The 72,089-nt window shown below is 40.9% G+C and overlaps 1 protein-coding gene across 6 annotated transcripts; it reads left to right on the top strand.

The window, feature by feature from the left end:
• Nucleotides 1–42,430: 42,430 nt before the first annotated feature.
• SLITRK3 (SLIT and NTRK like family member 3) lies at nt 42,431–71,318 on the top strand. 6 transcript variants are annotated; one of them, XR_011099328.1, is made up of 6 exons: nt 42,431–43,144; nt 43,252–43,835; nt 44,792–47,809; nt 55,046–57,190; nt 70,608–70,742; nt 71,240–71,318. XR_011099328.1 is itself a non-coding variant. In XM_068692004.1 (2 exons), exon 2 carries the CDS (start codon nt 44,810–44,812, stop codon nt 47,603–47,605), a length of 2,796 nt encoding a protein of 931 aa, XP_068548105.1. In that variant the 5' UTR covers nt 42,431–43,144; nt 43,252–44,809; the 3' UTR covers nt 47,606–47,882. The 6 variants fall into 6 exon arrangements, 1 of the variants encoding a protein (XP_068548105.1); XR_011099329.1 differs by having other exon boundaries at nt 43,252–47,809; nt 71,244–71,318; XR_011099330.1 differs by lacking the exons at nt 70,608–70,742; nt 71,240–71,318 and adding exons at nt 60,414–60,540; nt 61,046–61,688 and having other exon boundaries at nt 43,252–47,809.
• The last annotated feature ends 771 nt before the right edge of the window (nt 71,319–72,089 follow it).

Here is a 72,089-nt window from a genome sequence, read left to right as displayed (position 1 = left end):
TGGCCCCATCCAAAGCCCTCTGCAGAGATCCTGGGGGCCACTAGAGGCCTTTGGCTGAGGTTCTTCATGCCTCAGGCCCACAGGGGCCTGAGAGGTCTGCATGGCACAACTGCCAGCACAGCCTTGTGCTCCCCGCCTTCAGCTTAGCAACTGGGAGGAAAAGAAAACATTATTGTCCTCGGTTAATTGCTTCTTTGTGCCAGGATACTCTTCAAAGACACTTTAGTCTCAAGTGCATCTTAGCAAAGAAAAACCCATATTACTGATTTTAAAACCCCCTATTTCCAACAACCCAGATGAATGAGTTCAGTATAATAGAATATTCTCCACCAAGCGTCTCACAAGCAAAAGTGGGATGTAGAATTAGTTTGGGGTTTGGGTGGGATTTTTTTTTTGTGTGTGTTGTTTTTTAAAGTGCTGTTTTAATGAGGTGTTTAGTTTAGCACATTTGGCTCCTCCAAATTACCTCAAGGGGATTCATATGTTAACGAACTACACAGCTGTTGTTTGTGAAACCAGCCTAGCACAAGCAGAGCGTGTTGTGCAAAGATTTAAATGCTCTGTTGGAGAGGTCACTGCACTCCTTTGTCTGCTATCAGCTATTAATAATGATGCTACTACTTAATTTTAAACACTAAGTGTTTGTTTGTTTGTTTGTTTGTTTTGTTTTGTTTTGTTTTGTTTTGTTTTGTTTTTCATCACTAAATACATTCCAGATAGGTTGGGATGGTTTTGAATGCTTGGGTGGAGATAGGCAAGTTGAAATCAAAGGATGACCTGATTTTATGCAACTGCTGACATATTTTGGGGTGGGGAAGATTGGCAATGAGGTTACAGGCTTTAATGGTGGTGGCCTGAAGAGGCTGTGGTGAGCAGAGCTAACGTTTGCAAAGATAATTGTTGTATAAACATTCCCTGATATGCTTCAAAAGCTTTAATTCTGGATTTCTTAAATTAGGCAGGCTTTGCTCCTGGCAAGCAATAAACTGTTTTCATTTTAGAGATGTCACTTTACATTTAAGGAAATTAATAACTGGGAAAGAAAAAAAAATACCCTGTTTGGTAAATAAGTGCAAAGAATCTATTTCTCTTATTTTTAATTCAAGTATCCAATTAAAATCAACAGGACTCCTCATTGAACACCCCCCCGGATTTTTAAGGGCCAGCATGACAGAATTTATATGCTGGAGGAGGAATCCCAGTCTCCACCATCACATGGGAGCTGTGCTGGCCAAGGGATGTGCTGGCAACGCTTGGCTGCCCCTGGAGCCTGTTTGGCTGCTGCAGACGCGATTCGGCATCAGAAGCCCCCTGGGCAGCAGGTTGTCCTCAGGCCTTGGACTAGAGACTGCTGCTTTCCAGGCTACTCACACATAACACATCTCTCACAATTCTGGCTCACAGATCATTTAATCATTTAAATATTTGGGTTTGATTTCCTTCATGTGCTTTATCACTGAAAATAAGTTCCATGATTAAGCGTTAACATCAGAGCAACCTCTGCCGGCTGGTGGAGACAAAGCTCTTCTCTTAGCAGCATAACACATTAAAAGAAGATTTGATTTTGATATGTCTGCTGCTCAATCTAGGCTTTTATTCTCCCTCAAAACCATTAGTATTTAAGTGCAAGAAATGATATTTTGCCTAGAACTTAGGTAGAATATAAAATAAATGTACAACGGGAGCTTTGCCAAGTTTTAAGAACTCCATATTGGCGCTGCAGTGCTGACAGCAGCAGCTTCTGGCAAAGTGAATGCAAACACAGAGAGACTTCCTTGAAAACAAAGCAAGTATCTTCATCACGGCCTCCATGACACAGTCCTGACAATATAATTAAGTTCAAAGAACAAATCCTTTGCCTGGCTGAAGACAGAGGCTACCAACTATCATTTAGTTTTCTTTGGAAATTATTTCAGAAAGATCTGGTCTTCCTCAAAGAGCCCTTCTAAAAAGAAAACAATCCGTTTTAGGGCAAAAACTAATAAAGTTTTATAAATATCCTATTTTTACAGATGGGAAACTGAGGCACAGACTGTCCCTGAGACCCAGATCTCACAGATTATTTGGCTTGGAAATAACATTGAGGATCAGGGCAAGTTCACAGCCATTTGGAGACACCGTCCATTTTTAAGATTTTGGGTCACTTTCGATCCTGTGCCAGTGCAACTACCTTACAATGATGACAGGGATGACAGTTAATGTCACCTACAGTATTTGCATATCTAATGGTCATCTGTCCCCAAGGAAGAGGCTTAGAGTCTTCAGTTCATTTAGCACAAGCTATTGAAAATTATCCATGCACAAGCTTTTTACTTAAGCACATAAGCTGTATGTGAACTAGTAAACTCGATTGCTAAAGTTATATTCACGATTTCCAGTTTGCAAGCCCCTCTTCTGAGCACTTGTTGAAAGGGGATATACTGAAAGTGTGGGATTTTACTTTATTTTTTGAGGCTAGCTCTATATAATGGAAATGTGCTGACAGACTGTTATTAGGACTTTATGATTACTCAATGCAAAGACACTTGTGCTGTAGCGAATAAGAGGCTGTTTCCTTGCACAGCATGGAACTAGAATGACTGCCAAATGGGAATGAAGTCACCTTCCATTTCAGGCTCATTTATCTAAAAAAGATGAGTTTTCCTGTGGATTTGGATTTGCCACACGTGTTGGCTAGGAAGCGGTTGAGAAACCCAACATTTCTGGAAGGTGGGGAACTTGGAAATACATTTAGACCCTTTTGCCAATTGTTTAACCCAGCCAGTCATATTTAGCTGATGAGAAATCCTCTCCTCCAGAAGATAAGCCTTGTGCCCACTGTAGCTTTGCAGCTCAGGTAGTGTTACGGTATTTCCTAGGACATGACAGGACTTTCATTAGGAGCTAGGAAGAGCCAGGTTGGTAATGGGCCAGAAGAAACCACTGATGATTCCAGGACTTCCAGATACTTCATCTTGTACATTTATGGATTTCCCAAAATATATATTATCAGAGATTAAAGGTTCAGGAGGTCATGGATGGATGGAAGTGTGTGTGTTCAGTTAGATCACCAACTTTCCTCAAAGTAGAAACCCCTAGCCAAGATAAAAGGATACAAATATTTAAGCCAAAAAAATTAAACGGTTTATTTTTTCTTTAAGTAATTAGAAATTGTATTGATATTTCTATTGATAAAGCAAGCTAAAAGCTAATGACATAAGAAGACTTACAAACCCTATAGAACTTTGTAGATCTTTAATGTTCTTTGAAGTTCTTCAGATGAGAACCTTTATAGTGAAAAAGGTGCAAAGTCATCTCATGGTCATTTTACCTATACAAACATCTTTTCATTTACAAGAGCAAACATTGACATCTAAGACAGCTGTTAGACCCTTGTACTTAAATACTACTAGCTCACTGATGCATCACCACTGAGGTAGGGTGTCATTTTTGATGTAAATAAACAAACAAACAAAAAACTCTTTTCTGTATCAAAATGGAATTATTGTGCAGCAATTTAATGACATAGTTCTTCCTCTTTATGAGCTCTGAAAATATCTCATTAAGAGTTTCACGAATTACGACAATGACTTATGCTAACATACTTATTTGTTCTCATCTCTGAATAAATCTGCTTGACAGCATTAATAGAACAAAGAAGGGGTTTCCCAGACTGTGATTCAGCACAAGCTTCACTCCAACACCTCGACATTATATCCAGCCCCATTGTTTGATTAGGCCAAAGTATGAGATGTACTTCAGACAAGCTCAGCTGAGAGCTGTGCACGCCACGCGGTGCTAGCATGAGAAAGCTGTTGAAATGTTTTTCCTTCTCTCTCAGATCTACTATTTCAGCACTCTTCACCATCTGGTGAAACACTTCAAAGAAGAAAACTGTCTTGCAATGTCTAATTTTGTCATGTCTTTGGAACATTATTTTAATGAACTTTGTGTCATTTAAGTATGATTACTTGTCCTCCAAGGCTTTTCCTGTTTATACTTAAATAGTGTTGGAGCATATCCAGAAACACTTTAAATGAAATGGTAGAAAATACTACATTTTTGTTATAATAGCTTAAAAGCATCGTTTACAGTTTGGGAACGTAGCTGGCACTTTGCATTCTGGTAGGGTTTTTTTTATTTTGTTTTGTTTTGTTTTGATCTTATTGTAGTAGTAGATAAATAAAATGAATTAAACAAGCATAATTACCAGTTAAGTTTTACAAAATACCAAAGAAATAGAGGGCCTAATTCAAAAGGGTGGTAATGGTGTAAATAATTAAGTCAAATTGTTTTCATTTTCATGCCGCATATTGTTTCCTTCAGCCTGTAATGGTACAAGGCAAAGTATACGCAGTGCTAGAGCTAGACAAATAATAGATAAATTTATTCATAAACACTTTGTGGATTTGTAATTAGAAGTTCACTGCAGCAGCTTTCACTAGTCTTTATTTTTTTGATCCAATTTCTGTAAATATTTGCATGATTAAATTTCTGCTTAGAGAATGCCGACCGGCGCAGAACACACCACAGAAGAGCTATGAAACCATCTTCTCATCTTGGCTGAAACTGCAGCCACGTCCCCAGCAGTGCCATTGCCCAGGTCTTCATCCCCAGTACAGACTGGGCCAGCACGGTCATCAGCCACCCTGTGCCTGGTGGAGGATGTGAGGTAGTGGGCTGGTATGAAATGGGTTTCTCTCTTTTCATTGCTGAAAACCCCAACCAGAGCTTTTCCAAACAGCAGACGCTAATGACCTGGCAGATGTTACCATCAAACCCACTGAACCTTGGGGCTCCCACAGTGATTCCTGCCAGCCACTGGAGACTGGCAAATGAAGTGATTGTGCAGGGTGAGGGCAGCACCTCATACAAGATGTGAGTATGATCAGCGCCCACAGAGCAGGGGGCTGACATGTGGCATCACTTCAGCTCAGTTCTGGTCTATCCTCAATGATCACATTTCAGTGCAGAGCTGTGATAACCTGGGGAGGCCCAAGAGATCAGTTGGGGGTCATTGCATACCACAGCAAGCCTTCAGTCACTGAATAATGATACTGAGAAGAGCATTTAGAGCAAGCACCACGTCAGCAGGTCCTAGGCTTGAATCTGTTTTTGGAGCTAACTCTTCGTTTATTTTGAGTATAATATAAATACATTAAAATAAAAGTTTTGAAAGTGTGAAGAGACAAAAAGGTTAAACCTATTGGGTACATTTGCCATTCAGCATGCTCTAAATGCAATCGCTTTTAATGAAATTAGAGACAACACTAGAATTACCTGTATTTCCTCAGGTTAGGGGTCCTTATTCTTCCCCGACGCATCCTCGTAGATCCTATTATTGCTACTAAGCTATAATGTGAGCAGCACAAAAGATAACAGTACCATCTACATCTCTTGCTCACAGGTAGCCCATGTACATTGGTACCTTAATAATCGCATGAGCACGGCATGCAGCACCGAGCTGATGGTCTTGTGCCTGTGCCCAGGCCCAGGGAAGGATTTGTCATTGACTGATAGATTAAAACGAGTAGGACTGGGGTTCGAACAAGAGGGGCGTTTGAGGAGGTCTGCTAATTCACTGCTTGTTCCTTCGGCAGCCCAAGGGAGCTGCAAAATACGTGGTGCTTTCCTTCACCTCTCGCTGCAGTGGAGCACAGCTTCTGCATAGCACTACTGGCCTCTGCTGCCAGCACAGGAGAGGAGGCGAGGAGAGAAATTGTATGGGGACTTCCCACCTCTCTGCTTCCCCACAGGGCCTCCTGATCCCTGCATATGAGCTGGAGGAAAAGCAATCTTTCATCTTTACCTTATTTCCATGCTTACAAATAAAGGTCAAGGCTCCTGTGCTGTAGTCAGTGCTGTACCAGCTTTAAACAACCACCCTGAAATGTGATTGTAATTAGTTTCCTTTCAATCTTGATGTGAAGAGTGATCTTAAAATGCCAGGGCTGTAGCAGTGCATATGATTAACAAGCACAGAGAAAGGCAGTCTATGGAAAAATATGGATAGAAATGAACAAAATGCAAATGTTGCACTGCTTTAAATTTTATTATCCTCTCAGCTCTTCATAAAATACTGTAGACATCGTTTGATTATATTTTTAGTCTAGGGAATTAATTTTTAACTAGGGAACTCATTTCTGCCTTATGATTACTCTTCTCTGCAATGGCCTGTAGGTCTGAACTAAAAAATCACAGTTTTAATTGAGCTAATGATGCCCAGAACTCATATTAATCTCACTTATGTGTGTGTCATGCCATGCAATATGTGCTATAGCTGCCGGCAACATGTGCATCTTTTCGTACCGATGATTTCTCCAGGAGACCAAGGGTGTAAATCCCAGCTGGGTGTGGGACTGCATCCTGCTATTGTCACCACCCAGCACACTCCTTGGAGGTGGCTGATGCCTGGGCAGCAAGTGGAGGGGAAGGAAAAATGGCAGAATCAGTGACATTTCATAATCACCTTTCTGATTCCACCCCAGCTCTTTCAAGAGCTTTTAATATGTGCATTGTTTTGCTTGTGAAACAATCAGGCCGTATCTTTTATCTAAGAAAACAGAGCTCTTTTTTTTTTTTTTTTTTTTTTTTTTTTCCCCAATGGCTAAGAAAATGCACTTTATCAAGATATAGGTCAGTAAAGAATTTTAAAGGACAAAAAAGAACAGAAACTTGAAGGTCATGTTCCAGACCAGAGGATTTGTTTCTATCCTGAGCTAAAACTAAGAGTACTTGAAGGAGAAGCACTGCCCAACACTCTCTGGGTGCCTGTTGCTCTCATAGTCCATAGACCAGCTCTTTCTGCAGCGTCACAGTCCAGACCATTAGCATCTGAGTCAGAAATGCACACCTGCACCTACCCAAGCACCACCTGGATTGGCCTCTCCTCCAAATCCTCCAAATAATTTGACCACTTGGCGGGCTAGGTTGATAGTCAGACTTGACCTTAGAGATCTTTTCGAACCTAAATGATTCTGGGACTTGAAGAACCTGATGCTAGTGAGGCAGTCTCCATACATGCAGTATGGAGCAGTGAACATTAGGAGAGCACAGCTCTACATGTTCACCGAATCCCACACCACCCTTCCCACCGCCTGGGGCTATAACTCTCTGTGCTAGAATCCACATTAAACAGAATGGTGAAATTCCAATTGTTTGTTGTCAAAAAGTTTCTGTTTTGTGATGGAAGATGTGACCTTTCTTGCTGGCAAGAGGCTTTTCTGATTGATTAGTAAACATGAGGTAAAATGCGGGAGCACGCCAGCGTTAACTCGATACTGCCACAGGCTCTGTGCATCAAATATTTTTGCTTTATTTTGAACATCCTGTTAATGAGAAAAATATTTTAATCAAAGAAACGTGTTTCCTTCAATTCTCTCCAAAGTGTTATTTGCTGCTTCAGAATGACATGCTCAATTATGTGTTATTCCTAATTTAGAAAAAAAAAAAAAAAAAGCTTCAAAAATTATTAAGTAAGCCTCTTAACAACTGTTAAGCAATATCTAGTATTAATTATTTAATCTTTTCTTATTTTTTTTCATCAGGTAAGAAGAGAACAGCACACTTGCTCCATGTGTGTATGCCTTTTCACAAAACACCTTTGCACACAGGACGATGCTCTCAAAGCAAGCACAAGATATCGTGCTTCTACAGATGCAGATAGGCAGAAACCTTTTCTTAAAAGCCACTGGATAGGTGGTGTGGCTTCACCACGTTATGGCACATCAGTAAATGACTGGTGAAGGATCAAACCCAGGGTGAGCACACAAGGAATGTGCAAACACTGTAGAGCACAGCCCAAATGCACGCTCTGTAGGGTTGTGTTCTGGATGGAGGACACCCAGGCTCAGGTAACCTCCTGAGATCTCATGTCCCAGTACAAGCTTTTATTTTGTTTTACCCAGAACAGTTACCTACCCTTTGAATGAGGCTTCATTCATCTCAGTTCTCCTGTGCTGCTGGGAGAAGCCTCCTGTTCCTTGCATTTTGGGGAGCCCAGGGGTGTGACATTTTCCCCCCGGTGTCTCTGTGCTGCTCCTGGTGCAGGCACCAGCCCCTGCGCAGCATGGGTCTGAGGCAACACGAACTGCTGGTCACTGATGCACAGTCCAAGACCATCACACATCTTCAGGAGACTGCCCAAGGCAGAATGGCTCCCGAGGTTTCCTGAGGAGAGGGAACAACGTCAGCAAACAGTACAGCAGGACCGGCTGCTCACACAGCCAGCATTCGCAGGGCAGGTACCAAATGGTTTGGGGGCTTGTGCAAAACAGCCCTGCTTCCCAGATTTCCTGTGAGCTACACCAAATGAATCCCTCAAATACAACACATCCTAACAGTACTAGCTAAGATGTCACAGACCAGAATAAACATACTGTCAGTCACTGTTCCATTTTACTTTTTCTTTTGCATTTTTTTTCTCAGCTTCTATTGGGCTCTGCTGATAGCTGTGTGAACATGCAGGGGGTAAGCACTCTTCAGCTACGGATGGGCACACATATTTCTTTGGTGCACCATCTAATCACCAGCACTATTGCTAGAGGTATTAATTCTGTCTGCAAAGGGTGGGGAAAACACAAAGCCATGGATCCTGTGCATTACTGCTATGATACAAGCTTAGATTTTGACAAATATCCCTTTCTTTCTGGAATACTGCAAAGCATTGGTATCTTGTTCTTTTCTTTTGAATTGTATCTGTGCACTTACCACTGCAGGTCCATATTGGTGAGATGCAGAAAACACTTGGCAGCTTGGCCTATCTCCTTGGCTCCACCTCTAGGAAAAGGAAAGTCTTCAAGTTCACATGCAAATTTTTTCACACTTCAACTGTCTGGCATTATGCCATAGAGCTACCTTCACTAGCACTGCTGAAGCCCTCTTTGATACTTGGCACGAGGTTCTCTCATCCTAATTCCTGCTAGGACAGATTGTACCAGAACACGTCATGGTCCTGTAGCAGTCCAAGAGGTGCCCTGTGGGTTGGAAGTCGTCATCTAGGTCAGGATCAACGCTTATAAAAATCCTTGTATGGCATGGCCTGCACCAGAGCTGCCTGGGTTATACTCGATTATTTGATTTACTTACATGAACATGCACTTCTTTGTTAAATCTTTTTTAGAAGTACTGCCATGAAATAGTTCCTCCAAGAGTAATAAAGGAGTCTCAATATTTTTAAGTCTGTCAAAAAGACTTTGCCACACTATAAAATACAGGTGCCTTCAGGAATAAGCTTCTTGTTACCTGAAATAGTCCCTCAGTATACATAAATACGCAGTGCCCAGGCACTCTTTTTTGTGTAGTTCAAAATTTCACTCATATAAAAACTACTATTTACGGCAATTCCGTCAACTGTCATTTAACAGGGCTTGTTAAGTATACCAGGACATGATTAGTCCCTCATGGGGAAGTCATGAGTTATGTCAAAATAAACAGCAACCAGCCAGTCAAACTACTTAGAGCAGGGAAGGAAATGCTGTGAAAGAGGAGGTGAGGATAGCAGGACCCATCAGCAGGACGAGCACCAGGTAGACGACAAGAAACTTTACACCAGATGAGTTCCTTGGTGAGTTCACCTCCATCTGTCAGCTTCATTTGGGACCATGCTCCCTGATTCAAACTGATAGCAAGTATCTGAGTCAAATAAGTGAATATTTTTGCTAAATGCTGTCTGTCACATCATGTTACTCCACTTTGGCTTTTCCCCTGTATGTACTAACATGATGTGGTGTAACATAACATGATGCAGTCTGAGTGATTTAATGCAACATGACAGAAAAACATTGCTGCAGCTTTTGGAATAAACACCTGCTTTTAGCAGTTATTTTGTCTGCTGGAAGCAGTTTCTTAAAATATGTAACCTAAAGTACATTGCCCTTTTCTGGTCATATAACTCCAGTACTTTCCATAATATGCACTTTCTTCATTTTCTTTTATTCCAGAGGCCATGTTCCCATATAGGGTACATTTATGGCTTTATTTTACTTTTTTTTTTTTTTTTTCATTAGAAAGAAAAAAAAAATATCTTGCAAAAATTGGGGAAAAGAAACTAATCAAAGCATGAATGTAGAGATATATGGAAAAGAGTTCTTACTACAGAATGAAAACACTGGTTATATTAACAGCAAATAATATATTTAGCCACAGGTAGTAATAATAATACAAGTAACAAAGTTTAGAAGACATTATTTTCCTTCCAAAACTTCAGCAGAATATTATAAGTGAAAACTGGATAAAGATCATCTCTCTCTCCTTGGAGAGATACAGACATAGATAAGGCAAACATTTAACTGTTGATTTTGCATTTGCAAATGTAGGTTTTATGAATGGGAACATTTTTAATAAGAAAAGTCAAGGTTTGGGTGAGCCTTCCTTGAATTTTGGTTCATTATCCTTGACCTGACTGACAGGAATATTAACAGTGGGAAATGAAACTGCTGGTTTAGTTATTTAAAAAATAAAGTAGTTTATTCACATTGATTAATATTTTTTCTTTCAAAAAATCTATCCATCTGGGTGTGAATGCATGAAAGATAATTAAACTGCAAGCCATAGCTCTGTAATTCTCATCTGGAGGACCTTTGTCTCACGCTAGAAGAGCTTTATCCTCAAAGGTCTCAGTACAGAAGTCTTTTCCCAAGCAGAGGGAAGCAGAAGGAAATTCCAGTGACTTTCAGCTCATTAGATGACAAAGTTCAAAACAGATGCTTTTCAAAACAATAACAACAACAACAAACTGGATCACCATTCAAAAGGAATAAAAGCTTTCCCATGAAGTCAGAGAAGTGGTTTCTGTAGGCTGCAGCTCACAGACGCATTTGCCGTGCTCTTTGTATACCTAGCACCTGTAGAAGAAAAGCCTACAACCACCACCACATACCTGGAAGGTTGCTACCAACTGTCCTTGTTTCTTGCTCAGAAAAAGACACCGCCTTGAAATATTGATTGCAGCTCTAATGTTAAATTTCCCAGAGATATTACCAATGCAAGGCTGTGGTTGTGGCTTGAGAAGAGGAAGGGGTCTTTGGCATTTCAGGGAAGGGAATGATTTCCCCAAATTTGTCCTTCCAGCCAGCTTTGGCAGCCAGCCCCAGCTGCACAGCAAGAGCACAGTGCTCTGGTCAGAATGTGGTTTTATACAGGGATACAGGGTTGGAGATGCAAATCCTGCAACTTCCCCACATGTAAAGCACCTTTTGACCTTCAATAAAAATTAAACATTCAGAGGAATAGAGGAAAGCAGATTTTAATTTATAATAAAAAGGATTACACTGTTGCCTATATTTTTACAAAGGCCCTGAAGGGCTCCTTTACTATGTGATCCCAGCAAGCTGGCAATGTATTTTAATGTATTTATTTGATTATGTATTCATTCTTTCATTCATTCATCTATTCAGTCATTCATTCAGACACTTGTTCATTCATCCCTGTCCTTTTGCAGGAAGAGAACATAAGCCAGCAGTGGCATACTTCTTCACTGTCCTGATTTACAGCCATGTCTCTGAGTTTGTATCAATAAATCTCTTTGGCCCTCTTCAATCCAACATTATCTCGCATTAATGACAGGGATTTAAAAAAAGGATTAAAAATTATATCAGATTATAGATAGATAGATAGATAGATAGATATGCATATTGGTTGCAGTGCTGTGATTAAAGTGCTGGATTGTTGGATTTTTATTTTTTATTTAAAACCTTTCATATTCGTGAATCTCTAGGTCTTGCTATTACTTTCACACACAATCCCTGACTTGTCATTAACTAGCCCAACGATTTCACTGTTGTGCTCTCCTGGTGCTTGTGGGTGCAAGGGGGAGCTCTGGTGAGCCTGGCGCTCACATTTGCTTTTACTGTCTCTGCTTTCTGACCTGTTGCTGTTTTCTGGCCCTGAGAAATATTTATTTAATAATCACCTTTCTGGAGGGGATGCCCGTGCACTGTCTGCCAGTAGGCAGCTGCTTCCTGGACTGCACCTAGGATTGCCTCACCACTGCTGTGCCTGAGCATTTTATCTGCTCCTGAGTATGTGTTAAACACAGGAACATTTTCTCTGAAGGGGACAGAAATGAAGGGGAACTACTCTTTCAGTCGGGATTACTCACACTGTAATAGCTGCTGGAACAATTTTTCTCCTGTATCTCTGAAATACCCTTAATTAATCTTCCCGACAACTTGCAACATAATTGTGTCCCTAAACTGTTAACCTTGAAAAATATTTGACAGTGTACTAACATCTCAGAAACTTGTTGTCCCAAGGAATATAATAAATCCATAAATATCCTAGCTTCTCTCAAAAGTCCCAGAATAATTCTTTGTTGTCAGTCTTTTTTTTTTTTCCCCTTAATTTTCTTTTTGACCTGGTGACAGGGAATGCAGGAGAGAAAGAGGACATGTTAAAAAATAATAATTATAAAAGCCATTTGGGAAAAAAAAAAAAAAAAGGAGGTAGTTATATAACACATAGAGCTTACTATTTCTTATAAGAAAGAGGTGTCCCTTTGTCCACTAAGGGTGTGTATTTCTCACCATTTCCATGCCTCAGAGGCACTGGAGGATGGAGCCACTCAATGGCACGACCTGCTATTTGCAGTCAGATCAGAACTGGCCCCTGGTAAACAAAAGCAACAACACTGCCATTCAAGTGGTGCAGAGCCATGTGAGGCTTGCCTGTAGTTGCAATTACTTCTTCATAAATAAACACCTCCTATTCAAAAAGGATTACAATGCCATATAGGCTGACAGCGTGTTTAAATGACATGTTCACTTTGGCTGTGAAAAATGAGAAATTTAAAATACATGCATTCTTCTGACATCAATGACCTTATTAAAGTCACAGAAATCCTGGATAACTGAATAACTTTAATTAAAGTTATTAAAATTTCTTCTATGATTTAGAAGCTCTGTTATTTTCAACAGTCTGGCATAGATGGCTGTTGGTAACAGAGATGCTCCTCTTCCAAGCCTGTCTGCTGTTCTTACTGTGCTGCCATTTGAAATCATCAGGAAAAAATAATCATAAGCTTAAAAAAGCTAAGGCAGACAGACTGTTTCAGATTATTTCAGTGTGTGTCTTTGCTACAACAGCTGAATTTTCCTGTTAAAATCAGAGGCTGATTTTCCTCCTGAAAATCAGGTTAAAAACAAAAGGATTAGACAGAGACAAACCCAGAGAGAGAGAGTTTAGAGCTGGGTTCAAACGTGCATGGGAAATTGTGGAAACTCTTTGGTCTGAGGTCTCTTTATTTTAATAATAATTGTTTTCCTAAATGTATATGTTCTTTATATATTTCTGTATCAGGGATTAACTATGTAGCTTAGTAGAAACCAGAAAAGGAGATCATTATTTTACAATTTAATTTAGAGGAATTTGAAGGCTGAGGAGCAGCAGTGAAAGCAAGCACAGCTGTATTTCTTATAATTTTCCCATTAGAATATTCCAATTTCCACACTGCTGCTCCCTTATTTTCAGTGTGTTTGTAGGTATTCTTCTCATATTGGGATCCAGCAGCCCAGAAAGCTTGAAAACTCTGAGTCTGTTTTTCGCTAAAGGAACATTTTCTCACTTAGTTTGGATGTGCCTTCAGTTTTTGTTTGCTAATTTTCACATAAAATGGTAAAACCATACTGCTAAAATGACATTATTATACACTTGGGAACTTGCAGTGCATATACCAAAAACAAATCCTGATATATCATGGGTACTTGTTAAACCTGGCTATCCTAGATGTGCTTCACAGTCTGGACTGCATTTTGCCTTAGAACAAATCTTCAAGAAAAGAGCTTTCATCTCCACTGGACAAAGGGCTGAAGCTCAGAGGGGCTGAGTGTGCTCAAGGTCGTTCTGGAAATGCGTGGCACAACAGGGAGATGGACCAGCATCTTCAAAGCCCAGGAAGCCCCAGCAGCCTCAGCCACATCCTTTGTGTGCTTTTCCTCCCAGACGCAATCGCCTTCTCTTCAATCCCTCTTAATGCCAGTTTTTAAGCCAGCCAAGAGCTGAAACTTTTAAATGGTTTAAACTTTTAAACTATCCAACATGTTAAAACATTTACCAGGAAAATAGGAGAGCTGTTGTGTCTAGTCTAAGCGTTTCCTCACCCGTGGTATTACATTTTGAAATGCTGGATTTCCTCTTTGAGGAAAAGATTTGTTCGACTCGCCTTTTATCGCATACCAAAACTCTTATAGGAGCTTTTCTACCTCTCCCTAAACACAGCAGAAGACTGAAGAGCTAAAAAAAAAAAAGCTTTTCAAATATTTGAATTAACATTGGCAGAATGTATTTCATCTGGACATACTTCTGGAATCATAATATGAACTGTCACTGAATACCAGAAAGCTTGTGGGGGTATTTATGAAATCCTTTTAGAACATCAGCCATTTCCACAATAAGTGTAATTATCATTTAGTACCCTACTGTTCAATATTTTCACTTGGACAGTGACAACTCTGGTATCCAGTTGAGATATCCAGAAATATCTTCTCCAGATATTATCACTTTGACCAAAAATAAAATCATCTGACTTGAACGCATCTATTCCACGCTTGACTGCCAGTTATCTAATATAAGCTCAGAGGTCGCTAGTTGCTCATTCAGGCTTTTGCTAGATATTTTCAAATATATTTTTAAAGCATCAGATTTGTTTCCAAAAGATTAGCAACTTCTCTACAACCTCTTATTTGCTTATTTTATTTTTTTTTACCGATTAAGTCAGCAATTTCATCATCAGTGCAAAACCAGTCGTATCATTATGTTTACACCGGGCCTACTGTTGGCTCAGTGAGATGTTGGTCTGCATCGCTAGCTCCTTTCCTAGAGATTTGGGTTTTTACACAGCATTCTGTTTGTCCTATGTGTTCCACAGCTGCATATTGAAGTAGCACAGCAAAGGCTTTGGGGATTTCCCAACAATAAAGTTAAAATCTCTTTCCTGGTTAGTATTCAGCAGCACTATAACATTTAGCAGACATTTTCCCTTCTCCCGGCTTTCAATAGAATGCATTTATCAGCATGGAGTAGCAATCAACATGTATTTGCTTGTGTATTTATATAAGTCAGCTGTATACTTCCTCATTATTTGCAATTCTTCCTCTAAAAAACTTTGCTTTCTGTGTCTCCGTCATGGAAACTGTGGGTATATATAATGTGTGTATGGATGTTTGTGGAAGGTACATTCTGGTGTGTGTTGTGGTTTAACCTGGCAGGCAGCTAAGCACCACACAGCTGTTCATTCACTCCTTCCCAGTGGGATGGGGGAGAGAATGGCGGAAAAAAGTAAAACTCATTAAAGACAGTCAGGAAAGAAAAGGAAAGAAAACAAACAAACAAAATATTTATTTCATCCCTAAATGTATTTAAAGTTGGCATTATAGCATTAGATTTTTTTTTTTTTTTGAGATTGCTTTAAGAGACTTGTTGATTGAAAAGAATGGCGGGTCCTTGCAAATTCCTTGCAAAACGGTCATGAAAAGGAATTAGAAGACACAAGGCACTTAAAAACTTATTACAGCCTAAAATAAAATATCAAGTCTAAATCCTACTCCCTCATTCGACTTATACTATAATCCCCCAAGGTCACACCCGCAACCTTCTGAAACACACACAACTGCATTATAGACTTCAGAATTACAGTCACAGATTGGAGGGTTTTAATTTCACTGTAAAGGGAAGGGTGTCTCAAAAATGTCCATCTGATTGAAAAGTTGAAATAGTTTTTCCCTAAATGTGCAATTTTTGCATTAATTTTTCTTCCTATCTTATTTTATTGGCTCTTCTCACTGAAAAGTTAAATGTAATGCTTCCATACTTATTATATCAAACAATAAAATTATTTTTTAAATAATATCTAATTCAGGAATGGCGCCTGCATAGCCCCCAATGTCTCCATTTTAATGGGCATTAACTGTCCCAGCTGATTTTCTAAAACAAAATCCATTGTCCTGTGTCAGTCAGAATTTTGAAAACTGGATACTTGAGGTTTAAGAATGCAGTTTATATTTTTCTTAAAATCAGCTAGGAACCTTAATTGGTCTTTGATTCATGCCCTGACAACCCTAACTCCAGCTAAATTTGCCCAAGTAAACCTCAAAATAAAAACAAATTATTTTCCTTAGGTTAAAATATCTAAATTATGTTATATCATATTATGGTTGTTATCGTCATGTAATGATGATGTACTATCATCATCATTAGTGTCATTATTATTATTATTATTATTATTATTATTATTATTATTATTATTATTGTTGTTATTATTGTTATTATTGTTATTATTGTTATTATTGTTATTATTATTATTATTATTGAGCTGCAGGAATAACCCCTTCTTTATATTCAATGGGATATTCCTCCTGGAGCTGCAGTTTGGGATTTCTGTTTAGCAAACCAAACAGAGTGAAACGGTGATGAGCTGGTGAAAGCTCTGTAAAATGACCTAAAATTGAATGGAATCATTCATAGTGCTTTCCTTGTTTGCTCATACATGTACGTGTAGCTCAGCTGAGCTAAAATTTTAAGATGACGTCAAGAGTACTTGAGGCAAATGCTCTGAGGAAGGGAAGGACCACTTGGGGTCATATGCAGGGCTCCAACCAGGGTGAAGGGAAATGGAGTTGAATATTAAGAATAAATTATTCCCAGAAGCAAGATGAGCTAGGCTGAAATAGTCTCCCAAAAGAAGTAATAGAAGTGGTGCTATTTAACATATTTGATGCTAGATTTGGCAAACCACTGGAAACATACCAAGGAGAACAATTTTACATCTGCTGAGAGGTGGAGAGGACATCCCAAAAAACTGTACGCAACTCCTAACCTTTCTATAACTGCATGTGCACATTTACAGGTAGTGCAGTCAAGGTCCCCACAATATAGCATTGCGTTCTCTACATATACACACAGTAGATCATAATGGGTACATAGATTTAATGAAATACTATAATTAAATTTATATTCTCATTTTTTTTAGATGTGGAAAATTTCCCTCCACCAAGTGATGTTAAGAAAAAAAAAATTAAAAAAAAAATAAAAAGAGAGAAATAGAGTATATTTGTTTAAAATTTCTCAAGAAATGCTTTTCCACAGAGGCCAACATTATCATTAAAACTACTTAATCTGATCCCTTGAGATACTTCCATACATATTTCCTATCCCAAGGCAATCTGAAATATAAACTCATTCAAAGCGAATCTGTCAGGAGGAATAGTGTTCCCGATCAGAGCCCAGCAGGACAGACTGGGTCAGCTCCAGCGGTGCCAGCTCGGTGGTATTGGTGAAAATGGGCTGCAAGACAGGCAGTGTAGCATTGCGGGGGTCAGCAGCCTTGGGGGAAGTGTCTCAGGCTCTGCCAAGATGTTCAGAGACTAAAGAATAGTGGAATTAAGTTTGGCCTTTATTAAATCTCCAGAACTGGCCTTTTAATGTGATCAGCCTGTTTCCTCAATTATCTAAATCTTGGTTAGTCTAGTTGCATTGTATTTCTGTGCTAATATAAAAATTGCAAGACACAGCTGAAGCTGTGCAGTCTTGTTTCTCCTGGCATTGCAAACCACTTGGAAAATGTTTCTTAGTGGTTCTAACAATGAAAGAGAATTCTCTTATTCACTCATTTTAGGCTGACTTCATTAGTGACTTTCCACTGCAACATCTTTCTTAGTGAAGTCAATGATTATATTTCCACCCTAATAGCTAGCTAGCTTGCAAGTCTCTATATGGTTCTATGGCCAGAAAAAGTTTTCTTAGGGCAAGGAGAGTGGCAGTCTCAACCCCAACTTCTTTGTCCAGAAGGCAGGAGCAAAATACCTCCAATACTTCTTTGTGAACAATGCACCAAAACCTCTAACAGCCTGGTTGCCTCACCAGCATCTGGTGCCCTGAGGAGATAAGTTTAGCTTGGTCATCTGCCAGAGAAGATGCCTTTCTAACTCTCCAGACAGGCCAAGTACATAGGATCCCCAGGGATGGAAACACACAGCTGGAGGGAAGAGGGCGATGCTTTGGCCTATAGGCAGACTCATTGTGAATAGTCCAAAATTCAGTTAAGGTTAAAAGAAATTAAAGGCAGTAGAGAAGTGCAAAACAAACTACTAAGTGACAGTATTATTCCCAAAACGGAGGTGCAGAAACCTTGAAGCTTTTCCTTTTCAAATCAAAACTCACACAGTCTTCAAGTGAGACCAGGGGCAATCCTTCAGTCCCAGTAAATTACATTACTCCTATTAATATTAACTCATGAACTTTGGAATGCCTGAAGACCCAATCTACATAGACGTTTGTGTTTGGTTTTGAATAATAAATATAAATGATGTGTATATCATAAATCTTTCCCAGACAAAATGAATTATTGCAACTTGGTACCAGCAAGTATCAGACTTGCTTATGTCAACCTTGGCAGAGTTCTGTCCTTGCACTGGAGGACACTCCATAAGAACAGAGCTCCTGAGCTGCTCCAAAAGGATTAGGGAAGCTGATGGAGTAATAAGAAATTTCCCAAAAGCTGAAAATGTCCAGAGATTTACTGCCATGCTGTATACAAAGGAAAGTAAACAAACATGGCTTCATTACACAGCTCACTACACTCAGCAACTGATATGCAGTCCCTATTCCCTGGCCACATACAGTATCTCATCAGTGAGTTCTGTCCAGGAACACCAATAAAATAAGACTGTATGTTGCCAAAGTGAAGTTTTAAGAGTTACAACTTTAAATTTCCTATTAGGGATAAGGCAAGATTTATGGATGATATACTGATTTATAGATATGTTTAGACAGTAAGTATTTTTGGCTTTAGGCTGGAATCAGAAAGCTTGGTGTAAAGAAAGATTTTTAAAGGTTTTGTGGAACGTAAAATAAATCCAACTTATACTTTCAAAGAGCCCTCTGGCTGTATAAAAGATGATGACAGTGACAGTGAAAAAAAAATTTGCTTATATCTACAATGCTCCATTATTTTCTCATTAACTTGAGTTTTAAAGGGAATCATATTAGTGCCTCCAGAGGATAAGCTATATAAACAAGAGCTACAAATTTATCTGTGCATTAAAATGAATGCTATGGTAACAGGTTTGATTGCTTTGGAGGCGATTTAAAAACCTAAAGGGTGTATTATCCTGACATAATCTCACCCTTGGGTCCCTATATATATTATATCTCATACCTCTAATCCTGTGGGATGGTGCCTAGCTAATAATATCCCCTCTGCCTTTGTCTGGTTTGTTCTACTGCAACTGAAATGTGCCTCATTCTACTTGAAACAACGTGTTGGTTAAATAATCTTACTGCCATCACTCCGAATCATTAGTTTATTCCTGGCGAAGGTGTAAAGATTTATTTCCTTGGGCATTAGGTACAATTTCCTCAGCAACAGCATAGTGCAGTGCGCAGGACTCAGTGGAGCAGGGAAACCTCCTCCCTTTGAGGTGTTCAGGACCTGGTGAGGCAAAGCAGAGCCATCTGCTGTGGACAGTGGTCCCCCTCGGTGCTGCAAGACTGGGTGATCTTGGAGGCCACTTTTGTACCTGTTGTAGGCACTCAACTTCACAGCCTGCTTTGTCCAGGCTGTGAAGGACAAAGGACATGTAAATAGTTGCAAAGCATCCTGAGATGGTTTCTTCTTTGGCCACATCTCAGTGTTGTGTGTCTTGCCCAGGTCTTTCCTAGCCCATCAGGGCATGGGCACAGCTCCAGGCTACTCAGCTCTATACTGCCTTTCCAAGAGCCTGGGAGCGACCGAAGAGAGGATTGTTTTCCATCAGGGTGTGGAGTTGTTGTTTTTGGAAATCCTTCTTTTCAAGTCCTACAGATGAGAATTTACTGGAAAGATTAGGATAGCTTTAGACTATATCAAGAACTTTCAGGTCCTCACAGCAGATGAAATTTCTGTGTCTGCTGAGGGATCCTCTGTGCATTGACCTGTAGATGGCTGTGGTGGATCAGTGCATGGATATGGCCACTGCACACCAGAAGAGCATGCAGATGCAGAGACAGGATCCAATTCCTTGCATTGTGGATGATGCACTGGCTGAAAGGCACACATCCAGTTATCCTTAAAAACAACGATCTTGGAAGCTAAAGATATTTTCCATTATTCAGGCCTGAACCTTTCAGGGACCAATCACCTCTTAAAAGACTCTCATATCTTACAAAAGTTGAAGGAAATCAACATGTCAGTACATTCACTTCATGCCTTGAATTAATCAAGAAAGTTGCAACAGCTGTTTTTCCAGTTTTTTTTTTTTGTTTGTTTGTTTTTTTCCACTCACTCACAGCTCTCCTTACACTGTTTATTGCAACACTATTATTCCCTATTAGTCATTTTGCTATATAAACTGCAACATGCTGACACTGTAGAGTGATTTACGGATGGAGACAGTGATACCTTATTAAGAGAAAATGACCTTGCTTTCAAATGCCGAAGTCAGCTCCTAAGGGCTAGCAAAGACTCTTCAATGTCCCAGTCAGCTACTGCATGGTATTTATATACTGTTCCTGGTATAAATTGCCTCTGAACATGCCTTCACCTGTCAGTTCTGTTGAGATATTTTTGAATGTCATAAACTCCTACATCTTTAAGCCAGGTGTTGAAAGAATCCCTATTATTATCACTACATTGTCAGCGACAACAACAACAGTTAATAAGTGATGATAGGGATATAAATGCCTTGTTCCTGTGTACAGCTTGTCATTTGCAGTCAAATCTAACAATGCTAGAGGAGGCTTCGGGAGTCAATTCTGGAAAAAAATGTGTCTTCTGAGGAATGGCTCTGTAAAAAGGCATCCATGTTTAATTCTGCTTAATCTCTTCTAACTTAAATGTTCTCTGCTCTTTGAAAAATAAGTGTGAGCTCATGAACACATCCACGTGTGTACTAAGGGCAGTTTAAGTGGAGAGAGGATGGGGCTTGTGTGGTGCTAACCATGTCCTGCTTCTGTGAGTCTTTGACTTTGAATCACAGACCAGAAGCCAAACCAAAATAGATATTAAAAAGATAATAAAATAAAATAAAATAAAATAAAATAAAATAAAATAAAATAAAATAAAATAAAATAAAATAAAATAAAAAATAAAATAAAGGTACTCTGTATACATGCAGCCAGATCTCTAAACTCATTATCACATTATTCCAGTGCTATGTTGCATTGTGATTTATTTCTTCTCTATTTTGTATAGGTTAAATTTGGGAAGACTTTGATATTTCTCTCAGTAGATTGTTCGTAGCAGTAGTTTTTGCACCACTCATGTAAAAAATAAATAAATAAATAAAGACATGAAAGCGAATTGCCTATCATGCCAGTGTAGTACGTGTCCTTGTGTTTTGCCTTATGCTTCTGGCTAGGTTTCATAGGTCTGTTAAATAGCTTTGGCAGGAAATCTCTTTCCCTTATATATACTGTGTATATTTTGCCTCTTACAACATATTAAATAGCCCATGTAAGAAAAGTACATGAAATATTGATACTGTACCAGGAATGAAAGTGTAAGGGGAACAGACAGAATATTGCATGACATGGTAAAGCAACCACACAGTTCAGTTAGATGCATGGATAAATAGCTCTGTAAGAAATCCTGTGGTTTGCTGCTTGCTGCATATAAAGTCAGTCTCAGGTGCCTTCTTGCTCACTGTGGTTATCTTTTCCAGTTTTCAGTTTTTGAGGATAAGCTGATAGCAAAGCTTCTACAAATTATTTAAGTGAGAAGTTCAGCTCTGTCTTTAAATGGGAAATGTAATTTCTTGCCTGTTGTAAATCCAAGGGACAGGGAGAGCCAGCCTTCCCTGCTTCATTTTGATCTCTCTTTGCAAGATGCACTGGCTGAGTTTTCAGCATTTTTTTGTTTTCAATCAATCATCCCTTTCAGCAGGAGGGTTGCCTTTGTTTTCCACATCACTCTGAATTTTGCACCATCAGCTGATTTCATTGTCTTGCATAAAATTAACTTATTCCTGACTTTTTTTCAGGGCTTTGTAACTCAACATTGCCTCCATCTGACCATCAGTGAATTACCAAGCAAAGCCCAAAGCTGGAGAAGGCACTAATCCTGCACACCACGAAAAACCAGAAACAGTTATGTACTGGTGTCCCACTTCCAAAATTTAGCTTTTTTTCTACCTCTTTGGTGTTTCTTATTTTGTAAACAAGGGACAGAGCCTACTGTACCCTGCAGCCCAGGCTTTGTGCTTTGTTTTGTGTCAACTTCATGTTATCGTCTCTTTTCCTTTGACTGAAATCAAATATCAAACTGAAAATCACTACTTCATCTATCATAGCGTGAGTCAGTGGAAAAAAAAAAAAAGAAAGAAAGAAAAAAAAAACATCACCACACTTTACAGTTCTTAGGAAATAATTGGGTAATGCTATAGCAGGACCTCCTAAGAAAATCATGGTAACAGGCTGTCATAGGCTTTCAAAGCAGAAAGGGAAAATTGTTTCACTAGAGCCTTTAAACTGTTGTATCTGCAGACTTCAGGTGAACAAATTGCATGTGGGCAGCAAGGAATAAATCAAGTACTTATATAATTTTTTTTCCTCTGTATTGTTCCTGTCCCAAGCTCTACAATTTTTGCATATAATTTTGAGCATTTCAAAATTTGAAGTTATTTTTATCCTCTAAGAAGTAGCTTCTACATAAAGAGTGGTTGCTAATGTATTATAAACTAGGATTAGCTTAATTAGGGACTTCACAAGAAAGTAATGACTATTTAAGCCCTGAAAACAAGCTAATTATTTTGTATCACATTGTTGCTAACACCGGCCTCAGCTCTCTTTAGGTGAATGTTCAAAAAGATGTGTGGCAGACATGCTAATTACCAGATTTCTTGCAATCACTTTACCAATTTTTTATAACATATTTAAATTCCCTTTTTATGCAACACTTCCTATATATATACATTGCTACTCAGGTTAATTGACAGCATGATTCAGTGCTTTCTGTAAGATTACATCACCATCAAACTTGCTGGTAGAGTAGCACAAGATCCAACAGTGATTTTTCCTTAGCACTCTGCTGAATATCTCATTATTTGTGCCACATATTTTCATATATTCCTTTTATTTATATTACTTTCAAACAATCCAATTAATAAGGTGAAATAAATCCAAATGGATAAGTACAATCTGAAGGTCTGAAGCAGCACCTGAACCCCCTTCTGAAGCACCTCTTCTTCATAGTCCTTATCCTGCAATTCCACCACCACAGCACTGTGGTTGAAGCTCACGTTACATACTGTTGGAAAAACACATTGTGTTACACACAGTGGAAAGTCCATACAATCTGTGTGTTTAATATAATGCAACGTAAGGTGATCTGATGGCTGCTTTCTGTAACTAGTGTGTTTAAAGCATAAGGAATACTTAGCATTTAGTTCTTGTCTATACTTTCCCCTTTTCTGGATATATGATAGCTGCCTTTTCTTTAAAATCACCTCTTTTTTTTTTCTTTTTTTTTTTTTTAATCTTCCTCTGTGCTTACTTTTCATATTCAATGTTTCATCATAGTTACAGGCCCTCACATGATCTTCTTCCTTCAGTATTTTTCACTTGCATATATATGCATCGCATACATATTCCAAGATCCCACTGGTGTATTTGCAATTAATGACACAATTTATCCTGACACACAAACTCTTACAAACTAGCTGTAAATGATTCCTGATGAGATAGCTGGTTTTCATAAAAGAGCATTGGAACTGAAGCAGATGAATTCTCAGCTCTACGTTGAACTGGCACATTGGCTCTGCTTCATCTGAAATTTCCCATTGTGTTAGTCAATCTAAATCCCCACAAACTTGCCTTCTAAACAAGGAATATTATGATAAAGGTAGAGATATATGATGTAAAAGTATGTAATTTCAATAAATGTAAATTATCTTAAATGGAATAATGCAGGCATCTGTATCCTGCTGCGAACCAAATGGCTGGCAGAAAATGATTACACTATTATTAAGTATCTACACAGTTTCTGCTGCTAGGTATTGTCAATACAAAATTATTAAGCTTCATTAGAGAGCTGCTGCCTTTAAAAGAGTCCATCTGAATGTTCTAGATGAAGGCCCCTTCAATAAGGACTGATAGCATTGCAGTTTTGCAGCGTACCCATTCTGGCTTTTTTTCCATCTTGAATTTCCCATGGTGTCATCTTATCTAATCATCGCTTGGCAATGCTGGCTCCATAAGAAATCTTCCATAGAAAATGAAAGTTCATACATCTGTCTCCTGCTGAAAATGCTCATGAATAATGGCATGTCGCAGCACTAGTCAGTAAGAAGCAAAGAGCAATCCCAACTTGCTCTGAAAGGCAGAAGGCTCTGAAGGAACAGAAATCTGATTCTTATTTTAATTTTGTGTCAGGGACTTCCTCAGGTCTAGATTGTCCTGAGCACTTGAAGGAATATTAAGGAGGAAGTCAAAAAGAAATCTTTTTCTTTTTTCTCCCCGGAGCAGCAGCCAGACAACAATTTTACCTTTTGTGGCTGGTTAAGTGCAGGGACAGCCCCTCTTTTATATCCCCAAAGCAAAACTCAAAGGTGAGAGCCTCTGAGTGCTCCCCGGTGAAATTCAAACCTGCCTGCAAGGGCTGAGCTGGGACGAGGAAGCTGTGTGTGTACATGTGTTTGTGTGTGTCTGTGTGTGTGTATGCATGTGTGTGTGCATACAAATGCCAGTGTTTAAGCAGCAACTCCACACACATGCCTGACAGTCATATTTTCTTCTTCTGACATTCCCATCAACTGTGCACCGTCATTTATTACTGTCATAACTGGATGCTTATTAATTTTATGTTCAATACTTTGATCATAAAATGAATCCCAGCCTCCATTTATAATAGCTCTAATCATCACCTTCTCGTAAACCCAGCTCCACACACTGGGCATCCCTGGCAGCCCACCTTGGCTACAGACTCTTATATGCTCCAGGCTGATGAAACAATTAATTTTTTTTAAGTCTCTTATTGACATTGTGATCCCAAGAGCTCAGTATGAGTTAAATATTTACTTATTTTAATTGCACGTTTCACTTGCTAGAAGCAATTTCAGTATTATATTACTGGTACAATATTCTGCAGTGTGGAACTCTCTCTAATAAGGAATCAAATTCAATCAGACGTCAGAACTATTCACGTGAATGACTACCATTATTTGATATCATCTGTAATGCAATAAACTGAGTGTTTGATATAATACGGTGATATTAGGAATAAGCATAACCTATTTGTTATCCATCATTTGAATCACACAAATGTGGTGATCAAAATTAATTACACTTTAGGGTATGTCTGAATTACAGCTAAACAAAACAAACAACAACAAGAATCAGTTTAAATGTGTTTTTGAGAGAAAGAATGGATGCAATGCTGTGCTCTTATTTGCAAAATAGATTTTTTTTAATTTTTTTTACAAAGCTGTGCTTGTCATCAAGAGTGTTTGTTCACTGCTTAAATGTCTTGCATTACAAGTTGCAGCAGTGGCTGGCTACATAATATGACCTTTCAAAGAAATATTATGTGTTATGAAAAATATTGCATCAGTTCTCAAAATAGAAAACTGAAAAGAATTTATGAAAATAAAAGCATTTTGAAGTAAAATATTTTATATGAAGTGTTACCCACAGGAGCTTTTTCATAAATATCTAAATACAGCTTTTGGAGAATGCTCATAATTACTGTATTACATATTCTTAAACTTGGCAAACTTATTCCTGAAACTGAAAATAAAACTATTTGGGCTTTTTTGAGTAATACATAAATAATAATACATGTAATAAAACATGTTCACATTTGATGACAGTAAAAACTTTTGCACATAAGTAACTTCTACATCTTTAAAAAGTTCACTGGGAATGGCTCTTATCATAAAGCTCAGTTGCACCCCTGAAGGGTGCATCCCCTGCAAAGGGTCAATTGTACCACACAAAGAAGGCAATCCTGCAGGGCTATGGAGATACATATCTATGAAATATAGCTGGAGTTTATCTAAGGGATGATGTCTGAAGTATCAGAATGTGAGCCAGGGAATGGGATGTTCAGCCTTGGAGGCAACTTGTGAGCACATTGAGTGAGCACACTGCAGTCTTATGGGAGTGGAAGAAAAAATAAGAAAGGAGAAAGCAGAAACAGAGGTCAAGACTTCTGGCCCCAGAGGAGGACTAGGTATAGCCTGGGCAGTACTGAAAGAACACCTGAAGAAAGGAAAGGGAACTCGTTGTGCACAGAACAAGAGTAACTTTAAAAGGAAATCCTCTCTTCTCATCAATAAAAGAGTTTTGTGTGTGCAGACAGCCCAGATGTCCACAGGGAAGCTGTGGGAGCTGATGGACGGGAACATGAGGTGGCTTCCAGGAGCAGCCTCCAGCACTGGGTGAGCTGCCCAGGGCATGGCTCCCATGCCATGGCTCCCACGGCACACCCCTGCTCTGGCCCTTCCTCTCCTGCTGTGCTCCTCTGCAGTGTGGGCATGGAAGAAGGGTCTGTGCTCTGTGCCCACACCTCACCAGGCTTGCTCAGGGTAATGCTCTAATTCAGCATCATAAATATTTCTCCAGTAATAACAGGCACCACAGTAGTACTGACGCTGACACTACATTGATCTAAAAGCCATAAATAATATTGGTTGTATATGGGAAATATTTGGGGATTTATGAGCTAATCCCACTATCTCTGAAATAACCATAGGATTTTCCAAATGGTTTCTAACCTGTTTTGTGAAAGGCTCTTTGACTACTTAGTGTTTTCTTCTGTTATAGCTTCACATCTAAGACCTGTGGCTCTTTTAAAACTTGTTTTCAGACAAAATTTATTGATCCTACTTCTATTTCTTTATTGAGTTATCTTAGGTACATTCAAAACAGGGGAAGGAAGTCTTCTCTTTCTATTGACAGCTTATAAATTCAAAATCCAGTTAGGTAGCTTTGTTGGATTGTGTCCTGCTGGACTTTTTAATAACCCTGGCCTCCCTCTTTCAAATCTCCACAGTTTAGCTATTACTTTCCAGGTCAGTGTGGATAATCCTACTGCAGATGCTGGGATTCTCTGATCATATGTTAAGGTTTCTTATTAAATATATATATATATATGTATATAACCAGGGTCATACATTAGGAAGAACTCCAGAAATTTTAAGAAACTTTAAAAGCTATTGAAAAACAAACAAACAAACAAAATAGCTCTTGGCAACTAGCAAGATTCATGCTATGTTTTCTTACAATTCTGTTTTATACATATATGGACTTTAAAACCCATTTATTCACTTTAGTGACATGAATAACCCAGGGCATGATTTATAATGATTTGTCATCTAGGATTAGATTTTAAAAAGTTTAATTAATTTTTCATTAACCACAGTTAATGATGGGCTTGTTAACCATCCTGAGGTGAAGCCAAGAGCTATTAGCTATATTAAGGGCCAGTTTCAAGAAAATTACTGCTTTTATAATCCCCGAGATGAGTTATAATGTTTTTCCCCCTTTCAGAAAACAATATTAAAGTATACAGATATATTAAAGTCTGTCCAGAAGATTGGCTTTGAGGAAAAATAGATCATGTAATAAAATTTATTCACCAATTTTTGCACTAATCACAATCAGATCTAACTCATTGAAGATTACTCTGAAGAAATTAGCCTCATGAAAGGAGTGATCTAGAGAGGGTAACTATTTGAAGGAACCTATTTGCTACCACTAGACTTCTGCCAGTTATCACAACCGAATATCTTTCTGAAACAGAAGTTAGGGTTTAAACTGGAAATTGAAATTGAAAACATAATCTAATTGAAAAATTACTTTGTCTTGCTCTATGCCCCTTGCTGTGTGGGAAGGCTGATCAACACTGGTCATTGCACTGTGATCTATGATTCAGAGAGTGTACAAAAGAATGAGAAATATGTATGAACAATTAATAGGTAATAATTAGGAAGGAAGGAAGGAAGGAAGGAAGGAAGGAAGGAAGGAAGGAAGGAAGGAAGGAAGGAAGGAAGGAAGGAAGGAAGGAAAAAAGATTTTTCTAGAAAAAACCCTTCTAGTTTTCAGAAATAAGGATTACATTAAAAATAAAATCTTCAAAAGTAACTGTCTATACATAGACTGCCACAAGCTGAATAGTCCTGAAGCTTATTTTTAATGGGTGGGAGGGACAGGCCTATCGAAATTGATGAGAAATGTGACTGCTCAGTACCCTAAGCCTTCAAGCATTTAAAAATCTTTTATCCTCAATTTTGTAAATTTTGACCAGAATCTAAATTCATTGGAAATGAACATAACTTAAAAAAAAAAAAAGTTCCATTCTAAACTGCAATAAAATTTCAACTTCCCTCATAAGCACATATGGGTTAAGTTGGAAAAGCCATTTTCTGTGGCTTAAAATGTTTTAATTAGCCCTTCTTTCATTTTTAATGTCATCATAACATGCATAACACAACCCCAAAATGTTAAATGTTAGCATGTCAAACTGAAAGTTCTTTAAAAATTTAAATGTTTATATATGTATATATATATATATATATATTCATATTCTGAGACCCTTTTCCCCTTTTTTTCCTGAAAGAAATTTCAGAGAACTTGGCATGAACTTAATGCAGTACCAAGCTCTTCCATCTGAATTTTGGAGGAAATTCAGACCAAAGCAAGGCAGAGGGCCCACATACCAACCCCATGGTAAAGCCAAACTCCAGACATGGCCAGATGTGCTAACTCACAGCTGGGGCTTGGATTTGCAGCTCCACACTGGTTCTCCGCAAGTACTTCAGGCATTTCTGAGTAGGCAGCACCGATCAAAAAGAGGCATCATCCAACCTTGGGAAATGCAGCTGTGAGTACAGGGAATCTTTAATCTGACCCAGAAAGGAATTGGGAAAGAAGAAAGATAAAAAAATGCAGCAAAATCTGTATGCACGGTGGCCTTACTGTTGGTAGGAATTTCTCTGCATGAGGATGACCTAAAGACACATTTACAGCTCAGTCCACATGCCATCTCCCTGTCCAACTCCATTTTGGAAGGGGAATATTTCCCTGTGACCAAGAACATATACTTTAGAAGTGTAAAGAGAAGCATAAGGCCCTCTAAATGTCTAGCCTAAGGCAATCTGTTTCCCTTCACAGGACTGCTCTTGAAGCAGGCCCACAAGGACTGTTCCTCAACACTTCCCATTGGCGCCACAGTGACAGGGGCACAGTTCTCACCCCAGCTCCATGCAGAGATCCCAGAAATGCTGACAGCCACCACGGCCCTGTCCCAGACGCACTCCTGCATGTCTCAGCAAGCTGCCCAGCCTCTCCTCCTGCACACATGGGAACCTGCAGCCACACACCCATTCTGCACAGGAGGCTCCTGGGAACCCATCTGCAAAAATTGCATTTGTTTCCTTGGGACAAACTCATTTAAGCCCATTTAACTTAATTGATGCTTAGATTTTCTCCTGAAACATCCCGGTAGGTACTTTCCAATTCTACCACAATGAATAAATGTACCTCCAACTTCACTTTGATTTTTAACCTGATAAAATCAATATATGTGTTAGGTTATTATAAATAATAATATTTGAACATAGAAATTACATGGTTTGCACTGTATAGCCCTTCAATGCATGGTCCCTTTTACACATGTGTGACTGTGTGGCTAAGGATGATGCATGGAAGAAGCAGAAGCAAAGCTGTAGAAGTTACCACAACCCTGGCCTGTCTTACCATTCCTGTGCTTGACATTACAGCCTTAATCACACTCTTTTAAGGCACTACTTTGGCAGAGTAGAGGTATTGATAAGACTATGCAACGTTAGAACAGTCTCAGTGATCTGTCTTATGAAAATTATAGGCTTTTATCCCGCCTGTTAGCAATAGTAGGTGTCTGTCTATCATTCGTTAATCAGACTTTGCTGGATACTAGAGTGGAAAGAAAGAAATTGCAGATTTCACAGCTAAGCAGAAACGTGGGGAAGCAAGTGTAGATGAAGCCTCCTGGGAACACAGTGTGCTCTCACAGACCTGGGAGGGAAATGTAGGGCACATTGTCTGCAAGAGCCACGGATCTTAGACCTGCATGTAGCCTCTCAGGTCACTTTCTCCAAATTTCCCATTATCTCTGCAAACCACAGCTTACATAACCCAGCATGAGGTTTTTCCAGTGCAGACTAGTGAAGTCCCACACCTCTGAAAAATCAGGGATTTGGCTTCTTAAAAAAAGAAATTGCTCGAGTTCTGTTGAAAATAAATTCCAGCTGGTTCTAATGAAGTAGGGTTCCATCCAAAATGGGCTGGGCAGAAGCCTCACTTCTATTCTAGTTGAGGGAAGATAAGGATACCACATGAAGCCTTAGCAATTACTAGGGTGCACAGACGTCGGACAGAAACTAGTACAATATCCTTAGGGGGAAAAAATCATTTTATGACCTATAAACCACATAAAGGAGCAAAATCAGAGACTGTCTTAGATGAAGATGCTGGAGAAAATGTGCACTGTTAAACCCCAGCTCAATGTGTGTAGAACTAGAGGACTAATTTTAACATTCTTGCTAAAATTACAGCAAAGAGACTGGGAATATGTCCCCCAGTGATGGTACCATCACGTTTGACACTATCATGCCCAGGGCGCGTGCTGAAGACAGGGCACGGTGCACCACGTCCAGCACCTCCCAGAACACGTCAGGCTGTGAAGGATGGGAGGAAAAACCCCAGCAGCAACACTAACACTGCCATGGGAATTTGTCATGGTGACATTGATGGTATTGAGTCCTACATTGTAATGATTGGTTTACAGTAAAAATTACTCCAAATGCTGGATCAGAAAAAGTATGGTTCAGTCCATCAAGTCACTGTCAGCTACAAATTAGGCTGCCCATCCCTAGGCAATGGGGAACATAATTGGCTTTCTCCATTACTAGTTTTATTTTCCTCTCCTGTTAAATTCATACCCATTCCTTGCTTGTACTGGTGCAAATACAGAAAAAATCATCAGTGCAGAAAGGCTCTTTCACTCTTTACACCCAGAATAAGTGAGCCAAGTTAGCCCTGAATTATCCTGGGCTAAAATTAGCCAAGGATTCTTTGGGAGACAGCTTTCTGTTAGAGACAGATTACTTTAGTGGAAGAAGAAAGGAAAGAATACATGTAAATGGATATTTTAGCAAAGGGACTTCTAAGAGAAGCCTTCCACTAAAACAACCCTTAAACCACAAGCAGCCAGTGCTCTGGTTCGGTCCCTAGAGTTACATGAGAGGGGCTGGGGAGGCCGGAAATCTTTTATTTTCTATTCCTGCATGTATCACAGTAACTTTAAATCCTGCTATAATTTGCTGAAGACAGGATTAAAATATACATATCTAATGCCTTTGACAGGATGGAAATATATGTATCTAATGCCTTCCTTCCATCATCAGGACAATCATTTTGACACTGTTGGTTACAAGGCAAATTTTTTGCAATGTGATGTCTTAGCGCTTCTACAAAATGTGATAACACAAGATGAAGCTATGAAGTTGTGTCGGACTGAAATAACTACAAACAGTCTTTCCTGGAAACATATGAGCAACCAGAAACCATTACTACCCCCAAAGTGTCAGGATGTGTTGCTCTTGCTGCCAGGAACATCGGTGCTGCAAATGTGAAGTGGGACCAGTCTCCTGGCATGACATACAGCTGTCAGACATTCGAGTGTCTCTAACCCTCCTTCAAATCCATTTATGTTAGTATTCAGCTGCCTATAAACTCCAGATATTCCTATCTGCCTTCGTCCTTGTGCACAAGGACTATGCCCTTCCCTGGATAACAGAGCTTGCTTAACACATTTCCCTGACATCGCAGGATACAGTGAGGCTCTGAAGAGGAGAAAATTCACTGAAAAAATAAATATAGCTGACTAAGTAGGAGTAGGGAACAATGTCTGTCATCTTAACCTGTCTGTCATCCTAACCTGGAGAAATGGCTGCTCTCCTCACTCGACTCTCCCTTTCTCTCCCTCTAACTTTAGGGCAGTTTAGCAGTCACCTGAGTACCTGGGAAATCCGCTTGGTGCTGAAGGCTTGTCTGAGCCCTGGTTCTGCAGGGACAAACAGGGACATGTGCCAGGCGAGGGGAGCAGGGAGGCAATCAGAGCGTTGTTTAGCTGACCTTCATGTTACACACAGGACGGAAGAAATGCGTCTGTGAAGGACTACTCATACGGTTGTGTTCATCAGTGAAGGCCAGTAATTGCGAGGACAAATTGGAGCCCTCTGTAAGGTACAAGTGGCTGTAAAGAAGTAGGAATTATTTATCATGCCCCTTCTCATCAGTTCATGTTGTTTGCATCACCCTTGCCTCGCTGCTTATGTGCACGGGGGGGGGGGAAGGAATGATGCCGTGGCACTGCCTCGACGTGGAACAGCCAGGAGGTGCTCAAAGCACGAGATAATTAAAAAAAAAAAAAAAAAAAATGTTGGGAAAGACGCATGCAATAACGATCGGGGCTTATGAAGAACTACTGGAAGCCGCTGCTGCTGTTATTGCAGTGCTGCTGCTATTCCGGTCAGTCCTCGCTCCGGTGGGAAAGCTCCCGGCCCCCGCCCCGGCTGCGCGGTCGGAGCGCGCCCCCTGGGGGAGCTGCGGCACCTACCGGGAAGCTCCCGCACCCCCTGGGGCCACGGGGGGGGGCCGGCTGCTCCCCTCGGGTGGCACCCCCCACCGTCAGGAGTCTGGGTTCCAGGCAGCACGGGATTATGCTCCTGGGAATAATGGAAATCTGAGTGAAATAAGCCCGGCGTGCACAAACCCTGGCACCCAACCCCGATAAATCATAGAATTATAGAATCATGAAATCAAATAAATGGTATCATGCATTGGGACATCAAACATCTTAGAGCACCCCGCTGCTGCTGCAGATGGGCTTGGGTTGGGTTTGCTGTGATGAGGCTTTCACGTGACACCGTGTTTGGGTTGTCGGCAAAGTCCAGAGGATTAGTATCCCCTGAAATCTCACTAAGCAGCTTGCCCTAAAATATGCTTTATGTGGATCATTCGTGAGAGTGCATGAGACAAAACGTTAATTATTGCTATAAGAATAAACATGTGTATTTTTTATAATTCTGTTTGACACACACGTCTGCGCTTGGGCTTCATTGTGCAGAACTTCGCTCATTTTTAAAAACTCCATAAAGAGATTCAAAATGTCATCCTGCTCTAAATTGTAAAATGAAATTCAAAGCAAAAGCCTTTTACCTTTCTCTTTAATTGAATCCAGCTGGCCTCCTTCTACACTGCCTTGCAGTCATTTACAGATATGCAAATAGTTGGAAAAAAATGTTGCCGTTTTCATCTGCATTGCACACCAGAAAATCAGACAATGCATGTGTTTTCATAGGTTTTCGGTAGTTTTGCCATTCTGCTGCTTTCATGTTTTAATCTAGTTTAACAGCACAATATCTTTTAGTCAAGTATTTTAAAAAAATAAGATGTCAGTCTCTACCTGGACAACACTGATGATGTCCATTTGACAAGCTGAAAACTTTGGCATCCCCAGGGGAGCTTTCAGCATCAACTGTCAGCATGAGGGGGAGACCCGTGGCTGTGGGGAGAAGCAGTGAGACTTACCACAGGTTGGAAGTATTGGAAAGGATGTGGATCTGCTACCTACCATGGCTCCTGCTGCTGCGGGTGGATGAGATGCACCCATGGCATCTCTCCTTGTCTCTGCACTCACTGCTTTCTTGGGTTCGCTACACCCATGGTGTTTTGTTGCGTTGGGCCACCACTAGCTTCCTTGTGTCTGGCATGGGCTGTGTGTGCTACAGGTCAGGGCTAACCCTGACCTGTAGCACACCCTGGCTAACCCTGCCTGTGATGCAGCTCAGCAGTAAAACGGCTCTGGCAGGGAGTCACTAAAGGCTTTCTCATTGTTCTGTGTCAAATATGGGAAAGCCTCAAAGTCTGAGAGCCTCTCTCCTAGCACCTCTGTAAAGTTTGACCCATGTGGCTTCAGGATGAATGGATTCGCCCCAAATGACAGCTGCTTAAATGGCCAAAAGTAACATCACATTTTAAGCAATGTAATTCAACAACCTAATAACACCATGTTCAAAGGTTCAGCCAGCAAGAAACCAAAGGGAAGGTTTTGCACTGGAAGCAAACAAAATCCCTGAGCTGTTGGGCTCCCCTAGGTGGCTGCAGAAAGCTGTGCCTGGTTTAGCAGGTTGGGATGTACCCTTGCAGCTAATTAGGTGATTATCTGGGGCCTTCTGTAGCAAAATCCCAAATGTTGGATCTTCGTTGATAGCTTATTTAGAAAAATCATGAAAACCACCTGCTAAAATGAGTAATCTTTGGAAGAAGTACAGCAAGGATGTGGCTGAATTTATTATGCACCAAGAAAGAGTTTTAGGTACAAAGAACAATCATGAGCACATTCACACACATTGGTCACTGGCCTGAAACTTTTCTGTGTATAATTTTCTGTTCGTACAGTACCTTGCATGCATGGAGGGAAACCTTGGCACTCCCATGGTGTAAATTATTATTATTAATCCTTATGTTAGACTACTTTCACATCCACAGTAACCTCTGTGGGAAAGTGCAGAAGCTTGCTGCGTGGAGAAAACAGTTGCTGTGAACCTGTTTTCAGTGATTTTTTTCCTAAGAAGGTTAGCACAGTAAAACATAATTAGCCTTGAATTTTCATGGGTCCGTTGTATATTTATCTTGATATATTAATGTCACCTTGGTTGCAGCCTTTGCAATGGCACCACATCACTCAGGTCTTTCACTTTATTCCTTGATACCACTCAGCAAGGAAGGGAGGACAAATCAGACAGCATCAGCGTGAAAATATGTTCAGAATATAACAGCTTGATTGCTGCTGACCACCCAGAGGACAGGTGTGACACATATTTATGGGCTTGATTTTAAACCAATATGCGTTCATTTCATTTATGATTCCCTTACATGTTTTATTTTGACAGTCCCACAGAGGTGTTCCTGCAGTCTTCTGGCCATAAACCTTTCACAGTGGGATGTGTAGCTTATTATTTGGTGTGCAGGCACTGTGCACCCCACAAGCTGATGAACTATGTACAATTTATTCATTGGATTTTAAGCCTAGTTAAATCAACAGCTAAAAGGAAAGTTCCTTGCGCTCTTTGAAACTGCTAATATTTAATACTAGAAAAGTGGTTAGGAAAATCTGAGTATTTTTCTGGATTTTACATTACACAGTGGTACAGTCCTTCTTACACTATGAGCTAAGATTTCTATCTATATTCAGGAATAACATTCTTGGAACTCATTGTACATTTTCTTGTACTGAGATTTTTTCCTAAAATTCCACCTTCTGGGAGGTGATTACCTGAGAAACTGTTTTTTATCTAGCTAGCCAACTGGAGATAGATGGGTGGTGCATAAAGATAGAAAATGAATGGAAAATAAAAACTCTAAGCACAGAAACCTTGAAAAGATAAAGATAAATAAAACCAACCAAGGATGTAGATATGCATGCACATATGTGTGTTTGCATATACATACATATGCATATAAATATATAAATATATATACTTCCCAGATTACAATTTTAGCCAATTGCATGAGTTCAGAATTTGGATATATGATGCTTCATTTATGGCTTAACTATGCATATACTGATGATATGAAACCCTCAGTCCTTTCATGTTATTTTTTTATGTCATTGTTTCTAGTGGGACCTAGTCCCCAAACTATTTTTATTACATTTTCCTACTGTATTTAATGAGGATATATTTTTTTTTTTTTTTTTTTTTTTTCAGGAGTATAGCAGTATAATATAGGATCACAAACAATTTGTCCCTCAACATGAATGATCACAGAATTGGGGGGTTTGAGGGATACTCAGGGGATCACCTAATCCATATTTGTGCTATAGGAACTGCTCTCTGATGCTCCTGGCTCAGGACCTCACCTGCATTTTTCTGGGTCTCTTATGCTTCACCACCCCAAAGTCATTTTTTGCCATCCTAACCATCAGAAACTTTTTTCCTAATATCTGATAAGAAGCTTTCTGGCTACAAATTAAGACCAATTTATTGTACTCTCTATGATGCTATTCACAGAGAACAAAGTATTCCCTTTATTTTTCATATATAATTCAAAAGTATCATCATGTTCCTCCTACTCTTCTGTTTAGAACATTCCTAATTTACTCTTTCCTCACAGGTTGTGCTTTCTAGACCTCTGATCCTTCTCATACGTGTGCATTTAATGACTATCTGGAAGTAGTGATCAAAAATGGTGGCTCCCGCTGCTCCTTGTAAAAGAAACTCAGTGTTACATAAAACAGCCAAAGACTAAATGGAGAAAACCTATCATGGTATTGAAAACATGAAAAGCAGCTATTTGCCTCAGCTTTTCTCTTCTGTACAACATAATGCTACTTTAATTAAGACAAGGAAACAGGGAACTACTGCATATAAGGGATGGCCACACGATTCAGTTTGCAATAATAATTTCCATTGCCTGAGTCAGAAGGGCAGCAGCCTCCTTCCCTAGCCATGGGTCAGCTCCTCCAGAAGGCTGGGTGAGGTGCACTCAGGACTACTTTGGCTGCTTCTGTCTCTCTCCATTTAATAATTTCAGCATAATAATATCTTAAAAGCATGCTAATGTGTTAATGTGCCATGCACTGGAAACCCAAGTACTATGGCTCATGGTTTTACATATTAGAAAAGATCCAAGAATTTAAGACCAGCCTCTCTTCTGACATTTCTGCAGACTTACATTAGTCCACGGCTTCTATTACACATAACTGAAATCAGAGTGAGTCAGCTCATCTTGAACTTCATAGCTGAGCCCATTGAGGATGAAAGATCACCTCTTATTCCTAACCAGGGGCTACTATAAGACTTGTGTCATCAGCAGCAAAAAGAAAGGAGCACAAGCCTTGCAAGAGAAGAGAAGACATCATTCTCACTGTCTCTTCCATGATCATTGAACTAATTTTGCTAAGAGATTAAAATGACTATCCATATTGGTGCCCCTGAGCTGAAAGATAAGGGCTTTCTCTGTGCCCTAATTGTACTTGAAGAGGACCAGCAAGGAATGGTGCTGATGGTTGTGTAGGAATGGGGGGAGAGAAGTAGTTAACAGTAAATGGAAAATTCTGGCACCATGGGGCTGGACCAAAGTGTCACCATTGACATCACTAAAAGTAGGATCAAGACTGATCTAAAAGCAATTTTGAATATGAGCTTTTCTGTCCAAATGATCAGTAAGTGCCTTCCTTCACACGGAATCCAGCACAGTAATCGTGGCTTCTATTACACTTTAAATTGATTGGCTTTATGGCCCAGGACTGGGGAATTGCCCTGGCATGATCTCCTCGGGCTCATGTTTCTAATTCTGGCAACTGTAAATCCAGATGCCCTGAAAATCCGTGCTGTTGCTTACAGTGTGTGCTGTCAGGTTAACTCTGTTTTCATGGGTCCAGACCAAATAAAGCAACCAGGATGTACACAAGAGTGGCCCACAAGATGGAAGAAAACCAAGCAAAGTTAGCAACTGCAAAAGGAAATGTTTATGTGCAGAGTGCTTAAGTGTAGAAATTATCCCACATGATTATTTTGGAATAAATCACAGAGTCACAGAATCATAGAATTGTATGTTCCCGCTAATAGAACTTGGACACTATTTTCCGCATTATCTAAGATTTTTTTGTGCGCATGCAAGGTATCAGCTATCTTCTGAGGCTCTGTGTCCTGCCATTGGGGTCTTAGGGAAATGGACAGAGAAATTTAGAGAGTAGCCTTCTAAATCCATGTTCTTCCTTTGCATTTGTCTATGATCAGTCACATTTAGGACACCAGAGCCTGTTTTCATGCTACCAGGTAAAAATTACTTTCTCCACTGGAGGAAAAAAAATATAAAAAGCTTAAAAAATACATAGCACATTGGCACAAAGGTGGATGTGGGCTGCAGAATGACCTGTCTAAAGCATGGAAGAGCTGAAGAAGCTCCCACCCCGCACTGGAGCAGAGCTCATAACTCTGTAGTTCGGACGGGAAGAGATCGCCCTTGGGGAATTATTCTACCTTTGATCCACACACGAAATCCTGGCTGCTGTCAAAAGAAGTTGTGCATGCCTAACCACGGCTGTAGATCATTCTAATAAAGGCCAAAGAGAAGCTCATATATAAATGGAGTGCGAAGTTTTTTGACACTGGCTATAATAAATATCAGCACATTTAGAAAAAAATGTGGGCTTACGTGTCTGAGGTGGGAAAATAGCTATAGCTGTGCCTGATTTAGTGGAAAGAAATATTTAAGGCCATTGAATCATTAGATAAAAACTGATCTTGAAATGTCAGGATTTGGTGAGGATAACAGAACTGTCAATTTTGTCCATGAAAATCTCCCTTTTATTTTGCCTACTTTTCTCTTTTATTTTTAATAACAATCCATTAAAAATACTGCACTCATGATTTGCTGGTATTTGCTGTTCTATTTTAACGCTATCCATTAGTTCTTTCATCCTTTCTTTTTAATATTTACTCATATCATCAAACACTGGGCAAAATTTCTCCGCTGAAAAAAATCCCAAGAGTAAAAACCAATTACATATAACTTGTTACTGAGGGCATGGCTGGGGTTTCTGTACAACTTCAGTGTCCTTCTCTTGAGTTTAAAGTAGCTGAGGAGTTTCACATCAGAAGTACAATGTGATGATTTAATCTGGTGCGTTGTTATTTCTTAACTTCATATATAAAAATACTATGATGTATGCCTCACTTAGAGTGGTTGTGGCCTGGGAAAAATTACATAGGATAATATAGATGATAATGAGGTGACTAATTGTAAAAAATGTGGCCAGGAGCATCAGTTCAACATAAGAAGCTCTCCAGCCTGAAGGATTCCAGCTGGAAAAGCCCAGTTTAAAATTCTTACATCTCCTCCATTTCATGTGCTTTCACAAATGCTTATGCAGCTCAAATAATCTGTCCTGGTAATTTATGTCTGGCATGTCAAATACCAGGACTGCACACCGAAAAGAAAGCCAGCCTTCAGCTGAGCAGCCAGTCCCAGGCTGGAGGTGACTCAGGGTCCTCAGCAGCTCCCCTTGGAGCTGAGAGGACTGAGCCTTGGCCAAATGTGCTCCTAAACAGGCAGCAGCCCCTTCATGCTGACTGGAGGGCACAGGACCAAGCTCTGTGTCAAACTCAGGTCCTCTGGGCATGAGCCTCTATTGTTGGTTTGGTAGGATGAGAGGTTGTAATTCTCTCCAAAAAAAATGGGATTCTATCATGCAGATTTCAACAGAAATGTTCTCATCCAAGCCAGGACTGTAGGTAAATTCCAACGGTAATTTTGTTTCCCTTTCGGTTTGATAAATGAACTAAGTAGTAGAGAGGGAAAAGAAGAAGCTAAGCCTCATGAACTGTTTCACTGACTGGTATGCAGAGAAGATCTGTTTGGATTTTCCTCTATCAACTTTTTGAAAGTTGCTCAGTTTAAGCAATGTATAATATAGAAAAACAAGAAATTTTAAAAGGTTCTTTAAAAAAAAAAAAGGAAAGAAGAAAGAAAGAAAGAAAGAAAGAAAGAAAGAAAGAAAGAAAGAAAGAAAGAAAGAAAGAAAGAAAGAAAGAAAAGGAAAAGAGGGAAGATCTCAATTTTAAATACATTTATCTTGACACACCAGACAAATGGAGTCTCATGAGGACACAAGGGGGATCTCCAGACCAGAGAAGGAATTTTAAGGCTTTGCCAGGCTTGAACACCAGGCAGATGAGTGGTGTTATCTGAAGTCTGTCCCTTCAGCCTCTGCAGCCACGAACATTTCCACCCAGGACCACTCTCTGCACCACATTTTCCCCAACCCATCTGACTTTCCGTCCTTCCCTCCTGGCTCAAGGATGCAATGTAGGTCCCCAGAGGCAGGGGCTGGCTCTGCCCCATGGGAAGCCCCCTGCAGCCAAGGGTCAGCCCTCCCAGAACACCCTACTTGCTGAAACAAGTGCATGAGGCTTAGATTAAGCAGCACAGCAGCCTGCTGGTGTCTCACAGCTCTGCTTCTGGGCCCAAGCTCCCACGCATCCCCCTGCCCAGGGGATTTGAAGCCCAGTCATGGCTATGCAGGCTTCTCTGGGCCCCTAGGCAGAACCACAGCCAGAGCCCAGGCACTGCCTGTCCCTAAATCCTCACAGCACTCAGATCCAGAACCTCTAAACTGCTCCCGGGCTTTAGCAAAATATAGAGAGCCAGAAAGCAGCTCCCATCTATAATAATTACAATAGAGTTTCCCTCGTCCTTGCACTATTTATTGCTTTCACCCTTACCATAGATTGCTCGAGACAGAAGAGGCTATTAAAGATCAGAATATTTCTTTCTGGACGGGCTGAGCTTTGGTAGAAAACTCCCTCCTTCTCTCAAACATTGCCACTTCTATTAGAAAAGGAATGAGTTGGTTTACACTGCGGATTGAATGAAGCATTAAATGACTGCGTTACAATGACTGCAGTGGGGGGAATGGTCGCCTCCAGTGGAAATGTAATGCTGTAATGATACGTTCGTAAAGGCACAATAATTGTTCAAGTATCCTTGTCTAATTTGTCACAAAAAGTTGTCCGGGGTTTTTCTCTCCCTTATTTTATTTATTTATTTATTTTGCAAGCCGTCAGGAGGAAAAGGTACATTCAGTAATCACAACGAAGGCTGGGAAGAGGCAAACAGGAGGGCACCTGCCAGCCCTTCACCTGGCTGACACGCATCTCCCCTGACTCCACGGCTCCAGGATGGGTTTTGGCAAGGAAATAGCTCACTTGCCAATACTCATTATTATTATTAATAACCGAGTGACGTCCCAGTCTCGGTTGCATCAGCCCGCCGTACCCTGAGCCGGAGCTGCTGCCAATCTGCCAAGCCTGCTCCCAGCAGCTGGTGGCAGCAAAAAGAGCCGAGGCTGCGAGCTGCTTTGGGGCGGGGGGCGGCCAGGGCGATTGCTGACTATGGGATGGGGGGGGGACACACCGGGAGACACGGGATTTTCAGGCCGAGCAACGCCGGGAAGGGCCAGCACCTCTGGGCGAGCTCCCAGATCCCAGCTCCTGCTCCTCCCTCCGCACACCCGCAGGGAGCATCGCAGTGCCGGGAGGGGGGGGGATGCCCCTCCTGCGGCCCCGAGGGTGTCCCGGGGGGGTTAGGGGGAGCTGCTCACATGCGGGGACAGCCGGGCACAAGGCGGGGGTACACCCCCTCAGCACCCGCCGGTTTGCATGCACGGGGCCAGCCCTCGCAGCCCCCCCGGCGCCCCCCCCCGTCCTCCCATCGCCGGCCCAGCGGCGAAACTTGCAGGCAGCATCCCCGACGTGGGGGGAGGACGAGCCCCTTTCGGTGGCATTTTGGGAAAGTTGCGGGCTAGCGGCAGCGCAAGGTCCCCAAACACGGCGAGGAGCAAAGGGGCGTGCTGGAGGGGGGGGGACACAGGTCGTCTCTCACGGCTCTGAGTTGCTGCTGGAGCCCCCCTGCGAGCTCGGCACAAGCCCAAGCCGCTACGATTTGCCCTTTCTCCCTTCCCGCCTCCCCCCCCAACCATTTTATTCCAAAGGGGGTGCCAGGTGCGTGCCGCCCGCCTCGGCGGGGGGATGATGCTGCGCTTTAATTAGGAGGGTGCGGAGCGCCCATGTTGCACCGCTGAAGGAGAGCTCGGGAGCCTGCGGAGCATGGGGCCCGGCCGCGGAGGTAGCGCCCCTGCCCGCGGAGAGAGCCAGGAGGAGGCGGCGGCCCCCCCGGGCGCTTCCCCGGGCCCCGGCAGCTTCGCCCGTCAACTTTGTGCTGCCGAGCAGCGGTTGCAGTTAAGTCTCCTCCCGGCCGAGCTACCCCGGGAAAAGGGGATTTGGGGTTGGGGGGAACCGGAGCCTGCCCGAGGATGGGGATGCGCGGCTGCGGACGGCCGCGGAGCCAACGCGGGGCTGGGACCCTGCCCTGCCCGCAGGTGGGATGCCGGGGATGCGCCCCTGGGAGGGGGGGGTCCTCGCTTTCCAACTTTCAGCCGCGGGGAAACCCGCGCAAGCTGCGCGCCCCTCCGCGCATTCTCCGCGGACCGCTCCCCCCCAACCTCCCCTCAGCCCCGTTACCTTCCTGCGGCTCCCTCCTCCGCGGGCGCGGCCGCCCTCCGCCTCCGCGCAAACTCCGCGGCGGCGGAGGGAGGATGCGAAAGGCGCCGGGTGTCCTCCCCGAGGCTTTGGGGCTTTGCCTCCTGGCCGGGAGGGAGGAGGAGGCTGCTTGATCCCGGAGAGGTTGCGAGGCTCGGGCGAGGCTCGGCACCGGCACGGCCCGGAGGGGGCGCGGTGCGGGGAGCCGGGAACCCGGGACGCAGGGACCCCGGGACACCCGGACCCGCTGCTGCAAGGCTGCAAGGCTGGAGCTTGCAGTCAGGGCATCTCTGATTCCCTCCAGAGTTGGATTTTTTTTTGTTAGAAGAGGTGGTGGGGGAGGGATGCGAATTGTGACCCATCCCGGCGGCTTTTTCCTCTCTGCTTCTTCTTGCCTTTTTTTTTTTTTTTTTTTTTTTCCTCCCCCATCTGCTCGTTTCCCACTTCCCTTCCTCTCCGCCAACCAGCCCCCTCCTTCCCTCTCTAAAAAAAAAAAAAAAAAAAAATTAAATAAAAAAGGCAGGGAAAAAAAAAATGTATAGTCAGGGCTTCCCAAATGCGCGCCCCCGACCTGGTGCCAAGCGCGCCCCCTTCATTTGTTCCCCTTCTTGAAGCTCATTTTCATGACGTGGAAAAGCCTGATCCAGGGCAACAACAGCACCACACACACACACACACACAGGGAGCAGGAGAGAAGCCCGAGATCCTCCGCCGCGCCCCAGCCCTCCCGCTCCGCGCTGCCGGTGCCCGGAGAAGGCGGCGGCGGCGGCGCTGGAGCCTGCAGCAGCCCCTCTCCTCCCTCCTCCATTGAGTGTGCCAAACAGCAGCTCTGCATCCTAAAGAAGATCATTGAGGGGCTCATTGCATTCCCAGCACGTCTCAGCCTTGCTTCTTTTTTTTTTTTTTTTTTTTTTTTTTTTTTTTCCCTTTTGCCTCAGCTTCAGCAGGAGTAGAGAGAGAGGGAGAGAGACAGAGAGGGAGAGACAGAGAGAAACCAGCAATCTTTAAACTCGAGCTTTTTTTCCCCCTTCCCCCTTTCTTTTTTTTTCCTTTTTTTTTTTTTTTTTTTTTTTTTTGGAACGATGTGCTAAAATCTCTCCTGCAAACCGGTAAGTACAAGCTTCTGGATCCTTTTGTTTCCACGTAGGGTCAAAGACACCCCCTCTCCCCAAAAGAAGATATAATAACCCTCTTTATTTATTTTTTTTTATTACAGCCCTTGCAGAAGAGAAAGAACTTAAGTGGCTAATATTTTGCAAAGGAGACAGAGAGACTGATACTGCAATATAGCTCTCATCTCTCTCCCTTCTTCCCAATTAGATGCTGGCTTTAATTGCAGGGGGTATTTCTCTTTTCATGCTTTCAACCATCTCTTTCCCACAGGGGAGGGTTTCATTCGCAAGTTGATCATAAGGATTTCTTTTCGTTTCGCATTTCTCTCCCCTAAATGCATCTTTCTGCTCTTAAGTTTGTGGATGGGGGTCAAAATTTTCCAGTTCTTACGCGTGGAAGGGAAAAAGGACCTTTTCTATTGAGAGATTAAGACCGAAAGCAATGATCGCTCCGAATAATTCTAATGGGCTTTTCAGTGATTCAAGGAAGGCTGCATCACCACCGTTATTATTACCATCCTTAGCATTTCTCTATGCCCATACATTTGAAATATCTGGTGAAAGGAAGGGTGAAACCATATGTTGAAGGAGCTGCATCTCATTAGTACAGTATTATTTTCATCTGATTGGAGAAGAACCGTGTCTTCATTCGGAAACGTATATAGTAGGATAGATAATTTATCGGCTGGTAAGTGTCAAGGCATTTTTTCTTCCACTTTCAGCTTTTTAACTGGGTCTCCTGCTTGGTCCTGGGGGCGCAGAATACCCTAATCCAAGGCAGGCTGAGCGTTTCAATCCTAGGTGCCTCTTTAGCTGTCACTTCCCTTTAGATCTGCTGATCGCATGGGCATGTGCTTTAGAAAGATTAATCATCTCTAAATGCTTTAATCAGCTAAAATGACTAATATGTGGTATGTATTTATCTGATAATATACCCATTGCATTAATTCATCTGTGTGTTTGAAAGGGGAATATTTTCTTTTAAATTAGGATTGTTAACCATTTACATTTAAAGACGTTGTGGTGGCTTCTGAAGGGAACTGTTTTCTCAGGGACATTAGCAAACCTTGCACATTCCTTTGAACTTACATATGGAATAATATTGAGCTGGCAGGGAGAGAGATTCAAGGACTGAAATTCAATAACTTTGGGAGTTTGCATGTATAAAAGATGTAGTGTGACACTGGAGAAATCTGCCCACTGCTACAAGATTTTCCCCTTGTAGTTGACATAGGCTATGATGGCAATAAAGCCAAAACTGCAAACAAGTATGAAATACACGTAGTTCTGAATGCTGGTCCTATGGTGGAAAACACGCAAAGACGCAACACGTTCTGCCTGTGTGCTCCTATCGTTGTATGGTCTGCATGTGCTGTCCTCTTTATAGGTGGCATTTACCAAAAGGGGGGGCGGAGGGAGATGAGGGAGGCTGATATCGCGTGATTAAACCTTTTAACATCTCTTAAGTATAAATCAGGGCAAGGCTCACACACCCAACAGCTCTAGAGTTTGTTGTGAACGTCTACCCAACAATTGCTGAACTTTCCAGGAGTCTAACACAAGTCTAGCAGGTAGGGGCTTGGTAAAAGGAGTGGGGCAGGAGAGAAATACTGAAAATCTGCATTTTTTTTTTTCCCATTGCAGTTTTGTAAACGTCAACAAATGATGAAACCTTCCTCGGCAGAGACGCTTCATAAAGGAAGGATGTTGTGGATAATTCTTCTAAGCACAATTGCTCTAGCATGGACTACACCAATTCCCTTGATAGAGGACTCGGAGGAACTTGATGAGCCCTGCTTTGATCCATGTTACTGTGAAGTGAAGGAGAGCATTTTCCATATACATTGCGACAACAAAGGATTTATAAATATTAGTCAGATAACAGAGTCATGGTCGAGACCTTTTAAACTTTATCTGCAGCGGAATTCCATGAGGAAATTGTACACCAACAGTTTTCTTCATTTGAACAATGCTGTGTCTATTAACCTTGGAAACAATGCACTGCAGGACATTCAGACGGGGGCTTTTAATGGGCTCCGAGTTCTGAAGAGGTTGTATTTGCACGAAAACAAATTGGACATTTTCAGAAACGACACTTTCCTGGGTTTGGAAAGTCTGGAATATCTGCAGGCAGATTACAATGTCATTAAGCGGATTGAAAGTGGGGCATTTCGAAACCTAAGTAAATTGAGGGTCCTTATCCTAAATGACAATCTGATCCCCATGCTTCCCACCAACCTATTTAAGTCTGTGTCCTTAACCCACTTGGACTTGCGTGGGAACAGGTTAAAAGTCCTTTCATACCGCGGGATGTTGGACCATATTGGCAGGAGCCTGATGGAGATTCAGCTGGAGGAGAACCCGTGGAACTGTACGTGTGAGATCGTGCAGCTGAAGAGCTGGCTGGAGCGCATTCCCTACACTGCCCTGGTGGGGGACATCACCTGCGAGACCCCCTTCCACTTCCATGGGAAGGACCTGCGGGAAATCAAAAGAAGTAAGCTCTGCCCCATGCTGTCCGACTCCGAGGTGGAAGCCAGCCTGGGCATCCCTCAGCTGTCGTCCAGCAAGGAGAACGCGTGGCCTACGAAGCCGTCCTCCATGCTGTCCTCCTTCCATTTCACCGCTTCCTCAGTTGAGTACAAAACATCCAACAAACAGCCCAAGCCCACCAAGCAGCCCAGGGCACCCCGGCCTCCCCCAACCCCCCGCGGCCTGTACCCCGGGCCTAACCAGCCACCCGTGGCTGCCTACCAGACCAGGCCCCCGATCCCTATCATCTGCCCCACCGGCTGCTCCTGCAGTTTGCACATCAATGACCTGGGCCTGACGGTCAACTGCAAGGAGCGAGGGTTTCACAACATCTCTGAGCTCCTGCCCAGGCCCCTGAATGCCAAGAAGCTGTACCTGAGCGGGAATTTGATCCAGAAAATCTACCGCTCCGATTTCTGGAATTTTTCCTCTTTGGATCTCTTGCACTTGGGGAACAACCGCATCTCCTACGTGCAGGATGGGGCCTTTATCAACCTGCCCAATCTCAAGAGCCTCTACCTGAACGGCAATGACATCGAGCGGCTCACCCCGGGCATGTTCCGGGGCCTGCAGAGTTTGCATTACCTGTACTTCGAGTACAACCTGATCAGGGAAATCCAGCCGGCGGCCTTCAGCCTCATGCCCAACCTGAAGCTGCTCTTCCTCAACGACAACCTGCTCCGCACCTTGCCCACCGACGCCTTCGCCGGCACTTCGCTGGCCCGCCTCAACCTGCGCAACAACCACTTCTTGGCGCTGCCGGTGGCCGGGGTGCTGGAGCACCTGCACGCCATCGTGCAGATCGACCTGAAGCTCAACCCCTGGGACTGCACCTGCGACCTGGTGCCCCTCAAGCAGTGGCTGGAGGCGCTCAGCTCGGTCAGCGTGGTGGGCGACGTGCTGTGCGCCAGCCCCGAGCGCTTGGCTCGCCGCGACCTGCGCTCCCTGGAGCTGGGGGCGCTCTGCCCCGCCGCTCTGCGCCCCCCCGCCGCTGCCGCCGCTGCCGCCGCCTCGCCCCCGGCCGCCGCCGCCCCCCCGCCGCCCTCCGCCACCGGCGCGGCCGCCTATGAGCTGCCGCCGCCCGCCGCCGCCGTGCCGCTCTCCGTGCTCATCCTCAGCCTGCTGGTCCTCTTCTTCTCGGCCGTGCTGCTGGCCGCCGGGCTCTTCGCCTTCGTGCTGAGGAGGCGCCGGAGGAAGCGGCCGTTCCGCGGGCCCCGGGCGGAGGCGGCGGAGCTGGGCGGCCCGGGGGGCTTCCAGGAGGGCGGCGGCGGGGAGCGCTCCCCGGAGAAGGCGCCCCCGGCGGGCCACGTCTACGACTACATCCCGCACCCGGTGACCCAGATGTGCAACAACCCCATCTACAAGCCGCGGGAGGAGGACGAGGAGGACGAGGCGGCGGCGGGGGGCGGCGGGGGGGAGGCGGCCGAGCTGCTGCGGGGCGCCGGAGAGCGCTTCGCCGCCGCGCCCCCCGGCCCGGAGCCGAGCACCAACTACCGCACCTTGCTGGAGAAGGAGCAGGAGTGGAGCCTGGCCGTGTCCAGCTCGCAGCTGAACACCATCGTGGCCGCCCACCCGCAGCATCCCGCGGGCGGAGGGCTGGCGGCGGGCGCCGGGGGGTCGGGGGCGGCGGCGGCGGCGGGAGGAGCCCCCCGGGACCGCGACCGCCCGCCCCCCTGCGCCGTGGGCTTCGTGGACTGCCTGTACGGCACCGTGCCCAAGCTGAAGGAACTGCACGTGCACCCCCCTGGCATGCAATACCCGGACCTCCAGCAGGACGCCAGGCTCAAAGAAACCCTTCTCTTCGCGGCCGGCAAGGGCTTCTCAGAGCACCAAACCCCCACAAGCGAATACCTCGAGTTAAGGGCCAAACTCCAAACCAAGCCGGATTACCTCGAAGTCCTGGAGAAGACCACGTACCGGTTCTGACCGCCGCCCCGCCGCCCGCCCGGCACCGCCGCATGCGAGGAGAGGCTCCAGCTGTGCGCTCTGCCCGCCAGCTGTGCGCGCTGCGGGCAGGGCCGGCCTCAGAGCAGTAATCGACGAAGTGCCTTCGCAGACTTTTGCCAGCAGATGTTAATCAATCATTATTTTTTATACTGAAACTGAGACTTTGACTGTGCCATGTCTAAGGTATATTATTATTATTATTATTATTATCGGGGATCTTTGTATTGATCCTGATTAAGTAAATTCCATGTGTGTCTTTCTTTTTTTTTTTCATTTTTTATTTTATTTTTTAATTTTCTTTTTTATTTTTTTCCGTTGCAGTAAACTTCCTCTATATTTTCCCTTGGAGGGGAGGGGAGGGAAGATGGCATTTTGTGGCTTGCTTTCTTCTTGCCCATCATGGCACAGATTCTGTACATTTATTTAAAAAAAAAAAAAATGCAAAGAAGCAAACGAGAGAGGTTTGCTGCATGCCTGGAAACTGCAAGAGGGAAGGGAGGGGAGGGTCTTGCTCGAATGTCTCACTCTTGTCTCTCTCCCTCCCTCGCACGCACATGCACCCACCCGCACCCCCGCCACCCCGCGGCAGCCCGGCCCCTCCGCGCAGTGCCCGCTGCTGCGCAGGGAATCCCAGGCGCCGGGGGAAGCCACCCGGAGCCGAGCAGCCCAAAGGATGTAACCACGTGGCGCACACACCTAGGGGATGCTCAGTGACACTTCATCATGACGCCATGGTTTTTTGGAGGACATCCGCACTTTCCTAAATAAAAGCAACATGCAAATATACAGGAAAAAAAAAAAAAAAGGATAAAAAAAAGCTACTGGGCACCCGTCACTAACAGCTTTGTAGGAAGCACTTTTAATGTTTTCTCGCATACACACATACATGCACACACACACGCACACACACGAGAGGTACAACAATGTGCATATATTTATTCTGTAATTTCAAGTGAATATAAATTGTAAAGGTAATGTTTAATCATTGTACAGTGATGCGTCTGGTATAGCTTTCCTAATAAAAAGTTTTGAAAAAACATGCATATATATATATATATATCCACATATATATATATATAGGAATACAAAGCTTGAACCTTAAACGTCAGCTTCCCCCTACTGAGATTTCCTTCTCCCACCTTAACCTTGAAAGCTATTTTATTAATAACAGTTCGATGCACTGTGATGTTAACAGAAAAAAAAAACGAACAACCTGTACAGCTTCTCTTGCCAAGATACCACCTGAGACTTTTACAAATCCGATTTGCAATCCGTATTCCCACGCCGCACTGTATTTTCGGCAGTTCCCTTGCATCTCAAAATAGTGCCCTCTCGCAGGGGCACTGCTGGGGCTCCTTCTAAATGTGAAGCGAGCAGTCAAAGGGGGATGGGAGCGGGCATTAAAGCGCTTTTGAATTTTGGAAAAAATATGTGAAGGTCTCTGGGAAAGGATGCCTAAAGCTCCATCACCTCCCCGCGGCCGGGGGTCTGTCTGCCCCGGCGCAGCCGTTTGTTTGCTCCGCGCTGGAACCGGAGTGTGACCAAAAGAAAGGGAGAGAAGGTCCCGGTGGTATCTTGGTCTCGGTCCCCGGGGCCGGTCAGGCGGCAGCGGCGGCTCCGCTCCTCATCCTCCGCCAGGTGGCGCCGCAGCCCCAGCGCTGCCCGCCCGGCCCCGGCCCCGCCGAGCGCAGCCCCCGGGGCCCTAAACCGGAGCCCCCGGGGGTCTTACACCGGGGTCGGGGGGACTGCGGGGGGGGGGGACAGCCCACTGCCGGCATCCTCCGTCTCTGAGAACTGTCCTGAAGGTCTTCAGATATAGAGTTTTATAGCGAAATATCGAATATATATCTATAGGTATCGTTTGTCTTAATGGAGCAGCAGGAATGATAATTTATCCATAATAATAAATAATTTATATTTGTAATTTTTTTCACCCCCATCTGCGTTAAAAAGCTTTCCCCCTTAGGACATTTTTTCTGGTTGCTGTTGAGTGGACTAGGTTCTGCCACCTGCTTGGTGCGGGGCAGAAGTGAGTAGTGTCACATCACACCCAGCTGTCCCTCCGGCCTGGTGGGAACAGCTTTGTTCCACCCAGCACAACGCATTTACTGGAGATAAAACCATGAATGCTTGTTTTCACCCCAGTTGTCCCCTTTATAGATTCATCAAGTATGCTTATTGCAGGCTTTTTGGTCTATCTGTCTTGGAGAGGCAGCTGGGTGTGACAGTAGTGTCCCAAGCCCTGGGAGTAGCTGTATGTGCTTTGGAGAGGCAGCTCCAAATGTCTGTAAATCTATCATTGGCTCCATGGCTTTGCTAAAGAAATGTTATACATTTGAAGTTCTCAAATTCCTCTACTGAGCTGATAGTGTTTTATTATTGCTGCAATTCAGCTCTAGTCTGTTGGGCATGGGGTTCTCTTTTCTTTTTTCTTTTTTTTTTATTTATTTTGATTTATTTTTATTTCTTTGTTGTTGTTGTTGTTGTTACCATTGTTCTGGTTTTGTGTGTATGTGGTTGTTTTTTCTTTTTTTTTTATTTTTATTTTTTTTTTTTTTTTAAGGGACAGTGGAAGAGCATGGTCCTATTAAAAATAAACATCAAAGTGCAAAGGCCAGATCTTTCTTATGATAATCATTATAATATGATAATCAGAATTGCATTGATAAGCGTACATGCAAGTAACACGTGGAGCTATACAAACCAGGTTAAAGTACAACCCCTAGTGAGAGTGGTGCTGTGTACATTTGGCAATGTCATCAAACCCTAAGTGTTCATACTTGTATCCAAATATAGTAAAGCCAGTTGAAAATAATGTTTATATTTTAATTAAACTGCAGAAAGGCAAGAGAATTTCAACATAACTATAGGTAGCAATCTCACCTGTGAATGGTGAGAAATCTATTTATTCAGTGGAAATAAATTTGTTCTATGAGAATGGAATTTTGTATTAAAAGAGATAATTTTTGGCTTACACTGAGTTATTTTTCTTTCCTTGTGTAGGAAACTTCCTTTTCCTTGTGTACTGGGAATTCACTGGAATCATTTGGGGATAGTTGCCTCTGGAAATATTGACAATACTTAACTGTGATAGTTAATGTATATTATGATGACTTCTATTTTGCTATTTCATTGTGTTGAGATGAGGCTGAGTGGGTGGTAGCATTACTTTCCACTGCAGGAAACAAAAGTGGATCCATCATCTCTGATCTGTGACGGGTGACTATTTACATGCTGTGACCTGGGTCGCTCCTAATTAATAGGGATTATTCTCTTAATCAGCAGTATTCTTGATAGCATTAATAATATTGGGAAGGAACCAAATAAAGTCAATGATCCACATTCACATTGGAGCTGTTTGATGGGATAATATTTCAAATAAATAAATACATTTTTTTTAGCTTATTTCATTATTGTATAAGTAGCTGGTATTAGCTTCAGCAATTCAGCATGAGGCAGTGCTCAGAACCTTTGTGTAAATCTTTCACCATGTGCTTGGTTTATCCATTCATTGTTTATACCGAAATTCTTCCTACAGGTGGAAAAGAAACAAGTCCAGGTAAGTCCCAGTCCTAGCTGATAATGACTGCATACATGAGAATAGATAGTGATGGTGCTTGGTGCTATTTTGTACTTCCCTGATATTGTCATAGATGCAAAAATAATATTTTACCTGGGTTAAACGATTTGCTTGAGGCTTGGACAATGCTTTATGGATCTCTGGATTGCATCAATAGTGATTTTAATTTTTATGGTATAAATAATAATCTGACTTCCAGAATACTTGCCATCTCTGAAAGTCTCACAGCACACCAGGAACTGGACTGCTCTAGTTGGGTGAATACTACAGAGAGGTTGTTTATTGTTAGATTCAGTGGATGTGAGTTAAGCTGTGGTAACTCAAGATGTTGTCAGAGACCTTTCCAGAAAAACAAAACAAAACAACAAAAAATAACACTTTTGTGCATATCATCATGCTGATTTGGTTTTAAGCAAGAAATGTGCACTTATGGCCAACTTGTTTTCTCTGTTATAAACATTTAGAGCAACATGACAGACAGGTCTCTACAAAATATCAGTATGCAATGTTCTACATTTCTGAAACACAAGTATGCAAGCAGCAACTCATGAGTGCTATGCTACTTCTACTTTAGTCATATTTCAAATGAAGTTGAACTGTTCACATGAACGATGTGTGATGAACTGGCTTTATGTATTACAGAAATGTTCACGTGAATAAGGTGTGCAGAATCTGGCCCTAAGTTTGGAAGTTCACTGGTTATCTATATTACTCAGCCCTAGAATATGACTTCTGGCAATGGTTCAGCCACTTAGATGCGAACTTGTTCCAGAACTGCACTTCTTCCAAAGGCATTTCCTTTTACAACATGGATTTACATACATTCAGAAATCAGACTGCTGCACATTGCATATTCCTGTTTTATGAGTTTTCTTAGACTTGGTTCTAAATCTGACTTCCTCATATCTGAGTTTCACAATGAATTTATGCATGGATTATACAATACAAAACAATTGTTTCCATGGGAGAAATGGGGAATAAATTTACCCAATATGTAGTTTCATAATTTCTTCATACTAACAACATCTCTTTGTACAAAATATGCTATTTTTAATACTTTATAAAGCTGATATGAGTGGGAATACATTTTTTTTCCCACCTCTTGAAAAAAGATTCTGTTTTAATCTGGCAAACACAGCTAAATCCCAATTCAAAGCCTGTTCCTCTTAGTGGAAGAAGTGGAATGTGCTTGGAACAAACTCTTGTGTGAGCACGGACTAAAGGCCAAATCCTGCTCTTGTTGAAGCCAGTTATGAAATATCACATTACCGCTCAGTTTTAGTCAACAGACTCAAATGAAGAGCAAAGCCACATCTCAGAAAATTGCAACCTATATTATGTGGATTCAAGTATATCAAGACAAGCTCTCCATGTTACTAGAAAAAGAATTTGTTACCATTCTAGTAAATTTCTTGATTGACCTCATTCACAAATTAACCCATCCGTAGCACTTTTTTTATTCTAAAATAAGAGGATTTGCATGCACACAAATATCAGTGTGTCTCAGTAGATTCAAGAAATGTGGAAATTGGTAGAGTTTAGATCTAATGTCATAGGTAGCTATGTATTATAGCTACATACACCATGATTATTTATATAACAGTTGCAAATTATTTGGAAATATCTCATCAGTATTACCTTATTTAAAAACAAGAATATTTACAGACACCAACAATTGTGTTTCATATTGTTTTTTTAAATGTCTTTTGTTTGATCCTTGTAGCTTCCCACTTCTTTTAAAATTCCATACTTCTATTTTTGTTTAGGATTTTTGGAGGAGGTTGGGGTTTACTGACAAACCCATTGGCTTTGGGTGCATCTGGTGATACATGATGCTCACCAGAGAGGTGCTGGGGTGAAACATTGTAGGTTATCTTTGATCACTGTGAAAGTATTTGGAAACAGTCCCCTGTGGTGGGATTTTCTCTTTTAAAACTTTCAATATTGTGGTGGTTTTCAGAACACTGTCAGGTTGTTCATTTTTTGGAAAAATGATGGGAGAAGACTCAAAGGAACCAAGCCACTTGCATTGCTATAGAAACTCCCTGTCTGACAGTTGTACTGGGTAGTCTCTGCAGAGTGGATGCTGCATCAGTCTTTATATTTTGAATGTTAAGGATGCTAATTGTAAGTGTGGTATTGGGAAGATGGATGCATATGCAATACTAAGACGTTTGGTGCCTTAAAAAGAATAGATAATAATAGAGAGTATAGCACAATGTAAAATATGAATAGCTCAGTCATATGCCATGTACTGAACACATCATGGATTGAATGCCCATTTACTTTTTCTAACATCTTTATTTTTTGTACTAGAATTTTCTAAATTTCTCAAGAATATCCTATATGTTCTATGAATTCTGGAGAAATGTTTTAGGTTAGCTAAGGGTCAAATCTCTCAGAAGCTGGAAATTCAAACAGATGCCACCAGCAGTGGAGGAGAATTCCTGTCCATGACAAGTGGCATGGAAGCTGGGGATGTTGTTGCAGCACTGTGCCAGGAAGGGCAGCTCTCTGCAGTGATGCAGATTATGCAGTAGGACTTGAATAAGTATTCATCCAGGGGGTGTTGAGTTGTGATGAGTCACTATTGAACTGGCATAGACCTGGAAAATGCTGCTGGTTGTGGTGGCACGGATAATCCTTCTGCTGATGGTGGCACCATTGCCAGTGGGGAATCCTGTAAGAGCAATTGCCCGCAAAAAAAGGGTTGTAGTCTTTGTCCCACAGTGATCATCTTATCTAATGCTAATGACTTTGCCCCAAGTATTAAAGTGATATCAGTACACTGATTATGGGAAAATGTTTTTTTCTTGCTTTGTCCACTTTACTATGCTTTTCTTGAGACAAGAGCTGTTTTGTATGTTGAGGAATTTAGGAAGGCATTTGTTGTTATTTTTCTCAGAACATACTTGTTTAAAATGAAATCAGTCTCTCATGGTTGTAACTGTCCTAAACCGAGATGAGTTTTCTAGAAAGCTATGTAAAACTTTGGTTTTGTTCTTGCTCTCTTAGTTACTATATGCATAAATATTTATATATTTTATATTTTATATATAATGACCTTTATCTGAATAATCCTTGAACTGAAGTCTGTCATTGAACTTCGGAGGCTTTGGCTTTGGAAATCAAGGTTAATTACAGTTTTGTTGCTGTTGTTTCATCACTGTTTGGTTTGGTTTTATTCAGAGTATCACTAAAGAGCGGAATACATTGCAGTGGGAAAGTTGTCACCACAGAACACTTTTTAATAGGACTTTCAAGTCCAATTCTTTCTTTTCATCTCCTTTTCTTTGGAGAATGAAGGAGCTGTGCTCCTAAGAGCGCAGGAGTTGCCACTTAGGCTGAGTTGAAATGTGCTCATGCTGCTGTGTCCTCTCATTCCTGAGAATGCCCAGAATGATCAGGCTCAAAGGAAGGTGTAAGAAACTCCCATTAGTAAGATTACAGGGTCAGATGTGGCCATCTAATCTTCTCCACCATTAACTCTCACCCTGCACAATCAGGTACCTGGAGGTCTCTCGCAACTGCAGGCACCGCTCCTGTGTTGCACAGAGAGCAGGGCAGTGATGAGCACTTAGAAAAATCATGGTGTAGTGTTTCTGTGAAAAATGAACGTTAAAAAAATGGGCATTGGTAATGGACATTGGTCGTTTAAAAGTTTGTGTTCTTCAGAAGATTCATCCAGGATTTCTCTGGTGCAGTTAAAATGCCATGCAAGAGCACAGCTGATCACTTTTTGTAACAGCACTGCTGAAAAAATATCTATAACTAATGCATTCTTCTTCATTAGCAAACATCATTTCTTGTGGCATCACTTCTGTTATGTTTTCTTGCAGTGACCCAAAAACCTGGCTGCTTTGGAAACTGGATAGTATTGGCAATCAAAGAATATATGGCAAGTAAAGATATTTTTCAGATCCAGTTTATATCAGTATTTTCTTCAAAGAAAGGGCAAGTCGTAGCTACTGGGTCCTTGTTCTGCAGCCTTCATTGATTAAGGCAAAGAGTCAGTCATTATTCAATGTGTTTAATTATCCCCTTCAGTTTTAAGCCAACAAAGCAAGAAAGGTGGATGTACCTAATTTATGTATGTACGTATTCCTCCTGTGAGCAATGAGGGGGCACAGTGCTAGAGCCAGCAATGCCGATGGAAGGAATGGCATTATTAACTATGGCTGGGTTAAGCTGTGACAAGTGGGACCTGTGCCAAGGCTAATGATGCAAATGGCACTGCAAAGTCAAGCATCTTGCTGTGTTAGAAACAGTCAATAACAACATACAATTCCTGTTGAAACGTCTCTGTTAGAACAGGTAAACAAATATCCCATAAAATCCATTTTTATTTTATTTTTTTCCCCCCACATTTGGCCCAAGTTCTCGAGCAGCATCCAGATTTGTTGGCATTCTCAACATTGCTTTTACCTATCTGCATGCACAGATAATCATTTGGCTGATGATAAGTTTTAACGCCTCACTTTGCACATTGAACATGTGCACAAAATGGAGTCCAGTTGAAAATATGGTTATCTTTGTTGGGTTTTTCTGTAGAGTGATGTTTTGCACCTCAAGACTTCATTCTGTAAGATGTATCGACCGGATTGCCTACCTGTAACTCAGCTTTGTAAGCAGCCTCCCGAGGTTAGCCACGGTGGTATTACATGCCTTGTGCTTTGCCAGCCCCTACAAGCCAGCCAAAGTCTGTTAAAGCCTTCAGAGCACAAAACACTGATAAGATGGATCACTAACAGGTATGCATCAGGGATAATGCAAAGGTGTTCCATGTACAACAACCTAAAATTAGCTGCTGTTGACTCAAAGCAGTAGTAACTGCCTCCTATGTTACCTCTGCTGGAACAGAGTGGCTAATGTATGTAAGGGAAATAATGATATTGAGTATGTACATTATATACATATATACCATATATATGTATGTATATGTGTATATGCTAGCATGTAGAAGTCATTTCTTGAAAAGTTCTGGGAAATTCAGGCATATGGCTTGTTTTGGACTGTTATAAAAAAATGAACATTCTGGTGATAAAGCTAAAAATGTATACATTAGGACCTACATTCTTAATGTAGGTCAGTGGAGGCACTTCTCAGACATATTAGTGTTTTGGACACTTAATCTTAGCAGCATATTGCATCTCCTGGAATAGGTTAGCAGAGGCAATGCAGGAGAAATTGCTGCATCTGAAGTCATTCAGAAATATTGCCAAGTTTCTCAGGAACCAGAATTGCAGGATAATGAGTATTATATTTAATTTGTGATGGAAAGGCAACCGTGGGGAGTTCAGCGGAGGCAACTCAGATCATCTCGGCTCTGTGGGGGAGGGAGAATTTATAACTATAGCTAGCTAAAAAGAAGAAAGCTGTCTGTGTATTTGTGTGTATATATATATTTATATATATGTATATACAAATCTGTGTATGTGTAGATAACACTGTGTGTATATATGTATGTATGTATATGCCCATAATGTATAATATGTGTATCTATATATATGTATACATTTATATAAATTTATATTTCTCTATATAAATAGTCATGCAACTATGGAAAATAACATTTCACCGGTGTGTCCTTTTCTTTAAAACCCAACAAGAAGCTTATCCCATTAACATCATATTGCACAAAGTTCTTGTTATCATTTACACATAGATAGGAGTGTTGCTCTGTAGCTGAGCACCAGCCTGGAAGGTTTTTACTGCTCCAGAGGACTCCAAGCAAGTCATTAGCTATTCCACAGCTGTTCTTCATATGTGAAATAAAGCAGTGGCCAAAGAGACTCAGGGGCTGCTTTTAAAAGTGAAGGAAGATGGGGGTGTTTGACTGTTTATGCTTTGGAAATCCCTGTCATGCTTTGTGGAGTTTTGATGGTGAAATACCCTCAGTAGTGATTACTTTGGTTGCTGTTAATGTCCCAGCTAATGGTAACGGCTTCTGAACAGAGGGAAAAAGATGAATTTCCTGCTCTAAAGTAAGTGATCTGGAGTCTGATTACTTTGACTAGATGATGTATGGATTTCCATTTAGGGTTAGGGTGTTAGGCGGTAAATCAAGAATCTTAGCTCGGTGAGCTTCTAGTTCAGGATATCTCTTTTATGTTATAATTGATTTTAAATAATTTCACTTCATCATCAGAGTAAGCTATACCTTAATTCATTACAAGCTCAAAGAATTTCTCAACTGGAAAGCCATTTATATCAGGGTGAATTTTGCACTTGGCTTCAGTGGGGTTAAATCAGCTCAGAGTGTTTCATTAAGCACAGCACTGACATTAAAACAGTCTTGTAGTTGTGCAACTATTAACCAAAAGTGTAATTTTGTAATAAAAGTGAGCCTAAAAATGATTTGCTAGTTATGTATTCTATGATAATAGCATCTTTCCATCAAAGAGACCTTTAGGCAGTTGCAGGGGTTTTGGTTCTGTGCAGCTGACTGCTGCTCCCTGATTTGAGCTGCACGTATTGCCCTCCCCCAGCATCCCCTCAGCCAAATGGTGGTTAGTCACAGAACTGCCATGTGCCTTGTGCTGGTGTGAATGTAGGTCATGGGGATGCGGCGCTGTCCTCACGGTGGGGGCTCTAGCACAACACAGCCTATTCGTGTCCCACTGGGACTGTGCACGGGGCTGGGGCCATGGCAGGGCACAAGCTTTCTGCCTCGTGCACCAAATGCTCTCATGATTCTGAGAGTGGCATGGGTCTGTCGTGCTGCCAATCTGCCATCGTCTGCAGACTGCAATGTGATTAGAAAAAAGAAAGGGGAGAATGGATTATTTCTTCTTAAATCATTTGCTTCCTCTAAGGCAGAAGGCAAACAAACAAGAAATAATCACAGAACTGAAAACAAATACCTGGTGGTTTAAAATATATGATATGGAATGAAATGTTTCTTTTAAGCTTCTTGATTATACTGTGCCTTCTTATTTACACTAGAGGAAATAAGCACCTTTACAGGAAAGTGCTTCCCAATCTCTTTTGCATAAATGCTGTAGTGGAACTTTATGTAATATATAGCTGCCTCTTCAAAAAAGTCATTTCCATATAAATGTTATTTTTTTTCAATGCAGAAAATATGCTGAATCCATATACTATCATCTGGTTAAAGCAATCCTTTTGCTGTTTTTGTGATTTCAGCATATTTTCCTGAATGAAGAAAACTAGAAGGGGAGCAGAAAAATTGATCACATTTTAATTAACTCATGGAGGCCTTATGGCAGGCTAACCATTTGAATACGGTGTCTCTTGGACACCCACAGGCACATCATCTTCAAATGGCTTTTTTTTTTTTTTGAAACCTGCTCCTGCCCTTCTGTCTTGAAAGAAAAAGAAAAAAGATCAGAGAAACACAAATTCCTTGTGATTTTCCTTTGCCAAATCTTGTTTAAACCATTCCTTGAAGTAATTAGGTAACAAGGGCAGTGGCACTCTACTAGAATACATGATGGGGGGGATTAGGCTCCTGCAATTTGTGTCTCAAAGGCACGTACCAAAGGATAACTACCTGTTGTAAAACACTTAATGGCTGAGCAGCTCTGGTGTTGAGTACCAATGTTAACAAAAAAGAACTGCAGTGGGGGGGAAATGGACAATATAATGTTAGGTGTGCCTCTTTGGATACAGCAGCTGATCTGGTGAAGCTACAGTTGTGATGGTTATAAAGGTAGGCAATGAGCACAGACAGCAGCTGTCAAGGAAACTACAGCAGTTTTATGGCCAGGACAGAACTCAGAGATACTCTCATTATGACTATTGCCGGTGTTTAGACAAGGATGTGCTGCTTATTTTTCACAAGGTCTCTCCTGAGCCATGAGGAACTCCATTCTTTTTCCACTGAAAAGTATCTGGTTTTAAGTGGAAGGAAAATCTTCAAACTAATTTTTTTAATGATTATTCGATATGTGGAAAAAAATTAAAAGCATTTACTTGAATATTGATACCAACCAAAATCTTTTAAACATTGTTTTCATCTTAAAAAAAATTTATTTTTATTTTTACTTTAGCTTAGGAAAACCCCTTTTTGAAGCATTGAGAAGCTTTCTGAAAATCATACCAATTTAGAAGAAAACACTATAGAATAGAAAAAAAATAGAAGTAGAGTTAAACTTAAGAGCATTTTTTCCTTTATTAGTACTAACAGCACCAACTTCTATGTACTTTGATTCATGTAAAATTTGTTTATAGGGAAGAAAAAGTACCCAGCTGGTATTATGGAGGAAAAATCATTGTCAGGCACATAAATGTGTGTTTTTTTTTGTGCTCAAAAACTTTGTCTATCTTTGATTTCTTTCTAATAAAATATATCATGCATTCTATCTTTTAGTTACTTATTCCTTTAAGGAAGAAATAAAAGAAATAAGGGAATCAAGTATTGAAGGAAAGCATATCTTGTGGCTTAGTATTTTACTGTGGCTTAGAGTCAAGAAACCGAGTTTCCATTGCCAAGAAATGTGGGTGTAATCAACAGGGGCTTGTGAATCCATAATCCTTTTGAATATCAGGCAATTTACTGACTTCTCACATTATTACCAATGTAAACTACAACTGAGTTCATAATCTGTTTTTGTCAGTCTTGTCATTACAAAAAGTAGTAGTTCTGGGAAGATTAAAGAGTAGGAGTAGTAGAATCTCAGCAAAATTGCAGTTACTTCATTTTTCAAGTGATATACAACTCTTAGACTAAAGGTTATGCCATCTTTAGCCACGTTAATGTAGTAATGATAAAATCAAGTGACCAAATTGCACAGGGAAAAAACATTCTAATGTTGCTTTAGTTGGCTTGCTAACATTCATCTGTATATGGGCAGCCCCTTTACTGCTCAGACCAGCTAACACCAGAAATAAGAATTTTTCTCAAATGTTTTGTTCAGCATCTACAATCCTGAGTAATAGACCTTGAACAGATTTTCAATTGCTTATTTGTGCCTGCAACACACACAAAATCTGTTACAGGCTTAAAACCTATATGTGCATAGGACAGGCATGGCAGCATAACATACGTATACAAATGAACGCTTGTTAGCACAGTCCTGGTCTTAGCCTGCTCAAGATAGCCCCTGTGAAAACAAAGAACATACTGTGGCATTTGCCTGTGTGCCTAAATGATAAAAGAATTAATATTGCTAAGCTGATTTTTAGCACCTATAATTAACATGCTTGGAGTGGGTGGACTTTACATTTGCCTGTTTCTTTTCACAGCTAAAACAGGGAAAAAGAAAAACTTGAAATGATGATCCTCTGCAAAGTGTCTTCCAAATTTCCTAGTGCTGTGGTAGGCTGGGTAGAGAGAGCCCAAAGAGGAAGCTGTGAACCTAAAAGCCTTCAGGTGAAAAGTTGCTTGCATTTTTGCTTCTGATGGAGTATAGTTCATTTTGTTTAGTCTTCTCTGAATATCTTGACCTTGTTCTTTTCAGCAATATCCCAAACCTTCTGCAGTCAGCCACTGTTCACTGCAGTAGAGCAGCATTCAGGTGTAGGAGTTGGACTCGATGACCCTTGTGGGTCCCTTCCAACTTGGGATATTTTATGATTCTAGGTGCTCACAGTGGCACACAGAATGCGTGTGGTAAAAGTGTTATTTTGAAGTGAACCTGCTGAGTTTAAGATGCAATCTGAATTTGGAAGGTGAAATTCCCATCAGATAGGAAAAAATAAATACTTGCAGACCTGATCTGACATGTTAGGGAGTTACTGGAAATATTCCCACAATCTTATTGACTTCAGAGGACCAGGCCCCCATTAAACCAGCCATAACAATAATTTAGAAATTTAAATCTTTATACCCATAGTCTTTGTCAATGTAAACATCACAAAGAAATTCTTATATCTAGTGAATGAAAGTGCCAGAAGCATGAATCAAGAGAAAAAAGACTGACATTGGAAAGAAGTTGGACACAGGATGGTGGTTAAGCAGTATACAGCATACAGCGGAGACTGAAGGGACAGGCACAAGGTAAGTAGTGAAGATGCAGCCCACTTTGACTGAGATGATTTCTCGAATTCTAGAAGGGGGAGTTATTGGCAAAATACAGAGTCACTGCAGACAGTAGTTGGAGCAGGTCCAAAGAATAGAAATGCTCCCTGAGTCACTCAGGGCCAACTAAATGAGCACAGTAAGTTGATTGCAAAAAATTAGAATGCTGTAATTCAGAATTTAAAGGTAACTAAGTATTGTATATTTGGCAGGAGAGGGCATCTAGCTTCTTCAAGGAAAAGCCAGTAATATTTTAAGCCTCTTAGCTTCTCTTCTGTTGAAGTGACTGGTGAATAACTGAGAGCTGAAATCCAATTGGTGGCCTGTGTGATGTTGATGGCTGGTGTCATTGAAGTACTTCTACAATATTCTTTGAGTAAGAAAGTGGGAGCTCAATGCAGGCTCTTAAAGACTATTGTACATGTAATGTAAAGACATGTAATTAAAAAAAAAAAAGTACCATTTGCTGTCTGCCCCAGAATGTTTCCTGTAGCCTGGACATGCATATAACAGAGCAAAAAGATTGCAGTTCATTGTGTTTGTGAGAGCTGGTATGTCCAAAACCTTCAAGCAAGCTTTTCAGAGGAGGCTATAAATTACTTTTCTGAGGCTGTATCAATAACAAGTTGTTTTTTTTTTTTTTTTTAGAAAGTTTAATTTGAGAAAAGTGCCAAAGTGGATTAAATACAGGCTCAAGAAGGTCAAGAAAGGGAAACTACTACTAGACAGGAGAGTTCCGAAAAAAAATACACTATTCTGTTTCTATTAATTTTGTGGTTTTTATAAACTCAGCAAAGATGTATTATATCTTCAGTAACAAACTTGGCTGGTGGCCTTATTTTGGAGGATGGCAGAGAATATAAAAAATATTTTCAAAGTAATGTGTATAGATGGGATTTGATACCTCTAGATGATTCTTGTATGCATTGCAAAGACAAAGGTAACAGGCTGACAATACAAAAACTAAGATCAGAAGCCAAGATGTTTAAATATTTAATTTCAAAAATGTTAATATTTTAAATTTTGCAGGGTGACTAGGACTTTTAATGGACAACTTGGTAGACTTTTCTGATTATCTATCTTCTAAAGATCTTGAAGTGTGACCTATCATCACAAGTCATTAAAGTTAGTTTTGAAAACTAAGATCAGAAGTCATATCTAAGCTGACCAAGTGTCACAGCTGAAATATAGATTATGAGGGTGGGTTGGGTTGAATTAAGGAGAGATCTTGCTTGTAGAAGATGTTACTTTCCCAGTGGATACAGTAACTGCAACAGCAAGTGTTGAAAACATCAAAACTCACTGAAATTGTTTGTTTGTTTTTTTTTTTTTAAAAATCACATAATTATGTAAATAAAAATAAAAATAGATGAGTGCTTTTTTTGAGTCACTCATGTAAGTGAGGAGATGGTAACTGGGTCCTCCTGCCTTCTTCCCAGCCCTTGATACTGATTTCTTGTATGGATTTAGATAAATCTTTTAATATTTTCTTTGTAGTTTACCTCCCTGTAGAACTCTTATCTCTGTACCATGAAGGCATAGGGGAAATATACAATGCTGCTGTCTGTGTTGAGAACTATTTATAATACACTATAGACTTAGCTAAATGTTTGCAATGAAATCCCCAAATACACAAACCTTAGACTCATTGTGCACTTGCTGAAAGGTTAGCACTGGGGAAGATGTGGGCAATATTTTTATCGAGTACTGATAAACACTGTAAGCAGCCATGGAGAAGTCACACACAGGTATTTTCACTTTCCGCTGACCTTTTCTGTGGCATAGGAAATAAATAATGCCAATGTTGGGCACTGGCACAGCTCTATCTATAAAGAGGAGGTTCCCAATGGACTTCAGAAAATCTCAAACTGCAGGATCAGCCCTTGAGTTTCTATAGATTCATGTGAATGAATTTAAAGCAGATTTTAAATACAGTGTTTTTCAGAAGTTAAAAAGAAGGTTTTTAGTTCTGGTTTAAGAGTGGAAATTGATTCCTGTGGTTTCTACTGTTCAGAAACACTGTGAGGTTCCTTGCTATGTCAGACACATTATGGAGAGAGGATATTTCATTCTGCAGTGGTTTGTATCCCATGTACCTTAGTACAAGAGGGCACCCAAAAAGAAAAGATCAGGTTCTTCCTCCAGCTTGGGTTTGAAAAGGCAGTTAAAGAGAATGTTGAGGCTGCCATCATACTCACCCTTTTTCATAATGCCAGCCTCTGAATCTGGTTAATAACTGCCATGGATGGAGACATCTTGTTCATATTCACCAATGTCCCTGTTTTCATTGGATTAATCAGCTCGGATTACCTGATGCTTCTTCTGAATAGCTTTAATGGAGTGAAGACAGTAAATGATTTTATCTAGACTGAGCTCTTATAATTTATTCTAATGGAAGTATCAAAACAAATTTATTATAGTGTTTTACCTTGAGTTTGTCTTTGTAGCAGTAGCAAGAAGTTGGGTGTGTGCAAAGAACCTGAGAGCGTTAGTCCCCAGTCCCTGATACAGAGACTTATTGGTGTGCCTCACTGCTGGTAGTCTCGGCAACCTCTGTATCCCTCTGTAATTTTAGCTCAATGTCATGTTTATTGAGACACTACATATTTCACATTAAATGTTATTTACTGTAACTCTGTTCGTAAACGACTGACAGCATTATTGGGAACTGTCCTTTGCATGCCTTATATCAAATACGGATGCAGATCACATTTACAGCTCAAAATACATGCAATGTAGATTCATAAATTATAGAAGAAACAACACAAAGTAATGAGAGATGTGTCGTCTTTAGTTTCTCATTTGAGAGGCAGCAGTATGGCACAGGAGATTTATTTACTATCCCAGCAACTGGCTTTCTTGTAGGCAATAGCTCATCACTTTAGCCTGCACATAGGAATAAAGATGTTTTGCAAGAAGTAAAACAATAAGATAGCAGTCCACCAGTAAAGACAGCAAGGAAGAAGATGGAGGTTTCTATTCAAAAGTGTGCTGCAGGCCACAGTGAGCAGAAATTTAAAAAGGGAAGATATTTTTTGGAAACACTCAGCCTGTCTTTAGTGGTTTAAAATAATGTCTGTGTGTTCAAGTGCAATAGTCAGAGATGAAAAAATTCCTGTTCCTCAGCCTAATATTAAATTAGCGAGGAACTGATTCCTTTCCACCTTGGGTGAAAATCATATTTGGGCCAAAGCTTCAGCATTAGCTTTGCCACCTATGAGCCATCCTATGGAATGTATCGGTGAAGCAATGTTCTTGAGGTGCCCAAGAGAGGAGCGAGCATGGGCTCCTGCAGTGCAAAGGGATGAGGAGCATGGCAGGCAGCAGCAGCAGTGCACATACAGATCTGTAGGGCAGCCTGGTAGGACTGCTATGGATTGTCTTTGTGGCAGTATCATAGAAACTACTGTACGTCTGCATTAGCCAGACTGAGTAGATTATAGCCCTCTAAGCTAAGGCAAATGCATATAGGCAGGGAATACTGACAAAACTGCATGCAACATGCATGTCTAGAGGCCAAACTTAATCGTCAGTTAACATGGACGTAGGCAGCAGTGTTAGTACACACTGAATTTAATTAGGCTAGAAGGTATTGTGGTTAATCCTGTTCTATTTTTAATATTTTGTACAAGTAAATTTGAGCTGAAGATTGCAGAATAGTTCTTCAAAAGGGAAAAAAAATATGTGATGTGTTGCCTGGTTTCGTGTTTATTTCAGACACAATAACCACTTAACAGTAGGGTTACAAGCAGAAAGACATTCTTCAGATTATTGCTTTTCTAGGGCAATGTTTCTTGCATGATTTTGTGTGGGCACATCCCTGTGGACACACAATGCCCCAGCACAGCAGGGTCTGCCTACTGCAGAGCAATTCAACAAGATACAAGAAGGATCCTTTCGATGAAATACATTTCTTTACAGCCAGTAAAAGAGTTTGTTACATTCAGAAATGAACTGAAATGATTTTCTGCTGGAGTCACCTACCATTTTACCATATTGTGCCAGATCTTGCATGTTACTGATGAAAAAATAAATATTTACGAAAGTTATGTAGGCAAAGAATGCTCAAAGTTGCTGGCTGTGTTTTAAAAGCTTGCAATCCTAAATGTCAGGGTTCTATTGGTTTTTGCCTTTTGTAATAATATCTAGTTTTATTCAATAGAATTTCCCATCTGCAGGGTTAGGAAACCTCAGTAGATGTCGATTTATATGTGATCTGTATATCCAATGAGGGGAGCTACACAGTCAAACAACTATAAGACTGATGCTCTCTTGCTCATGAATCTTGTATTACAGTGACTACATGCAAAGCAAAGAGAAGTGCATAGAAGTTTACAAAATAGGGGTTAATAGAAAGTTTATGCTTTTGTTAGTTTTTATAAGAGTTTATAATAATTGAGAGAACTTGATTAACTGAAATATCAAAAATATTAAAGCTTTTAAGAAAATAATATTCAGATTAACCTTACAGAGTATTTTGGAAGCATTTGGATGCTTTAAATAACCGTATAAATTGTTGGATGTCACAATTTCTTGCATTATTAATAAAAGTAGCAGCTTTGCATCTTCCAGTTTTAATTATTTCTCTAAATATCTGCAGGAAATAGAAGTATAAAATAGCAAGCATTTAAAAACACTGTGTAAGCATCTTTTGGAGAATATGCCTATAAAATGAGTCATGCTTATATTTACAGTTTTATTATTGATTTTCAAATCATAAAATGAGCACAAGATTAGAAAATGGCTAAATCATGGTAGTTACCATGGGGTCAAGATTACGAGTCAGTAGTATCTTGCTACACAAGAGTTTCCACTACTATCAATAGATAACTCTTGTTAATTGATAGACTCTTGAAAATAAACTGAGTGAATACATGAAGATCGCATGATATTTCACAAAAAGAAGCCACACAAAGACAGATCATTTTTGGCAGCATTGAAGCAGTTTTCAATCATTTAAAAAGTTATTAACTTCTTAAAATTCACTCATATATATATGTGTCAACTACACGCACACACACACGTGTGTGTATATATAAAATCATAATTTTGTAGATGTCCTCAGGAACTCTAAAGTTGGACTTACAAATATTTTCCAGAACAATCAAACTTGGTTAAAAATCTAATTTGGCTCATAGTGACTTCAGAACCAAATTCTGCTCATCTTCCCCTTCTAAGGTTGTCACTGTTTCATGAAGTCCCTTACTGGCTATGTTGTCCAATGAAAAATACTGCAGAGTACTGATGAAATTTTGTGCAGTTGTTCTTTAGGACCAGACTGTAGGAACTCTACTTTAATTGGAGAGATGTACTTAAAGTAGTTTCATTATTTGCTAAATATCCTAACAGGAAAGTAAATCTAATTCCTTTTAAGACAGGCATACTGCATCTCCTTACACACTTCTCTACACTGAATCACACATTTTACAATGTAATTTTAATATAATCAATATAACATCAATATCAGTTGTTTTTTTTTTTTTTTTTTTTTTTTTTTTTTGCAGTGATGTAGCAGAGTGACTTCCCCAAAACACCACCATAACAAGCTGAAATATTTTGGTGTTAATTTTCAGAAGATATGTCTGATGGTATTGAGCTGTCAGAAGAAACAAGTGTGCAGTCTTGGTTTATAAACAAGCATTTGTTACATGAAAGCTCACTACATTTATATCCTTGTATTGCTGTTTAACATTTTTCCTTGGAAATCAAAATACATTCAACTGTGTTTAACAAGAAATATGTATGAGTTGGAAGGAAACCTACTCCCCCACTTGGTAATTATTCTGAGGAAACTGTATACTTAACCTTCTCTCTATGCTCTTTCTCTTGAGATAGTATTTGTGTACAGAAAAACATGAACCCTTTCTCAACTTTGTGTTTTACAAATTTTATCACTGGTGGAACTAATTGCAGATCTCAGGTTTTCAGTGGAGGTCACCCCTCCATAGTTCCTGATCATTCTTTTTTTATTACTGTTTTTATTTTGTTCTGGGGACTTCATATATTTTCCAGAATATATGATGTAAAGGCTTACTTTATTATGAACTAAAGGTCAAAAACGTGAAAATTTCCAACTACATTTTTCCCCAATAAAAATGTATGAATTCAACACTGTAGCGAGTGAATCAAAAGAGCACAGCTCTACACAGTTATAATAATACCAGAGGCTCTTTTTTTTCAATCTTCACGTTGAAATTGAGTGTTATGAGGAAAGGATTTTTTTCTCCTTTCCTGTCTTAAGCAAATGATACCCCAAAAGCTCCAGTGCTTATGTAAGAAAAGAATGCATAGAATGTGATAGAAAGCAGTTCTTAAAAAGTGGTTTTAAAACAAAACTGAGATCTGACAGAGATCCAGTCACGTGGATTTCAATGCATTTATAGGAAATATCTTGATATAGAAATAAATAAATCTGTATTTAAGTACAAATAATCATTTTTTTTTTAAATCTCTCAGTTTTAAGTAGGACACAAGAACAAAACTAAATAGCTGTGAGATCCTAAAGCATGAATGGTAATATTTCACTTAAACAGTCCATTAATGGAGAATTTGAGCAAGTACAAATGGATTGAGATTGGGGTCCATCTGGAACTTTTTCAGTCGCAGGGATAACTTCTTGGCTACCCCAACTAGGCACAAGAAAGCACTAAGCCTGAGATATTTTTAGTTTCCAGGCCACAATTTCAGACTGAAGATCTGAATCTGCAGAGGGAATAGTAAAAGCAGGCAGTGAAATCCTTCAAAAATTGAATCTCTGCTGTCTCAGAGAGGGCTGTTGTCTGAAATGCTTCCTGACTTTATATAGCTTTTGTTGAAAACAGTCCTGCTGTGTAGGAAAGAAACATGGTAGTGGTCTTTCTGATTTAGGACAATTGCTGCGTGATTCTTCTAAGACACGTGTTGCCAAAAATTCAATATGTTTTTACCCTTTATCTTTTCAATCAGATGATGTCATATATGTTTACTTGAAAAGTCTAATCCTTTTTGTAATGACAACTTTTTTCTTATGTATACTAGATCCAACTCTATGCATTTTGTATCAATTACTTTATTCATTCTGGCAGGGGCAAACATCTCTAATAGGTATTGAAGATTATGGTAATTAACATAATAGATCTCCAGCAAGGTTGTTAACTACACTGCATGTTCTTTTCTGAACGGTAAAAGTATCCTGCAGGATGGAACTAGCTCATCACTTGAAGCACTAGCTGACCAAGCAGCATCTTGTTAAATTAATGGAAATGACTTGGAAACCTTAGGCAACAGAGTGTGTTTACATTAAGTGCTTACACTCTCATCGTTATTTGGTGCTAACTGATGCCTTTTGGTAGCAATTATGCAGGGTAAAGGTCAGAACAGCACAGGGAAAGAACTGTCCCTGCCTTTTCAAAACCAGCTGTCCCAAGGCAGGATTCAGAAATCTCCCAGTACTGTGGGTCTTCAATGTACAAATGCCAAATCTCTGCCTGATGGGCTACTGCAAAACAGCAGAAATGTTTTTTCTTTGAAAAAATCTGTTTTGTTCAAGTAGTTTCAAGAGAAACACTTCCTTATATTTTCTTTTTTTTTTTTTTAAATGCTATTTGCTTTGAATCAATATGCTTGCGCAGTTTCCCTGCAGCAGGTACAGCCTGTTGGGAGGGGTCCTGTGGGGCAGGCTCTGACTGCACATGGAGCAGTTCAGCTGCACGAGGCACCTATAAATTTGATGTGCTGATTTTGTCTCACCCTTAGGAAGCCAACTGGTCTTCCTCCCATTTTACTGTGAGAGGAAGAAAGGGACTGGAAAGCAGCAGCTAAAGAAAAGCTCCATCAATGCTGCAAGTTCAGGGGCAGGTCACTCACTCGCGGAGCAGAAGCAGTGCCAGCAGGTGTGATACCGCTGAGTGTGGCTGCTCCCTGGGTGGGGAAAAGCAGCTTCCTGAAAGCTGTCTGACACCTGAAAGCTCCGATATGAACAGCAGGAGCTGAAAGTAGGAGAAATGTCTGAATCCTTACCTGGAACAAGTAGCAAATCTGAAGACAAGGAGGATACTACCTCTTAGTGCAAGAGGATGGTGACAGAGGAGAGGTTAGTGACGTATCTCTTTCAGTCTAGCATTACATGAGGACATACATGTATCTGACACCAGGTTGTTTCTGTAAAGACTAAGCTGCAGCAGTAAGACCCTGGTCACAGAAAGAAGTGACAGCAGCTCTGAAGATCAAGAAGCTCCATGCAGCACTGTCCATGAGAAATGGCGCTGTGGGCTGGTGGCAGCACCACTTACTTCCTCACCTTCCCAGAAAGAGTGGATATATAAGCACAAGTCACCAAAATGCATTAGGGAGAATCCTACTTGTGATTTTTATGGAAGTCACAGCCTCCAGTGGCTGGCAAGTCCCAGCCTGTAAATGGAGAAAATTTTTGGGAGTATCTCCTGATGGAAATAAATTTTTCATTCAAGACAAAGGCATAGTCATTTGAAAGGTATTGCATGATCACAGTGTGATCACTGAGAGATTAGGTACAACTGGCTTTGTCTTGCTATTGCCAGCATAATTTTTTTATGATACCCTCTTATCTCTTTCTTTTATGACATACAGGCACTAAGCATACTTTTGAAACTCAGAGAAAAATTTATGTTGACGTTGTACATATATTATCAAAATGATCTCTGACCAATTATTAATTACTGTGAAGTAATGAGAATTATGCAAAAATTTAGGTTGGGTGGGAACTTTAAAGGTACAAGTCTCTCTGAAAGCAGAGCTTTCTTCAGGGATATGTGAAATGGGAGGATGTGCCAGCAGGCAGAGAAGGCAGTGAGCACCTCAGGTTTCTGTGTCCTGTGCTAGGTCTTCTGCTCTATTTCGTCTGCACATCAAAAATAATAGTTTTTATGCTTTGAGGATTTTTTTTTATCATTTGGATTCCATGGCCCTGATTATTATTTTGATGTTATGAAAAATTAAATAGCTTTATAACTCTTTCAGTTCCTCAGTTTGTTAGATAATCATGATTAAAAGAAAACAAAATATTCTCCCATTTACTGATAAAGGGGCAACATTTTAAGAATGAACTGGCAACGTGCACATATGTGACTATTTCTGACAAACCTGTCAGGTATAATTTTTAACTTGTTTCTAAGAAACTTTAATATATTAGATTTCCAATTTAAATTCAGCAGATTTTACTCCCCCTCCCACCCACCCCCCCTTTTTTTTTTTCAAATGTCATCCAAACAATTGACTAGGTCAGATAAATTTTTAATGTAAATACTACTGTCCTTTCTCTTTTTTTTTTTCTTTGTTTAAACAACAAGATTTAGAGGTAAGGATACACACAATATATATTTCCTCTTTTTTAAAGGTCTTTCATAATCTGTGTAACGTTAGTCTGTTTTTATTCCTTATCCTATTCATCTTTTTTTTCATAGCTGGCCACCTCTCTTCCTAGAGGGCTGGAAAGAATATCCAACTCTTCCTCTCCATTGAGACTGATAGCAAAACATGGATGTGTTTAAACCTCTGCAATGCATGCTGCACATCTGATCACAATCATATCAGCTTGGGTAAATCCCTCACTATCTTTGCCATCAGTGGAAACCTTCCCCCAACGCAGTGTTTGAACTGGTTTGAAAGGCTAATGGAGATTCAGCTTACTTTAATTTTTTTCATATTTGTAATCCAAATCAGAATTCAAGTTCTGCCTAGTGAATGGGAAGGTTGTGCAATTATTTGTTTCTGTTGGACTATGCAATAGATTTTTCTCCTTTGAAGCTCTCATGTATTTGCAGTTGTAGAGCCAAAACTCTACCATATATAGCAAGCCTATATTCACAATGATGGTATACCTGTTCCTCTGTTGTCTTCTATGTAATTAGGATTATCCTTGAATTTTACTTGCTTCACTATAACACCTCTCCTTGGATTTTCTTCACGCAACCTGCCTTTCACACACACCTGAATCTGACAGTTTGAATCTGGAGATTTTGAGTTGAGAGCATAGTAACTTACAGATCATGATGTTTGTTTGACCCATACTAATCATCTGTTATGTTTTCCTCAGGAAGCTCACTTCAGTCAAGACAGACAGGAAACATTGAAGGCTTTTGCTGCTATACTTCAATAAAATACTTTCAAATTGATTTTGTTGTTGTAGTTATTGTTGTTGCAAGAGGATTGTTTCAAGAGAGATAACAAGTTAAAAAAAAAAAAATAATAATAATGGTCAAGTGTTTAGCTTCCTGGGGTGAAAACATTAAAAGCTGATGTATATTTTTGTGTTAATAACAGGTACAAGAAGCACTGTTGACTGTACTTTCTGTACCAAATAAAATCTTAAAAATAAATCACAAGAACAGAAGAAAACATAATATGATTTTCTATAACAGAAATAAAAACTTTTTTTCTTCTCTGTCGAGTCACTTGAAAGTGTGACTTAGAGTGGAGGATGTGGAGGGTGGTTTTTTGTTTGTGTGTTTGTTTCTGCTTTCTTGTGCAAAATGAGTGCAACTGCTATTTCATTCTGACTAAACCATAACAACAAAGGAAAGAATATTTGTCCAAGTAGGGACTGGACCATATTTGAACTGAGAAATGACAGGATCTCTGTTTTGGATGACTATCCCACTGAGGCCCAAAGCAGGATATAGCCCTCACAGTCAACACCATTTAGCTGAAAGTGTTGGCATGCCGTTCATCTTCCTTTCGATGAAATCAAGTGGCAAAGGGAGTGATGGTGTGGATTCTATCCCTGAAAACAAAAGTAGTAGAGCTGACAGCACAGAACTAGCAGACAAACACAGAAAATGTACAGTGAAACATATTTGAAATAGCCAATGTCATTGTGTGTATATACTGATAATTTTTCTTTCAAAACTCAGTTGCTTTTTCACCTCTTGTGCAAAACCTGCTGC

Source organism: Anas acuta, chromosome 9 (assembly GCF_963932015.1).
Source record: "Anas acuta chromosome 9, bAnaAcu1.1, whole genome shotgun sequence".
NCBI classification, from domain to species: Eukaryota; Metazoa; Chordata; class Aves; order Anseriformes; family Anatidae; genus Anas; species Anas acuta.
This window is presented reverse-complemented; position numbering and strand designations above follow the sequence as displayed.

Excerpts from the sequence above, each read along its gene's own strand:
- SLITRK3 (XM_068692004.1), top strand. The coding sequence starts at position 44,810 with ATGATGAAACCTTCCTCGGCAGAGACGCTTCATAAAGGAAGGATGTTG.